Consider the following 61,214-nt stretch of genomic DNA (forward strand, 5'->3'; position numbering starts at 1 on the left):
ATCCTCTGCGCTATTAATTGCCTGTTTATTGCCAAGCACAGGGTCATTTCAGCAACACCCCATTCAGAAGGGCATTAGGGGTGACAGATTCCTGACTGCAAGATCAACACGAAGAAGCAGGTTATTATAGAGCTGGGCGTGAAGCCGTGTAGGAGAGACTGGCAACAATATCTGTGATTTAACCCCCTGCACAGCTTGGGGCTGAGCCATCCCAACACTTGTACCAAGGAGGGCCACACACAGTTAGGAAAGCAGTTCAATGAGCTTAAAAAGGTCCATTGGGCTGCACCAAGCTCTAGGGCCACCAGCTGGACAACCTTAGTGCTTCTGGCATCAAAGTATGGCACGTCATACACACACGGCTGCGTGTCCAGCTCACTGACACCGTCTACACAATGTCCACCAGTTCCTTCGGCCGGCTATGACTGGAGTGGAGGACACATCCCTGAGCCAGTTATACGGGAACGAAAAGATGGCCAGCATCTCTATGCCCACCTTGCCCACTTGTTTCTTCTTCTTGCCCCCTTCCTCTCCGTGTGTCTCATCGTTTTTCTGTCTTTCCTTCCGCCGGTACAATGTTCTCCATTTTTTTATATTAATCACAGGTTTTTTTAAACAAACTAACAGACTCTGAAAGGGCTCTTAAATGTCTCAAAGATATGTCATTCTTCAGCGAATAGAGGCCTCCGGTGTTCAATATCCTCAGTACTTCGCTTAACGTGTAGATTCAGAGCTGGCAAGCAGACTATATGTATTCTGTAATAATTTATTCATGTGGCCAACAATAGGCATAATAATAATACTAATAATACTAATAATACTCCAGTGTTACACGTTAGAGCCGCTAACGCCCGGCAGAACCCTGAGCAGCGGGTTTAGCGTAACGATGATAAAGGGCAACGCATTCACCTGGAGTTTTTACTTTCAGTGCCGTAATGATGAATATACTCTTATTACATCATAATGTTAAGACTATCTCTGTATGGACGTGATTTAAAATGCTCTAAGCAGCAATCCCTCGGATGCCCCGTACGTGCGAAGCCCCTTCACTTACAAACACAAATACTCACAATTAACAAACAACAAGTGATACAAAACAACTAAACAATACTGTATTAACATTAACAGTGACCATGCTACATATTTCCACTATATATATGCGATAACTCAGGGAATCTACTGACTGCCACCCCCAGCGCACCCCCCCCAGATGGACCAGGCCCTAAGGGGTCTTTTATCCTTTTGATGCTCAAAACAACGGGGCAATTGAAGTAAAAAATGCGCCGGTGGGCAGTAGCCGGGCCAGATCAAGATGACAGCCGATGCTTGCCCTCAGCCTTGGATTTCTTCCCACTTACCCCAATTAATGACATAAATCATGTTCTAACCCCCCGCCTTACGCCCCCTTCACCCCCATACCCGTCACCAGCCGCCATGTTTCTGTGGCTCCTGGGATTTTATTCACACACATAAACTACATAAAGGGGAAGTATCATGAAAATATATCTGAACCTTATTTGAATCTTTGAACCTTAAACCCTGATGATGTGTAAGTAATGTATTCATTTTGCTCCAATAAACTCCCTTTATCTGCAGACCTGCTAATGAAGTCCGTTCCTCTGTAGACTTTCATTAGTCAAAGTGTCTGGCTGGGTGATTAGGACTGAGCCATTCTATTGTTTCCATCAGGCAGTATGATAAGGAGACGGGGTATTGGTCTAGTTGATTGGAGCTCAGATAACAGAGCGAGAATCATACAAATACACAGCTGTCCGAAATTATTTTAGTCTTAGGGCCAAAGCAGCCCCCGTCTCACCTATTCAGCCATAACGAGAGGTATTTACACTTAAAACGAATTTATATCAATCCAGCCAGAGCAAGCAGTTTGGTGGTGGAAGCCGTGCATATGTCATACATTCTGAACGCAGGGAAAACGGGGGGATTTGTGACACAAAGACACGCAGCATTTTCTTTAGGTAATATATGAGCAGACTTTTGGCTGATCCAGATTTCGAGAAGCCAAGTCCTTGGTGTAATGAGTCCATGATAGTGTGAGCAAGCGGCTCGTTGTGTCCCCAGGCAAACTGGGATTTTGGGACCCACAACCTTAACTGCATTCATTATAATCCATATTCAGCTGGTGCCATAGGCTGCAGCACAGTTTTGAACGGACCCTCATCAGGGGAGTTAGAACCTCAGACAGAAACCCTCACCCGTTCAGAAAGCGTCCCCCTTACTGCGGTTTTTGTTGTACACACTTGTGTTGTGTTACCCAGAGATTACACTAAAAGCTCCTCAGACGCATCCTCTGTAATTTGGGTCCCTGTAACGCTAGGGTTTAGGTTAGGGTTAGTTGGTAGGGTAGTGGTTCGTGTGGCTCGTGGCACAAATTCTCTTTGAACATCTCCCTTGGGCTACCGCACCTTCCTCACACTCTGTCTATGGCTAGTGTGTGACTTCCGAGAATCATTACACAAAAAGCCACATCCAGGGCTTCACACAATCGGGACATCGAGGCCGGCAGGTTTAAGGAAGTTTAAGCGGCCCAGCTCTTTACAGACAATATACCCCGAAACAGGTTGGCCTGAAAAGAACTCATCATCTCTGGATTTTAATCTGAGTTTTGCATTAATGTTATGCGTTTCTTGTGATTTCCCACTTTCTCTGAATAGATTTTTTTTACATTATTTGCTTTAGTAATACTGCTTCAGGAGACAGAACTCTGAGGGAATGCCTGGTCTTTGTGAATAACTACCAGATCCCACACATTATAAACAGTAGATTTTCCCAGTAGATATAATATTAATTCAGGCACCAACCATCACAATAAAAAGGGAACCTCTGTATCTTGAACTATATGCTGATGTTTATCTTTTAACATCCAATTTATCATCGATCAGAGGTTTCATGTCAGGTCGGTTGCACACACTGCTGCCAGCCAGGAGAGGGCAGTATATTCCTCTCATCATCAGTCTGAACCCAGCGAAGGCGTCCTGGCGGAGTCCATCGCAATGAATCAATCACGCTCATAGAGGTAAAGCTGTATGGAAGGGGCCTGCTGGTTTCCTTCTTGTGGGCGACATATTTATACCCAGCACTGTGCGCTAAGGAAGAAGAGCGGGAGCGCATGCATGAAGTTGTGCGTGGTCCTTCATAGTAGCGGTTCTTCCCGTGTGATTGTAATGGGTCACGCTGGGTCTAGCGTGTCCTCTGCTTGTGACATGGCGCCTGATTTCCTCGCCCCATCATGCCTTTTGTTAAGAAATGTTAATTTCTCAGAGTCTAATACTCTCTACAGTTTTGGTTTAATTAAGGTCATTAATTGATTTAATTAAGAGGATTTAACCAGTCCATTACTATCCTTAACCCTATAACTTTAAGCTAATTTTGACCATCTTTCTTCCATCCGCTGGTCTTCTTCCAAAAAAGAAAATGTTGGACGAATTTTGTCAAATACGAGGAAAAAGTCCCCCTAAAAACCCGCCCAAGTCGAGTTATTATAGCATACCTGTGGGAGCAGTTTGTGGGTGTCACAATCATTTAAACGGGGGTAACCACCTGTGACCGCTTCTCTGGATAGTCATGTGTAATACATACCCCCCCGTCGCCTGAAACTCAGATTTATACAAGCTTTCCCATAACAACGGGGATGTATACCCTAGCCAGGGCTGAAAGCAAAGCACTTTTATAGCTGGAGAAGTCAGGAAAAGTAATGAAAATGCAGATTTTTAGTCACCAGGTAGGTACAAGCAGTAGATTATTAATAAAAATACTGGATGTTATCGACTTAAGACGGCCAGTAGGAATCACAAAGACAACTTGTCGAAACCTAATGAAATCCAGCTTGTATTTTGAATGTTTTTACAATTTGTTTGCAGATATTGCGAGGCTGTTCAGCATTCTTCCTGCTCCACAGTAACTCTAAGGGTTAATGGGGCTTGTATTGGGGTATTAGCAGCTTGGAAGGGGGTGAATAGGAGGCGAGTCTCCGGTTTGTATTTAACAGACTCCAATAGCGACACGGTTTTCACCAAGGTCCATATCCGTGTGTATTTATCATGTGTTTTACATTACAGAATGGCCACAGTGGCCACCGGTACAGCAGAATGTCCGTGGGGCCCATTCATTCATCGCATGAAGCTGTCTGAAGCCGGCCCCGCTGTCTCTTACAGCAGCGGCTTCACTCATTTCTCATTCAATACATTCCGAAATGACAAAGCGCTCCACGCTACCAAGATACTGGAAGTGCAAACATTTTCAGAGAGTGCGGTATTATGTGTTTATGTATGTGCCGCGCGATCACATGCAGCACATCACACGCACAATACAATATGCAGCTGATTGCACGGATAATATGCAATCAGCAGCCGAAGCAGCGCCTTTAGATCGGACAGCGTTAACCTTATTGAGGAAGCCTGGAAGAGACGGAAATGAGAGCAGCAAAGAGTGCAGAGACTGCAGCAAACCCTATGCAGCAGTGAAGGCTGTAAAGCAGGGGGTTTCTGGGGGGATTCTTTCTGTTCTGAATTTTCTGTTCTGTTCTGAGTTTTGAAGCCTTCTTTTCGCTCGCACCAGGCCTCTCCTCCAATGGGCGCTGGGCTATTTGTAACATTTTCACTAATAAGTCCTGAATACGGATGGTGCCTTAAGGTCCACGAGTGGCATCCGTCAGTCAAACACGCTATTTACAAACCCATCAGTGACATGTTGGAGGCTAAATCTCTGTCCAAAGGGCGAGAAGGCAATAGTCATCCAATACAACAACAACAACACGCTCGTAATACCCGTTCCCGACCGCTAGCGACAGAGGCGAAGGTGATGTGTAGGAAGAAGAGTGACAATCCTTTATATAGGAGCCACACATAACACACTAATCCACAGACACGAGGCCATGTACGCTCAATGGGTTCACTGACAGAGCCTTCTTCTGAAGCACTCATTCCGTCCCCTACATCATTTCATGTAGATAGCCCTGATACTCGAGAAGAAACAGATCGAGCGACACATTATATATGAATGTAGTGAATGCACAGCATATCCCGGGGTTCCTGCTGAATCGACCGCGGCTCCTAATGATGCTTCCGCAGCCCTCATATATTTCTCCTGGCTGGTAAAGAGCTCGGAGACTGGAACGAGGGACTGATTTAGTGGAAAGCCAAAATGTATTGATTGCTTTCAGAATTGCTGGATTGAAAACAAGTAGTACATCTTCTTGAATACAGCCAGTCGAAGAGCAGCGGGGCTCGGAAAGTACATTATATCTATCTATATATATCTATATATATGATCGGATGTATATCATATGATATGAAACCGTTACATTCTTAGTAAAGCTGACACACATAGGTCCAAAAGAGACAGTTGGCAGTCCCTGCTGGCGAGCGCCATATATTACGCAATTACAATGAAACACCTGCACAGGTATTAGCGTTGAAGAATGGGTCTTTAAAATGGACCTGTCTACTGAAAGCTAACATTGGCTGTAAGAATATGAGGTCCTATTAATCACAACGTGACAGATTCCAGCTGTTAAAATGAGTCTCAGCACTTTTACAACATTCAAGATCCTTCTAGATTTCTATGGATGGCCGAAAATCCTTTTTATAGCGCAGACAGCACTTTTCATGACCCGCATAGAGACACACAGACAGCTCTCCTCTAAACGGTAATCACCCTCCCAGCCATATTTACCAATAAATAAGATTGTAAGCCAGGGTGCTCTTCTACTCCTCTGCCAGCCTGTCTTATAGCGTGTCGACGGCATTCTCAGTTATTATTGTCCATTTTCACTCTGTAACAGCATCTTCACAATCACGAAGGAGACGCATAAGTATCAGCCATCAGCCACCATACTGCACCAGAGGTGTACACAGCACTGTATGGAGGGGATGTTAATGGGTACACTTGGTACTGCGCCAAGCAGGGTTTGTTACTTTGTGATTGGTTAATGTTGGGCAGGACCATCAGGTTCTGTGTACAGAAGCATAAAGGGTTAAAGAAAAGTGATGGACAAGACATAGCCAGACCGAGGATGGGCAGGAGGCGCCGGCACAAAAATGATGCTGTCGTGTCATATAGAAAAGAAAATGAATTTATTAAAGATCCTGCCGGAGCACGAGCAGCCGGAGCCTTGGGTTTCCCCTCGTAGAAGTCATTTGCAAATACCGGGGCATTGCAATCTACCCTGTGCTGTTATTCACAGTATTGCACTGACTGATTTACGCATGCGATGAGTAGTAGAAGACCCCCTCCCCCTGGGCTGCCTGCCTGTGCGTATGGATTTCATTTCTTCGCACTTTGTTGCTGCTGCAGAGTCATTTGGCGAGGTTTATTCTCCGTTTGCCAGCTGTAGGAGTAGAGAATCCAGTTGATGCATTTTGTGCCATTGCTGCAGGAAAATAGAGATAGGGTGTGAACTGAATCCAGTGCTTAATCTACAAGAAGCAGTTGTTAAATGGATAGGTGTCTAAGCAGAGGACCCATTGGGGCGCCCCTCCTCTGCTTTGCTTGTGGAATTGATCTTGGGGTGCAGAAGGAGGCATTCCGGTGGCACGTGTATAGAAGTAGTCATGGTGCTTCCCGCAGACATCACGCTAACTAGTCCTGCTCACCGTAGTCGGGTACGACTGCTAGGGGGGATGCAGCTTTCACCAAAGAACCCACAACCATGAAAGGTCAGCTGGAGACAGAAGCGGAAATGTAGGATGTGTCTGTTCAGCCGCATGGAAGGAGTAGCCGCTGCAGTTTGCCGAAATACCAACATTCTGATGCATCCTTTTCTTGGTTTTTAACATCATTAACATTAAGTTATTACAGAGACTTTGGCGACCCTCGCTCTCGTATTAACCATCAGCAAGTGATTGTGAAAAGAAACATACCAAGTGGGAAAATTGCCTAAAGTTTTATCACAATCTTAATGTTTGGCTGAGTTCCATTTTGAATTCACAATAACATCGAATGTGACATTTGAAATAAACGTTCTGATTGAGAATGCATCGCGATGGCTGGTGAATAATTACTTCGCCTTGAGGAAATACGTTTTGTAAAATGCATGAAGATGCCATCCACAGATGCGAGCAGGAAAGTGTGACCTTGCCAAGGACACAGCGAGGAGCGACTGACCGGCCATGAGCGAATGCGGAAAGGATGACACCCCGAAGCTCTGCGCCTCAACCCGACACAAACAGCGGAATCACGGCACGCAGAGCGTTCCTCGGCTCAAGCCACTTCTTAGCAATCTCCTGTGTTACTGTACCCTGAGCTGGACACGTCCCAGGGGCCGGGGGCCACGCGCAGCCTGCCTCTTTTAAAGCAATCTCTTTAGTATTCTATGTCCCACTATAGTGATAACGATATGCTATAGTAAGCACAGCAGTCATCACTTTAATGCATTTAATAGCTGTGTGTCCCCTTTATATTTCTGCGTGATCCCCCGTATATGTTTGCCTCTTTCCCCCCCGAATGTTCTGCTGCCTGCTGTGGGGCATTTGGGGATCATTTGGGAGTAACGAGAACCCTTTATGCGCATGCACAGAAAGCACTCCTTCAAGCAGCCAATCACAGATACAAAAAGTAGGAGCACTGCAGCTTCTCCTTAACGGAAGGATAAAGAATAATGCATTTTAAAGTCGTTTGTAAGAGCTTTATAGCGCATTATTGGTTGGTGACACTGGAGTGCCCCATTAACTAAGAATTGCAAAAGTATTAAAGGGAAAAATAATGGGAACGTGAATTAAATTCCTGCCGCGTTGAGGGGTTATGAGTCTGGTAAAAGCTTAGGAGGATATAAGTGACATCAGTTATATCCTCCTAAGCTTTTACCAGACTCATAACCCCTCACAGGGGGCATTATCCCGTCACCCATCCATGCGCATAACTCATTATCGGCTCTCATGCGCCGCCATCTTGATCGAATCAAAAGCTACTGGGTTATTATCAACCCTATATGACATTTCTTTAAGTCTTTCATTGACTTTCTGTATGCCAGTGACGTACATTATGGACAGAGGCGTAAGGGTAGCCAGAAATGTGCATAAGAAGCTTTTAATCCCAAATAAATATTATAAATATTATTATTATTATTCCCAAATAAAGCACATCCTCTGGCAACTGCTTGTCCCAGGTGTGAATGGAAAGAAGCTGCTCCTCTCATGTACTTAATATTATTTCAATTAAAAAAGCGTTAAAAAGGTATTTTTACCTCCAATTTCATCTTCAAACCTAGAAAGTAGAAATGAACATGTTCGTGTTAATACGACACAGAACAAACCGCACAATTTCCACTATTAACAGAAATGATTTCTGTGATATAAACCCCAGCATTTAGAGTAATAGAAAGTGTCAAAATTCAATATTTTACTGCACCGTGAAGCAGAGCTGCTTAAGTCAACTTCGTATTTCATTCCTTTAGATTGCTGCCAGAAGGGACGATTATTTTATTATTTACCCCCAAGTGCCGACAGCCAGTCTGCCTCCCATCATTGCTGGTAATATACTACTATAAATACGGAAACTGATTATCATCCCAACGGCTGTGATTACTGCACACGGGCATCGCAAAAATACTCATCTGCCCTCAAGGTACACTAACATGTCCTACGCGTACGCTAAACGGCCACTATAGACGTCTCCGTGAAAGGCATCGACATTATCTGCCATATGGAATACACTGTATGGAATCTGCCGAGAAAAGAGGGAGCGAGAACGGCTCCAGTACAGACAGAGTGCATTCATCTGGATAATTAAGATCAGGGCTTCGCAATATTAAGGCAACTTAAATGAAAATTTCATGTTAAATATCTTATCAGCTCTTTTATGAACCTTTTTGGAAGGAATCCTCTTACAGAAGTAAATCAAGTGCCAGGAATCTACACGTCCCTGAGATAGCAGCAGCAGCTTTTATTCGGATTAAATGTATTTAGCAATTCCACATGTAAAGCAGCTCCCTGTTCAGACAAAGCAGCCTTTCTTAACCGGCTTATCACTTGCATTTGGGATCCCTGACTGCAAACCTGTCACTGCCTTTCACTCATATGTCACATCATAGGGCTTTAGAAGCCACGGGGCGGAACGACTGAACGGCTGCATGTTTATTATGACATATTCATATATTCATCATTCTTAATAATGGGCTGAGCATTAAGACGCTTTTGCAGTTGAGATCCCCCAGATTAATCATTTGGGGTGCCCGGGTGCTTCTGTTACGTGCGCCTCCGAACTCTATGGCCTGCTGCTGGTTCTCATCAGATGGAGCGCAGGCTGCAGAACAGGCTGATCAAACATTGTCTGAAATACTGGGCTATAAGCGCACCCCCAATCCCTACAACATGATTACCGGTAAACTCCACAAAAACCTCCAGCAGCCCAGATCTAGGTGTCCGAAGCGTCTGAGCCCCCGAACCTTAGAATCGCTTTCATTTCAGAACTAAGTTTCGACGATGATTCATTCAATGGCTTTAAACGGGAACTGGAAAATGTGATAATGTGTCCCTGGATTAACTGTCAGCAGATCTTTATCGGTGCTGAAGAGCCACAAACAATAGCTTATAGGCTACATATGGAAGGAATCACAAATGAAAGCCATTTCTCTGCATACAACGGTGCGAGCGCAGAACTGGACAGATGGAGAAAAACCAGGAGTGGGATCAGATGGAAACGCATTGTTATATCCATCACAGGTGGACATGGAAGAGCATCGCAGGGTCAGCGAGACAACGAGGGTCTGGAACCCACTCCAAAGAATATCACAAGATGGAAATGTTCCATATTCTGCTGAAAATAAAGCAATCTCTCTCTCAGGGGCCACATTTTCTTTAGGTAGCCTTTTCTATTAAATACAAAAGCCTGGGTCAGGTTGGCAACCCTAACCCAGAATTCAGAGGATTTAAATATCTTACAATGAAAAGCATCTCCTGATAATAATGGCCGATATTATTGCTTGGGGGAAACATTGTTACCAGAATAGCTGATGTGATCAAACCTTTTCATGAGGCTTCTGTTCACAAGCGGCGCTCCAGGCACAGAGAGCCCCCGGTATATATTAAATACTCTTTGACTCAGAGCTCACAACTTGTAATCTGCAAACATATTTCCCCATTTCTCTGTCACATTACTCATTCTGATGGCTTAAAGGCTTTAAGAGAAACCACAAACCGCAGAGTGAGAGGTAAATGTAATGCCATACGGAGTAAAGCAAGCAGAATACACAGATAGAAACACGGGCGCCTGCTCCGCGTTCATAAAAACCCAAGGTTCCCAAAGTACTTTCCAAGTGGAGAGACGCAGACATGGAAACACAGTATGTCACCTTCTGATTCCTCACCCAGTGTTACCAGGACTCCCTCATACTTTATACATAGCTGTGTGGACAATAAATTCTGGAAGTAGAATATATTCTGGATTTTTTGCATTACAGCCTCTTTTACAACAGAACAATAGATCCCTAAGAGGGGTCTGGTTGGCAGAGGCCGAGGGGTCCGGGAGGCAGAGGCCAAGGGGTCTGGGAGGCAGAGGTGTCAGATGTTTAACGGGATGGGTGACAGAGAGGTACTTTGCACAAGAATTCAGAGTGTCTGTTTTTTGTTTTAAGCCCGAGGTGTCGTGCTTCTCCGCAAGGGTGGTCTGTGCATTCAGTTAAGAGCCACAGCAGGAGCCTGAACCTCTGTGAATCTTCTGACAGGGCACTCGCCGTAAAGATATGTCCCGTCTTTCTTCCCTCCTTGGCCAAAAGGTCTGCAGGAGGGCCGGATCTTCTTGGTCCCCCACCCAATACAAGGAGGGGAACCACTGTAACCATAAGGAAGAGATGGGGAGCTATGAGGCATCCACCATCTCTCCCAGTGAAAAAAGCTGGTGTCGAAATCCAAATCAGTGTCTGTTTCCGTGTTCCGTTTTATAAAAGTAAAAAAATCACACACATCTATTTACCGAAAAAAATCATAGTCACTCGTGCACACAAACAAGTGCAAATCGTGAGGTTACGTAAAGAAAAAAAAGTATCCAGCCTTTCTTCACATTCCAAGCCCATAACGGTCAAAGAATAATGGAGTGAGCCGGATGAAATTATTTGCGCCTCACCAACAGTGATGCAATGTTGTGAGTGCGCCCAGGACTGCTCTGGGGGCTCGGAAAAGACACTTTGGGCTTCAAGCTACCTCGGCCCTAAGGCCAGAGGACCAAGTATTCCCCTCATCCACTAGGGTACTACACTTTATCTTAGCCAGAGTGTCTGTTACTTGAAGGGTCTTTAGCAAATATCCCCCGAACACAATACCTATTTATATAAATCTAACCTGTGCATATAACTGTGAGACACATAATCACCCAATTCATTAAATAAGGAACGCTGTGGAGACAGGCAATTGCCATCCTAATTAAATAATACAGTCTACAGGGTAGTGAAAATGGTTGGAGGTAATAAGACAATTATTGTGGAAGTGTCTTAATTGCACATTAGATCTCAGAAGATAACGCAAAGCCTCAATCCCATTGGTGGTTCTCTGGCATATTAAAGACATCTTCTCAGCCTCTCCAACCGAAAGCAGACTCTTTACTGGCCTGAGAAGCAGAGGCATATGTAAGCCCGTTTGGCAAGTCATTACACAGAATCTTCGCAATGGGCTATTAAAGGGTTAATATTTCAAGAGTCTCCCCCTTGGGGAAGTTCCTAGGTATGCGTATGACATATATATATCACAGGCTAAAATCTTGTCTGTTGTGACGTGTCTTAAACAATCATAGCCTGTGGCTTCGATGTTCACAGACCTCCCAGCTGCCTGAATATGGCCGTGAGAAGCTTCTCTTGATTTTCGGGTTTTCAATGAAATGTAAAGAGCCACAGGGGGTGCGCGTTTCGGTGAGGAAACTCTTTAGGGTCGCGATCCACTGAAAACCTGTTTCACTTTTCTGATGCCATGATTGAGTTGAACAATGAAAGTCAGCGGGTATTTAAATGACAACTTGTGGAAGGTGGGAGATGGTAACAAATGTAACCATGTAACAGAAGTAAAAGTTTTCGCAACCATAAAAGAGAGCAAGTCTTCCAACTTAACTCGCGTCACAGAATTCTAGGTGGCGGTTTTCCAGAGAGGGGCTAATTCCACCGCTAGAGTGCAAGCTCCCAGGAACAGGGCTCTCCTCTCCGTTCATCCCGCGCCTGTTGATATTATTGTTAATTTGGTATTCTCCCTCTCTGTAATAGCGCTCCGGATTCTGTTGGTGCTCTGTACGTAAAATCTAATAATCAGTTTAATAACAGGTACTTGCAGCATCCAGGTTACAGCCGCAGCTCCCGCCTCAGATCGCAATCCCACGGAAAGCCACCATTATTCGTTGCAGTTCAAACAATTCCATGTTTCTTCAGTTTCCCTGAAATCTTGCTGTGTCGTTCTTCAAGCTGCAGTGAGACTTTTATGAATAAATAATCATCATGAATAGTTTCTCACATTACATCTCCAATTAGAGTTTATCATTACATGGAAATATTCCCACTGCTATTCCAAAACCGAATAAAGAACTTCGTGATGTCTTAAATATGGAAAATCAGTTGTGTTCCTGAAACGTATGAGCGCTGCGCACATAGACTGGTCAGCTGGAACCTCATTAAACCACATTAAATGTGCGTCTACAGATAAACGTAATTAAGCAAACTCTGCGGGAACCGGTCGTCCCGGCTCTCTGTTCATTCTGTGTGAAATAATGGAAATATTTACAATATATAGTTAAAGGCACAGACACAAAAGCTTCCGTTCTATGGGGACAAATGCTACATTATATGACAATAAGAGCAGACGGGTTCTGCATCTCTGACGTCTGGGGCAAACAGCCCAAATCCAACAATGTCTCAAACAGGGTGACTTGACCCCGTCCTGGCCAGGTGTTACTGGTAACAAACTGACGTCAACGACTACCTTTTACCCGATTAGTCCCCCTAATAAATAACATTTCCTCCTGAAATACACCGCAAGCTGAGAAAAAGTCCCAGGGGCTCCGAGATGCCGGGGCCAGCTTGGAGCCGAGTGCATCTGACGTGTTGCACGGACACTGAACACGTCTCAACGTCTACCAGCTCGGAACCTAACACGCGGCAGCAGCGACTTTCTATACGTCAACCAGAAATGGCACAACATGGGCCAGAGTAACACGTCGCACAATTCTACAGAGCGGCGGCTCAATTTAAAGCTGTGAAAAAAACAATACAATCCATATGATTAATAATAAACATTTTCGCCAAAGCTGCTGACGTAGTGCCCTAATCCTTACAGACGCTCAATGTACTGGCCTGGCCCCTGTCTTTCTAAGTAGCCAGATGGTTAAAGTCATTTGAGAATAACGAAGAGCGGGAGACACGACATTATGTCACTCTAATCTGATTGTAGGATGAGTTTATCAGCGTGTAAAATGTACCGTGTGAGTCCATTTCATTCACTTGTTGCTTGGAAGTCGGGTTAGATGCACGAGGGCATCCCCTGCTGTTTTCACATATGGAGGGGACACATCTGCACTGGGTTCTAAGCTCCTTTACACGTTCTAGATCAAGTGAGAGGCGCCTGGGGCTGGCGTATAGCTTCATTGGAAATGTTCTATGGCAGAGTAACATAGAACGTACCAGCAAGCTAGAGTCGTGAGACCCATATATATTATACATAAAAGCAGAACCAGCTTGCCATTCAGCCTACTTCAGTAGACCATATATCACACACACTTACCGCTGGGATTTTAAAAATCAACACGCTTTAAGAAAGAATCAGAAGCCTGAATAAAACCAAATATACGTCGGCCTTCTTAGAGGAGAGGATTACGCTGCGAGGCTAAACGTGAGATTAAACGGAAACCTGCTTGCATGATGTGTTGAAGAAAAGATTATAGATGGAAGGTTTGTAGCCCAGAGTCCTCCATGAGACCCGCTCAACCCATCTCAATGCATCGTGCTTCTCATAATGTATTAGAGCTCCCATCCGCCAAGTGATGGAACTGAACGGATTATGGCCACGACAGCTGGAACCCTGACGGATCCTCCGCGGAATGCCAATTCCCTGCCCTGTAACGCCGGGTTTGCATGGATATACCTATGAAATAACTATGAAGCTGGAAATGTCTATAGTGCAGACGAACAGTTAATTCGTACAGCTGTTTAGGTAAAGCGGGATATGAAATCGCTATGGACACAGCAGCTGTATCGCTATCTGTATACCGAACCTGACTAGATGTGATTCAGCTCATAATGATGCTAATTCACGAGTAAACGCACAATGTGTAGCGCAGACATATGGCATTTATTGTGCTGACCAAACCAAACGCTCCGTCTGCCCTCGCTGCTCGGCCGGCACAGAGGAGTACGGTACTTGTATAGCCGCGGGTGGCGCACAATGTACCGTGGCCCCCAATCCCAGGGGTACGTTTTATACTTTCCAGCACAGAACCGTAGGGCTGATGACTCTCTGTACAGTTGGCAAGACAGACTGGTTGAGTAAGTTCTCCTCTTCAGCGAGCTGCCATCTGTACGTCTATCAGGCACGTCCTCCATTCTGCAAACAGCACCAAGAAGAACCGACAGATCTGCTGATCTGTTCCTTGGAACTGTTATATGTATATATAATATAGCCAGGTCCGATCCTGTATGTGTATGTATATACTGTATACTGTATATATTCTTATATGGTGGTTATAAACATATCTTTTTAGGCAAAAGAAAACATCCCACTTTCAATTCAAATCGTATTTTGGGATTTACCATTAGGCATTTTTATTTACTGGGGAGCCCCAAACAGCACTGATATTTTCATAAGCAACAATAGCAGACAATATATATATATAAGGGGTGTATATATATATATATATATATATATATATAAACATCTAAATTAGCAGAAAGATGTTGTGCCGGCAGCTTTTACCTCACAAACTACACAGGGAAGCTCAACTCTGTTCCATAAATACCCCAGATTAATTATCATCCACAGACCAAATCCACTTACAGGGCTTTACAGCCTCGTGGCTTACGTAATACGCAGCTTACAAACAATTGCCGTGCTGTTATTACTGCAGGCACCTAAATATTAATTGCCACTTAATGATCCATTTGAGCCACACTCTCGATATATCCTAATGTATCAATGAACAGACGTCGATACCGTTTATCATGATAAATTAGATCTTATATTGGCCATTTTTGCACTTTGTAAATATAAAAGCATTATCAAAAAATGATATCCCCTCATCGTGCGGAAGAGATTCAGAAACAGGCACCTCTGGAGCAGGGTTATCCCAGAGCACTGGGAGGTCTGTGCAAACAGTAATAACTAACAATCTCCGTATTCACAGCATCAGCACCAAAACAGATTTCGGCCCAAAAATAACCGTATAAAGATTTCCTTCGTTCAGAGAGTTTCTGTCTTGAATAGAAGAGTAGCTGCGGATTTATTTGAGTAAATTCAATGCATTTAAAGCACTTCCTGTAAACAGATCCTCTTCCAGATAAAGCGGCTGCTGAATGCTTTACACGCATCAGCCAGTCCCACGGAGATCACGCGTGTCCACTGAGGAAACGTCACACTAATTGGTAAATGCAGCCACACTAATTGGTAAAAGCAGCCACACACGCACACGGCAAATGTCACTTACATTTTAAATTGCCTATAGATTGAAGTATAGAAACCAGCAGTATCAATCAATGTGCAGTACACGCATGAAGGGGATCACACACACAGAACATACAGACTGTCCCGCAGCGTCTTAACGGCTGGATTTTTACAACTATGAGGGCACTGTGGGCACTCGTATGAGCTTCTAGGTTTCTGCACAGTTAATATCCAGTAAGAAGGGGGTGACAGATGCATGATGAGAAAAAAACAGGACAAGCCTATTGAGTGTCTTAAATGCCCCTAATTGTCGGTGACCAGCAAAGAGCTGATGAATGTAATTATTGGTGGCCAGTAACGAGCTGATGAATGTGATTATCGGTGGCCAGTAGTGAGCTGATGAATGTAATTATCGGTGGTCAGTAATGAGCTAATGAATGTAATTATCAGTGGCCAGTAACAAGCTGATGAATGCGATTATCGGTGGCCAGTAATGAGTTGATGAATGTAATTATCAGTGGCCAGTAACAAGCTGATGAATGCGATTATCGGTGGCCAGTAATGAGTTGATGAATGTAATTATCGGTGGTCAGTAATGAGCTAATGAATGCGATTATCGGTGGCCAGTAACAAGCTGATGAATGTAATTATCAGTGGCCAGTAACAAGCTGATGAATGCGATTATCGGTGGCCAGTAACAAGCTGATGAATGCGATTATCAGTGGCCAGTAACGAGATGATGAATGCGATTATCGGTGGCCAGTAACAAGCTGATGAGTGCGATTATCGGTGGCCAGTAACGAGCTGATGAATGTGATTATCGGTGGCCAGTAATGAGCTGATGAATGCTGTTGGTCGAATTAATGGTCGAATTCTCTTCAAAAAGAGTTTTCTTTATTTAGATCATGCGCATAATCGAGACAAGGCACACAACACACAAAAGTCGAAGCGTTGTCTGATTATATGTTTAGATTACATGGTTTATATAGCATCTTATCTACTTCTAATAGCATACATCATTATGATTGGTTACTTTTCAAGCAGGTTACACCTATTAAGCTGCATAATTAAAAATGGCCCAGACTTGACCTTTTATTCTATATATATATATATAGAATATCATAGAGGAAGCGTGCTGGCGGGGACTGGTGCATATATCATGGACATGACATTTTCTACTTCCTTATATGTAAGCAAATAATATTTTCGATAACATAAGTATTTTTCCAACAAATGCGATTATCGGTGGCAAGTAACAAGCTGATGAATGCGATTATCGGTGGCCAGTAACAACCTGATGAATGCAATTATCCGTGGCCAGTAACGAGCTGAAGAATGTGCTTATCGGTGGCCAGTAAGGAGCTGATGAATGTAATTATTGGTGGCCAGTAACGAGCTGATGGATGTTTTATTCATGTTTTTACACACTGTAAATCTGTGACTGTGGCCCCATGGCAGACATATCTGTAAGTATATGTATATGTATATATATGTGCACGTTAACTCATTGTTCATTTAAAGTGTCACGTTTATGATAGACAGGCCCCCATTAAACTCAATGTCTGAATGGCAGGGCCCCAAAAATGATTTCTGTTATAGAGATCAATATAAAATAGCAGGTGCCCTTAAAGAGTTTTTTGCCATGACTACCGGGCTCCTGAGACAGGCCCTTTTGGGGGGGGGGGGGGGGGTAGTGGTAGACTTCACTAGCAAAATACATGCCACATAATTCAAACACAGCAGATCACATACAAACCATACAAACCACACGCAACGGGCAGCCCTAACCAGCATCACCACACTGGGGCATGGGGGGGGGTGGCACTTACTTGTCAGTCTCTGGGATGGAGGGCATGCCACAGGGGCCCGGCTGCTGCAGCGTGCAGGTGGCCAGGTGCCTACGCCCTTCCTCCTGCAGCGTGGCCACCTGCTCCTCCAGATCCTTAATCCTCAGCTTCTGCTTCTCCAGGAGCTCCTGCTGCTTCTCAATGATTCTGGTCAGCTCCTGCAGGTACTCGGCTGCCCGGCAGGGGCTCTCGGCAGGGGGCTCCATGGGGCCCCGGCTATGTCCACATCACACACCCTGAGATGCTCCTTACACAGATCACTATTCCTCACTGAAATGATAATAATTCACTTCAGTCACTAGAGCCCAAATAGCCGGGTACTCCTTCAATGGCTCCACAAGGATAGGGGCCAGGCTGTCCCATGGTCACTGTCATAGGGTGAGTGTCACTGTCCTGGGATTTTTTTGTGACTGTCACATGGTGAGTGTCACTGTCACAGAGCGAGCATCACTTCTGGGGTGATTGTCTCTATCAGAAGTCAGTCACTGTCACAAGGTAGGTGTTACAGGGGGTGTCTCGGAATGAGTGTCACTGTCCCGGGATGAGTGTCACGGTTACAGGGTGAAGGTCACTGCCTCGATTCTCCAGTTACCTGGCTGACTCTCCTGGTTGTTGGGCCCCCGTGTCTGGGCCCCTTCGTTGCAGAACCCTAACTCATTCATCCCACATAGCATAGACCCAATGGAGAGAAGCTGGAGGCCCCAAACTGTGCCTGGGATACTGGGACCTCAGTGGAAACCAGTTGTATTGGGTCTCCAGTCACTGAGAGCCACGAGGAACTGGTCTTCTGCCATTGGAAACCACTGGGAGCTGGTATTTTGTTACTGGGAGCCAGTATTCTGTCACTGGGAGCTGGTGCCCTGTGAATGAGAACACAACTCCTGTCACTGGGAGTAGTTGTCCTGTCACTGGGAGCCAATGTAAGCCGGTATCCTGCCTCTGGGAGCCAATATTTTGTCACAAGGAAGACTGGGAGTTGGTATCTTGTCAATGGGCACCAGTATCCTGTCACTGGTAGCCGCTGTGAGCTGGTCTCATGTCACTGGTAGCCGCTGTGGGCTGGTCTCCTGTCACTGGTAGCCGCTGTGAGCTGGTCTCCTGTCACTGGGAGCCGATGGGAGCTGGTCTCCTGTCACTGGGAGCCACTGGTAACCGCTGACCTGTCACTGGGAGCCGATGGGAGCTGGTCTCCTGTCACTGGGAGCCGATGGGAGCTGGTCTCCTGTCACTGGGAGCCGATGGGAGCTGGTATCCTGTCACTGGGAGCCGATGGGAGCTGGTATCCTGTCACTGGGAGCCACTGGTAACCGCTGACCTATCACTGGGAGCAGATGGGAGCTGGTCTCCTGTCACTGGGAGCCACTGGGAGCTGGTCTCTGTACCTTGTCACTAGGAAGACTGGGAACTGGTCTCCTGTCAATGGAAGCTGGGATCCTGTCACTGGGAGCTGGTCTCCTGTCATGGGGAGCCGCTGGAAGCTGTACCTTGTCACTGGGGGCCACTGAGAGCCACTCCCCTGTCACTGGGAGCCGGTCTCCTGTCACCGGGAGCCGCTGGGAGCTGTACCTTGTTACTGGGAGCCGGTCTCCTGTCACTGGGAACTGCTGAAGAGGATCAGTCCGGTCAGGAGGCGGGAACGGCGGGCGGAGACCTGTATACGGCGGCGGGAACCGAGAGGAGGGGTGGAGCGGCGGGGTTCTGACTGCGAACGACGAGATACTGACTGGGATACTGACCGAATGTCGGGTATTCAGACTGGAAACTGGGGGAATAATGACTGGGAACTGTGGGGTTAATGACTGGGAACTTGGGGGGTTAATGACTGGGTTACAGGGGGTTAACCACTGGGAACTGGGGGGATAATGACTGGGAACTGAGGGGATAATGACTGGGAACTGGGGGGTTAATGACCGGGAACTTGGGGGGTTAATGACTGGGTTACAGGGGGTTAACCACTGGGAACTGGGGGGATAATGACTGGGAACTGTGGGGTTAATGACTGGGAACTTGGGGGGGTTAATGACTGGGTTACAGGGGGTTAACCACCGGGAACTGAGGGGATAATGACTGGGTTACAGGGGGGATAATGTCTGGGTTACAGGGGGGATAATGTCTGGGTTACAGGGGGATTTTGACCAGGAATAGGATGGGCACTAATGGTGGGCTAAGAACACGCAGTAGCCCACTAATGAAGCTATAATAATAATAATGGAAGAAAACAATGGCCTTTATACACTATCGGGCCTGGTCTAAAACACAACAACACAAAAGTAATGCGTCAGAATGCATAGAGCGACCACAGAAAGGATCCAGAAAATGAGCCAATCCTCTTAGCGGCCCAGTTACTCCAGACATAAATATTTAAATCGAAAGCTCTGCCAGCCCTCCCAAATACAGACTGGGAACCGAGGGCTTACTGACTGGGGACAGGACGGATACTGACTGGGAATGGGGTGGCCCCCAGGGACAGGGCCCTGGCTCCCAGCGACAGGATACCAGCTGGCAATCTTGGTAGCGATGGAATGCCAGCTGCTGGGTAGGTGCAATGTGTCTGTGCTTTATCGTCACCATCTCGATTTGTTCTAATTCTGTAATTTATGCAACAAATGTTTTATTTCATGTCGATCTGTATATCTTTTTTACTATTTTGGTTATTTTATTCTTTTTTCCCCAAAATGTTATGTTTTGTTCACATTTTAAGGTAGTTTCATATGTGTTCCAGCCTCGGCTGGATGTATAATGGAACCTGGAACCTTGATCGGCTGATGTATAATGGATTGCAAGCTTTCCAGACCATAAAGGTCTCTTCTTGAAGCACAGCGGATGAGCAGCGTCGCAGACATCACAGCAGACTGCAGGTACCCATTAAATATTATGATATGAATTATATAATTATTATATTATCGCGTTCATTCCCACAAACACTCATCGGACGGAGTGATTTCGGCCATGACTAGCCTGTGATGTATCCTTAGCCATGAGCCATCATCAGTCTACCGAGATGGCATGCAGCATGGGATACACAGCATGCGCTGCTGCTCCTCCGGCAATCCACACACACCGTACAGATGTGAGAAACGTAAAGTTACTCTCAGATTAAACATGGTTCCCACTCTGTACCCCTCCCAGGCTATGTCCCAAACTCCCTCTGTAACAGACACGACCAGGCGGCACGAGACGCTCCTCCTTCGGTTTAGTAAGAATTCGATGACCGGGATGTGTTTCGAGTACATCTTCGCTTGCATTACCCGGTAAAAAAAATCCCAGAGTTTGGTGGACCTGGCAAAATGTCATTGACCCGCGCCTGGATCATACCGAGCACTCCCTGAAACACGATATGAAGTGTGTACGGACAGAGTGTCATCCCACACGCACAGAGGAGGAGAAAACACTTTTTGGGAGATAATTGGAAATATTTATTTACAGAGCAAACTTGCAGAAAAGCCGAAGTACAAGAACAGGCTTCATGGAAATAAACAGCAGATGAGGAACTGGAAAAGCTTGGGGGGTCTAACTGGCATAATCACCCCAAGCACTGGAGGAACAGCCACCCTGGGGACGTGGCAGCTGCAGCCACACACGGCCTAATGCCCCATGCTGTTATATAATTACCCGCAGAAAGGTTACACAATCACAATGGTTTTCAGGACAGGTTACAGGTATTTCAAGTACTGATACACTAAATGTAAGAACACTTAAGCGCTGGAGGGTCACATTTTCTGCATTTTACTAAAACCTTCACATTGCAGCCACCCCACTCAGGTCTGCAATGACTATTCATACGCCCCGGAGTATGAGTGCATGCATTACATTCAGATGCGGACATCGCAGGGAATTTACTGCATATATACACACACACATATATATATATATATATTATATATATATATAACATTTCACATTTATCAGAGCAACGATTTAAGTTAAACATCCTTCATAAACCATGTTGATTTCTCATGGGGAAGGGAGCATGCTTCTTTTTTTCTTCTTCTAATGGGGACGGGCGTAAGGGCTGATGGCTGAGAGTGATCTGTGCACAGATTATAGGAAAGTGAATATGGTAAAGGAGAGGAAACCTCAGGCTGGGAAAGCAGCTCCATACACTGATCAGAAAACAAGAAAATGCCCCAAAGAAGGCATACGTATAATAGCGCAAGAACAGATGGAGGAAACAAACATATAACTCAAATCACAGGGCCCTGTGGACTGAGCGGCAAACTTGTTTGTAATAATCAATAAGATTCAGTTGCAGGCGAAGCACAGAACTAAGACTCTTCCAAATGTAGAATGTGGCATTGCTTTATAACCCTGGGATGTGGCTTTTCCATTCGGCACAGCGCCCGTTCCCATAGACCATTATGCTCCAGCTGCTCAGTGCTGGCCGCCGAGTCCCTAAAGGCACACGACGAACATCTCCAAGAAATTCACAGTTAAATGTTTTCATGATGGTGTGGCTCACGCTGCAAGGCTACATTTATCAGTGCAGAACATTCCTGAGTTAAACTGAAATGGCATCAACCAAAACAACAAAAGAACTGTAAGAATATTTTACAGAATTCACATACACAAAAGCTGTCATGAGAGGGACCTGAGTTATAGCACCGTGTATGGCTCAAAACTGATAGACCAGCCCAAAAAGTGTCTGGCTGGCTAACTGGCACCTAGCCTTCACAGAAATCAATTCTCATTGGACAATACAATGCAACCTAAAAGACACAAACAATATAAAATCAAACTGGATTATGTAAAGCAATTTCTGAAACACACATTTAGGATTATTGGATTAAAACACACTCGTTTCCATGCGCAGAACCTCGCGGTATCACGCCACACTCCAGAGCATCTAAAACAAAGTTGCTTTTTTAAAGGCACACGTGGGAAAATCAAGGTGGTTTTAGGAAAATTCAAATATTTAGCTGGAAGCGTAGTCTGGACTCCATAATACTTTTGTTGGAGAGTTTTTCTTCCACCCTGAAGATCTTTGAGCTGAATAAACTATTGGAGAAGAGGAAACTAAACCTGCAAGACAAAGAAATCCATGACATTAAACCAATCGGGTCATCAAGATGCTCTAATATCCCTACTAACAACCCACCTGCCTCTCAGGGTATCAGTAATCTACCCCTCATTGCATTCGCGGTTGACAGGTGACAGTTTTAGTGCAAAAATAACTATGAGGAAGATACGATTCAGGCCTAAGCGACCATGAGAATGAATGACGACTAAGTGCCTGATACTCACTGGTATTGGAAGGCTGAGGGGTACTAGAGGTAAAAGCTGGATGATTGATCTGCTCCTTGGGTGAGAAAACTGGACAAAGACAACAACATCGAAGAATGTTAATGTCTAGCTTTGGAACCACATTAGTTACCGAGATTAAATCTGGATCTTGCTTACCTATTATAATCACAGCAGCTCCCGCCAACAGGGCAAAAAGCATGAAGAACATGACTTGGTACGAAGAGACGAAATGCTGGAAGAAGCCGTTTTCTACTGCAAACAACCCTGAAGAAAAAGCACAGAAATTCCTGATGTTGGGAGAAGGCACACGTTGCAAGCTCATACTCTCAACCACCTGTCACGGGCCAAGTAGACTTCAGTCTAGGGGCCACTCTGGACCAGAACACAGGAGTGAGGAGCCCGTGTTCATCAGTCATTACAAGTAAATACGACTCTGGCTCTTTCAGCTCAACCAGTGAAAGTATGCAAAGAGTAGGGAGTCGGAGGTTTACGAGGGGCTCTCCCCATTACATCTGCTGCTTGAATTTATACAAACCTAGTTTTGGTCCCAGCACAGACACGATGGTCACTGGAACAGAAATCACTTGGTTGGACGGATGAGCGGACACGGTCAATTCAGTAGAGAGAGATCCTTGACTTAATACCCTCACATCCTTTATACCCACTTCATAGGTTACAGAACTGGGCTTCCCATAGAACTTTTCCTTCTGAGCTATGGTAACTACGGGCGATCCGGATTCCACCTGGAAAAATAACTACATTGTGGAGAAGGCTCTTGCTGACAGATGGAAAGCTGCACAAGTGCAGAAGATCTTCTATGACTCTGGACGTGTGTGAACAAAACTGTTAATATTGCAAATTTATACAAGGTACTAAAATTCTTGCCATTTGCCCATCAAGTAATGGAAGCTGTGACCCTACTGCAGCAGGGAAGCACCAGTGTGGTTAACAGCAGGGAGCGCAGCATTCACCGCATCAACTAAACATAATTAGCAGCATCTCTGCCAACTGTGTCACCTTTATTGATATGACCTCAGTCATGCATACCCCATTCTCACCTCTAAATTCTTCAGTATTTCAACAGGTCCAAATATCTTCAGCTCGCTCGTTGTGTAATGGTTGTTTAATAGAATTTCCTTCTGACTGGCGTAAAAGCCCGGATAAACCGGCACACTGGCACTGATCTGTTCAGTGTATTGGCGAGTGCCGTGTACAGAAGCAACTATGGTTAGTGATGTATCACTCATGCTGAGAAGTCTAAGATGGCTTTCTGCAAGTCTGTGTGCCACGACGGAGCAAGTGTAATGGCCTGAATATCGCACAGGAAGAGAGGTCAGAGAAATAACCAGGGTTAATGCGTTATAATGTATAAGTAAATGCAGTAGGCTGCACAAAAGGGTCAGCAAAGCTTCATGCAACGTGCAAGAACACAGAAATATCCTTCTTCAGGGTGCCTTTGGGGGCCAAACCAGTTTACATTTATTTCCTGAAAACACCCCAAAATCTGCCTGTCTTACTGAGTCCCAGCCGATGGCAGAGACGTCACACATAGCCAATGTTTTCTGGCCATGAGCTTAGACTTTACTGTCCCTTTAACACGGAACAGCCTCAAGTAATATTACAACTTCCTATCCACTTACACTCAAAATGACAGCGCAAGAGAAACCTTTCCGGTGAACCGGCTTTTTGTATAGAGAATACAAATGAAAAACGAGGCTTTTAATAAATGTGATAAGAGCGAAGCGCCGAGGACCTGTAATGCTCACCAGATTCTGCATCAAACCCGGGCTTTGCGCTGAACATTTCCAGAGGGGAGACTTCAGGGTTGGGCTCAGTGAAGTGCAAATGACAGCAGAGGACATTTTCTGGATGAAGTTCATCAATAGCTGCTATCTGCACCGGGGAACATTCACCTAAAAAAAGACAATTTTTAATTTTCATTAAAGAAAACATATGATGACCCTGTCACTATGGTGCTGCTCATAACCGCGACATACAAAAGTGTCTGAAAACGTCAAAGGCACAATAAATACGATTTTATTCCTCTTCCTTAGGCCACTTAGTTGCTTATTGCCCACATCTGTAAGGAAGGAGGGTAGGAAGTAAAACTGGCCCAGCCTCTGGAAACCCGGGACTAAAAGAGTTCTAGGAAATATTGGGCCTCATATTTGGTATGAAGTAGAAACAGGACACAGCCCGGATGTGACGAGGTCCGGCCTCGTTCCTCTACTAAGCCACTTAAGCTCAGACATCTTCCGCATTACCCAAAAATCTGAACACTACAGGAAAAACGCTCCCGGGCAGGACGAAGCTGCATTCAGGTCACAACTATCCAGCCAAAGACTTGTGCTGAGCCAGCGGGCGCACGTCTGCTCCGTTGCTTTTACCTTTCAGGTTCCTCTTCTCACCAATTTCCACAAGAAGTCTGTGTGTTTTTGCAACTTGCAAATTGATTTTTTCTCCAACTTCTTGCATGGTTCTAATTTTTTGTGGGGAACGAATTAATACCTGTAATAAATAATAAAACTAAGATTTATATTTAAAACAAAGGATTCTTTACGTATCACCGTACAATTTCGCAATCGGACATTCCCTTCTGATAGGTGTCTCAGACTCAGCCTGGGCATTCATTACCTCCCGATAGGTCTTCAGGATTCCGGGGACTTCGTAATAGACGGTCACAAATCCCACAGCTTTAGCCAAAGCGACTCCTGACTTGGGATCAATCTGAAGTACGGAACTGGAAGAAGAGGTCCAGGATCCGGCCAACCCTGGGTAAACAAAGCCTTGCGCGTTACATGAAGTGTCCACCGAGTTATGTGGCCTGCATCAGATGTGTCTCCCACAAACACTGTACTGAAGCATATGGAGAACTCCACGCAAACAACAATTAGGTAAGGAAATTCCTAAGGATCTGAACACAGTAAATGTGGCCCACAGATGATGGACACTAAATGTGGCCCACGGACAATCTAGTGCCATTGTCTGCTGAGGTGACTTCACGCTTACCCTCCTGCGTGGTAATGGGGCAGGCAAAGCAGAATACATCTCCAACAGTTCCCTCCTTTACATTGGGAAATATACTATGCTCCACGGGCAGGGGCAAATAATCTGACAGCGCCGGGTTCTCTGTGTCCCAGACATGGAATAAAGTGAGGCCAGCATTAATCGTGTGCACTGTGAACGTGTTATTAGTGGCTCCTCTTCCAGCCTGCACAAAATCATCCCTGGAAGACAGAAATGTGTTAGGAGAACGACCGTTCTGACCACGAGCAGCCGAGTTTGCACTCAGTAATATAAAAGCCAGTACCTGCAGCATCTATAATTTGGATCAAAAAGTGATATATTTCTGTGCATTACTTAAAGGTCCATCATTTGTGTTTGATACAAAGATATTCCGGTTTTTAGGGTTCAGGTCACCCCACTTTGGAAATGCACAGAGTGCAATGAACACGAACCATAAGAGGGAAGGACATTAAGTCGACAACGCGCATACCTGTTGGTTGCCAAACTGAGCATCGAATTCTGTGCGTGGAACATGTCTCCAGCGCTGTCATGAAACTGAACCAAGAAACTCAACGTCATTCCCAGCGGTACGGCAATGAGACGCTCATTATTAACAATCTGAAGGACAGGACTGCTCACAATTCGAATGTAAGAAACCGGGGCAACCTGTACGGAAAGAATGAAAAATTATCGGTAAGTCTCGTGTCCTGTTATAATGTTAATTTAATACATACCCAAAGCCTCACTTCATGTAACACCAAGAAACTGCAAACCGGGCACCTTGGGCTCAGCTCTGCAGCTACTATCACGCTATTAATGGACTGAACTAACAGAGCTGCACATGTATGTGGTCACGAGAAGCTCCATTACATGTTACAGGTTTCTTGTCCCTGCCCCACATGTATGGGCCTGAAGCTAAAAGAGAGGAATGCCCACGAGACAGGAAAGTTTAGTTTACATCACGTAAACGCTAACCCTGCCATGGAGACACATTCTGGATTCACCTTGACAGACACCAGAAGAGTTTGGTTGATCCCAAACACCTCCTGGGAAGTGATTTCGATGGTGGAGACTCCGGTCAGGGAGCCGCACGTAAGGAGCCCTTTATCATCCACGTGCACCACTGCAGATTGGTTTGGGGCATTCACAAGGCGGTACGTCATGGCTGCTGTTCTGTCCCTGAAAACAGATGGAAACAGTCATAGTTTGAAACACAGCCTATTAAAATCTGACATGTATAAACCACGCTGGCCGACGCATGGAGGCAGAGGAGGCTCTTAGCTCATATCTGCACAAGGTCAGAAAGGGCCCAGGGTTATCCATAACCCCATAAAGTGATTTTGGTTTTTAATGAACATGTTGTTGCTGACCCCAAAAAACAAACAAAGTCATTACAGGGTATGTTGGACTCTGTTTCTGGTGCCTGACAAGCACATGTATGGTAAGCAGACATGTAATTAACATTGGTAGCACCATATACAGTAACTGTATGGAGGAACCCTGTTCGCATGTCCTCACCTGTTAGTCTGAAGCTTTAAGACTGAATAGGGAGACATAAGGATCTGTTCCACATCCACACTCGGGCTCAACAAATGAAGCTCCTCAAACACCTGAAAAAGAAGTAGTTTGATTATTGAGGTGCAGTCAGTAAAAACTGCAAACCACTCACACCCATAAACCCATCAATAGCGACTCGCTAGATCCAGCTAGACCCCAGCTGCTGATTCACTACCGACAGCGGGATGCAGACCCCACACATCTGAGGTGTAAAATCACTGACACTGTCTGCCAGTATAATCACCTGAATGGTTATCTCATCTGAGAGCTCCTCGGCATCGCCATAAAACTGCTTCGCTGACGGATCAGTGGCTCGGACCATAACCTTCAGTCCTGTCTTTCCTTTATCTTTAGCATAAACATTCATTGCAAAGTTATAGAGCGCAGGAAGATCAACCGATATCTGCATGAAACACCATAAAAACCCCATAAACATCCGTTTACACAAAACTAAGGCTGCATCAAAAGCTGTAAGACTATTGAGAGAAAAACCTCATCATGGCGGCTCCGGACATCTAGAAAATCCCTTTTTACAACCGTCCAGTGGAACGTGAACCCAGGCACAGCGTTGGCAAAAGCAAAGGCAGACTGCTCGGTAGTGACACCCGTCACGTATACCGGCATCTGGAAGAAAAAGGAGCGGGGTAACTGCGTATCTCTCAAAGGACCAGAGGGCAACAAAGCACTTACAAAGGGCCCAATATCGGCACTGAAAATAGTGACAAATTCCGGCTATATAACGCACACATATATATATATATATATACACACACACACACTGTATGTGTGTGCGATGATATCTCTATATCAATATATATATTTAAGGTACTCTGCTATTATTCAAGCCTGTGACAGGCAGGGCGCTAGCTGCTCCCCAGCGTCGTGGCCCTAAACAGTTTAACTGTACCTTAGTTCCAGATTTCATTCGTGTTATGGGTGCGTGTATCCGGACTGCCCTGAGCCGCACCACTTCCACCTCCACTTCATCCTGAAAAAAAAGAACCAGAGATAAAATAATGATAGTCAGCGGCTGAATAAACCTTTGAAAATGAAGGCGCCGTCCCAACTTTGTGCCGCCAGACAGTGCTCCATGCTTCAATCTGTAGCAGCAAACTGCCCCTCTGCCACCGCCGCTAGCAGCGGAACCCCCTACCCAGTCACACATACTACTGTCAACATGTTAATAACATAGAATAATTCCACATCAAGCTGCTTTCTAATATGATGAAAAAAACCGCACCTTGGAGATCACAACGACTTTTCCTGATTCGGCATCGGCCGCTTGGACGACGCCAGTCACCGAGCTGTTCCCGACAGACAGCCCTTTCACAAAGCCGTTACCGTCTACCGACGACACGCTCTCGTTGGCCACGGAGAACATTATATTGGACTGAGGCTGTGGTCCACCCTCTGAGGTTATCTGCAAAATATCAATGGCTCATCAAGTCGTAGATAAAATCCTCTCCCAACGCGGACTCGTCGTTCCCGCAGCTATGCCTCGGGCTCCCCCGTGACCTGACTGTATTAAGGGGGGAGATGAGCGGGACCCTCAGTGTCTTTTTTTCTCTCTCTCTTTCAAGCGTGTAGAATTTGTCCAGAATGGGGGGGCAGCACATCTAATGGCCAGGGAAAGCCACCGAAATCAAACCTATTTTCCATTAAGGCCCAAACCTGGTTTCTACAAACTGCAAAATATCCTTAAAACCAGAATCTGAAAAAACATTCTACCAATTATAAAATATTCACCTGCATCACCGCGCCAATAATGAGTGTAATTTTCCTCGGTAAGAGGCGAAACGGAGGAAATACCTAGAAATAAGGAAGACAACAGATAAAAACCAACACCACAGTTCATTTTCAGGTTTCTGTGGCTCGTCGGAAAAGATTCCTGAAGCGTTTAGCTGCCGACGTTCATAAAGCTGGGACTGCGCCGGAGGCCGGCATACTTGATAAGTCTCTGGTAGCCACGTGATTGGTTCAGTTGAAGCACGTGACTTTTTCACAGAACATGCGTCTCTGCTGCCATCTCAGCCATGACAAAAGGCTGTCTATTTACCTCTAGCGGCCGCGTCGGGGAGTCTATGGCGCTGCCGGCATTGTCTGTGGCAGTCGCCATGAGGCTCGTCTGTCCTATGGCTTCACCGTGAACGGCAAACACAGCGGTGTAACTGTCAACCTTCTCCTGGAGAGCCCTGCAGCAAAACATGCATTGTATACACTGCGGATGGTACTCTGATTTAACTATACATTATACAGGGGGCCGGCTCACCGATTTAACTTTACATTATACAGGGGGCCGGCTCACCGATTTAACTTTACATTATACAGGGGGCCGGCTCACCGATTTAACTTTACATTATACAGGGGGCCGGTCACTGATTTATCATTACATTATACAGGGGGCCGGCTCACCGATTTAACTTTACATTATACAGGGGGCCGGCTCACCGATTTAACTATACATTATACAAGGGGCCGGCTCACTGATTTATCTATACAGGGGGCCGGCTCACCGATTTAACTATACATTATACAGGGGGCCGGCTCACTGATTTAACTTTACATTATACAGGGGGCCGGCTCACCGATTTAACTATACATTATACAGGGGGCCGGCTCACTGATTTAACTTTACATTATACAGGGGGCTGGCTCACCAATTTAACTTTACATTATACAGGGGGCCGGTCACTGATTTAACTATACATTATACAGGGGGCCGGCTCACTGATTTAACTATACATTATACAGGGGGCCGGCTCATCGATTTAGCTATACATTATACAGGGGGGCCGGCTCATCGATTTAGCTATACATTATACAGGGGGCCGGTCACTGATTTAACTATACATTATACAGGGGGGCAGCTCGCTGATTTATCTATACATTATACAGGGGGGCAGCTCGCTGATTTAGCTATACATTATACAGGGGGGCGGCTCGCTGATTTAGCTATACATTATACAGGGTGGTGGCTCGCTGATTTAGCTATACATTATACAGGGTGGTGGCTCGCTGATTTAGCTATACATTATACGGGGGCGGCTCGCTGATTTAGCTATACATTATACAGGGGGGGCTCGCTGATTTAGCTATACATTATACAGGGGGGCTCTCGCTGATTTCGCTATACATTATACAGGGGGGGGCTCGCTGATTTCGCTATACATCATACAGGGCATCAGAGTGAACGTTCAGTTCTCCTGCAAACTCGTTATTTAGAAAATAAATCCAAAGCACAGGAAACGGCCTGTATCTTAAAAAAAATATTTTGCAATGTGTGTTAAAAGTGCGATATTCCTTAAAGATTCGTTTTTTTGAACCTGATAAACGCGTTTGTGACACGGTGATGGCGTTCATAAAAAAAAAAAATACTCACTTAACGGACACGTGTGAAGAGGATGATCTAAGCTCCAAATTCATGTATGCAAAGTACTGGGCAAGGAAAGGTTTCTTGGCGGAATCCAGGACCCTGACATAAGCTTTTACACTTTTTCCAATTTCTACCTAAAAAATATAAAACGGGGACATTGTTTCGGATCAGGGAACATCCCAAGCGAGGTCCCAAATGGGTGTCCTCCACGCAGAAGTCCAACGACCAACCTTATCAACAACTCTGACTTCCACCTGAAGAATATCAGAAACCAGGACCCCGACTTCAGCCGGTGCCGGCAAGGCCAGGCACAGGTCGTAGACCGTGATGCTTACAGCGCCAGCACGCGAAGGGTAAACCTGAAGAACAAGGAGAAAAATTACGTTCTTCTTGAGCAAATCTCAAAAAGCACCTTCTGCCGGGAAGTGAAAGAGATTTAAAACCTACCTGGATACAATGTGGAACTAGGAGACTAAAGTCACTAATAGTGTTCTAGACAGGGGTGACTTAGTCCAGACCCGGCTCTGTGCTACTGGACAATGGGTAATATGTAAGGCATTACACTCAATGTGATGGGGGGGACTAACAGGGGGCAGGTGGGTGACAAACACGGAGGGGAATGGATGGAAAAACAAATGAGGCAACAGGTTAGTAGAGAAAATTCAGAGCAAAAGAACCAAGAACCAGGGTACATAAGGTCTAAACAGGGTGCTGTAAGTTGGGCCTAGGGGTACCTCTACTGACTGTTTAATAGCAGCATCTCCCACGAGAGGGCCTTAGGCGGTAGGTGACAATCAGCACGGGATAACCCAAACAGACAGACTGCAAGCCTCTCTAGTGAACGGAGCTTCCGGGTGCCCTGACCGAGCGCACGTTCCTCCGAATGGCAGAAACCCAGTTTCTGGCCTCTTTTTAACGAACATCCACCAGTACTGGGTTCATTGTTCTGAGGCAGGTACTGCGGCAGAGTACGCAAAATACAAACAAACCAGTACCTACAGCTCCATCATTTTTCATCATTACACATTACAGGGAAAACACGCCTGTTATTAAGAGCAGAAGAAGCTGCCCCTTTACAGGTTACATTACATACAGACACACAACCCACAGGCAGATCAGCCCCCATCGGCCCGTCTAGTCGCCCATTTCTCCTGCTGTAAAGACTCAAACCTTAATCAGTCGTAAATTCAGGAGCCATATGTCTATCCCATGCATCTTTAAACCCCCTCACTGTATTACCCTCTACCACTTATGCTGGGGGGCTGTTCCACTTATCTACCACCCTTTTTTAAAAAAGTGAAACTTCCTTACATTACAGCTAAGCGATGATCCTGGAAACGCAGGAAGAAAGACGTTTCAGATCGATTCTAACAACATGAAGGCAGTAGAGGTGGATTAACTGATCCTAAGGTCTAAATACATAAAGAAATGTGAAACAGGAATACATTTTTTTTAAAAATGCAATAATTTGGAACTCACCACTATGGTGCCTTTGACTTCTTGAAATACAGTTTTTACGATACTAGGTGCGCTGCTGTTAATGAAAAAGAACCTGGATCCCTCAGCAATCGTGAATTCGGCCTTAAGTAAGAGAGAGAGATCATAAGGACAGCGAGAAAATCGCAGCGCGGGCATCGCCTCCTTCCATATAACGTATGTCTCTGGGAACATAGCGCTGCGGAGCTGACACTTAGTTTGTCCAGTTACCGCTCGGTTAATTATTCTAAGGAGAAGCAGGCGATTTATACAAAAGATGGTGACCGTTTGCACCGCAGCCCTGAGCGCGGCTCTCTTACCGAAACACGTGGATGGTTATAGATGGTGAGAGAACTCGGATTCACTTTCACATCCTCTACGAGAAGAAGCTCTAGACTAGCAGAGACGAGCGCGAACGTCCTGTGCTTCAAAACAAGACCAGAAAATCCTATCACAATCAGCAAAACAAACAAAGCCATCCCGTTTGCTTGGATTTCCCGCCATCGCATGGTGTCTATTAAAGAACATTAGTATGTAGAGGCATCTGTGCAGCCGTGTCCTGGAAGCCCCTGACACAGCACTCCGGACACGCGACTTCTCGAGCCGCGACAATCAGCGGCAGATAATGAAAAGCACCGGAAAGGGGGGTCAGTAACGGGGAGGCACTGGTTTAGTACGAAACTAGCTCAAGATTCCCAGAGATATAGATCACAAATACATATAAAACATCATATTAGTAATGGCACGAGCCAGTAATATCTGCTGATAAGTTCATGGCGGGGTAACCGGCTCACGTACCGGCGGGGAGACTCCAGCTGCCTGCAGATGACGCTCCTGGTATCGGTCAGCTCTGGAGGTAATGGTGGCTGCCCCCGAAATACGGTGAACGTAAACTGTATTCAGACCTGAAAGAGATGAAGAATAAAGAAAATTCAGCCATAATCGTGTTCCCCGTTCCATTTCTGGGAATCATCTTGGCCTGTGGTGATGGTTTCACTGGGTTTGGGCGGCTGCTATCGCATTATACCCCCGCGGGTGGTAATATACCGTGCAGTTTCATCTGACCCGCGCCGTCTTCTTCCTGAACCAGTTTCATGGGTTTTGCGGAATCGAAGCTTGCCAGCATGCCTTTGGAGGATTCCCAGCCGATACTCAGCGAGCTGAAATTATCAAACTTTCGGCCCTGGGGGTCATACGCCGCCAACTGTAACAGCTGATTCTGGTAATTAGAGACCGGAATCTGAAAGAAAGTGAGATTCTAATGAATATTAAACACGGCACTTGGTGGCCAACAGATTATAGAAGGAATCAAAAAATAAAAACATTCTTTCCCCCACCATCTGCCCAATCAGACATCATAAAGAGATAAACACGTGTAGAACACGCTTCCACTTCTTCAAAAACATATGTCCCTCTAACAGACCCCAACATTCCCCCCATGACAGAGCTGTGGTGTATCGGGTCTCATCCTCCTCTGAATACCTATAGATATACGATGTTCTATAAGTTCCGAAGACATACAACCCATCTGCAGAAGACAGATTCATCCCTATTTCAGCAACAAGACGCCGGTCATACCACTTGCTTGTTCTGTTGCATCAGAGGACACGTGAAGTCCGCGTGTGCGAGTTTATATACCGGGGTGAGTGTAAATCTTGCTGGAGATGCACAGATAAGCTTCACAGAGACCAGCTCCTCGGCTGGGAAAGGGTTACTTTCTGTAGGATGATTTCCAATTCTTAAAGAAATGATCTAAAGAAAAGAAAGCGTCTGTTACTCACACCGGGAGTCGCGGCGATGAATCCATTGCCTATCCAGACATTATACCCACGAGACCAGCGGAGACGGAAATACTACGTGTGAATAGAGGTCTTTCAAATGGGTAAAAATGTAATAAATGTTGTACTTTATACTTTTTCATCATTCTGGAACTCTGCAGAGATTCACCCATCGCAGAAAACATATGCAATGGCATGGGAGCTGACAATCCTCGCGCATGCTTTACAGATTATTTGGCCTCACCTCCTCGGCCAGGTCGGTGCATACGGTTCGCAGCCAGTGCTGAGAGTGACTGCGGGACACGGCCGACTCCTGTAAGGACAGCGACGCCATCTCCGGCTTCTCGGCAGACGCACTCCTGAAAAACCTTTGTGGCTCGAGCACCCAGGGGTTTGGGCCGCCTTCAAATAACATATCTTTAGATGAGCCCAAAGTGACTAAAGCCACAGACAACGGGTCCACTGCCTAAGATGGTGAGTAAATACATCAATTAATACCGTGCGGCGGCACCAATTCCATGCAATTAGAAAAGTGCGATAAGTGAGCTGGAATCCCCCGTCCTTCAGTATTTGGCTCTCCATCGCCGTTACTTCTCATACAGATATCAGTATATTATTATTACGTGCTGATTTAGCATATTCCGCTGTATGCATGCACCTGCCCGCTGCCACCATTTTGCCCCCACTGCAGTAACAATGACAGATAACGAGTTGAAAGTTGCGAGCTCTTACCTTTAGCGGCAGATATGCAGCCACAACAATTTTGGCTTTGAGGTGGACGTGACCGTGGGTATAGCTCACGTATATAGTCGTAAAACCCTGAGCTTCTGCCTGTACCGTGATCCCGCTGCAGGAATCGCTCCCAGGCGGGAGTCTTCCTGGAAATATGGAAAAGAAATCCATCTCAGCGGAATTTACTGGGGAATTAAGAGATTTCCTCATCATGTCTCCAAATGGAGAAGAATAATCAGGAAGCAGCTCCCGCGTTCAATAGGCACGCTTAACATACTACTACATTTCCAGGTAAACTTCGCATATTTTGTGAGCCTTAAAAAAGGGGAAACATATTATGTGTTCCCAGCAGTCACAAAGAAACCATTAAAACATGAACAGATTTAAACTGTTTTCCTGAAAGCACAAAATCCACTGTCAGTCTACCGGCATCTTCTGAAACTCACCGGGAATTACTTTATAAATACCAGCAGTTTCCATTTCTACAGACAAATCAAAGTGTGAGCAATCGCTTAGCGCCACCATGTCGCCATCCTCGCCACCTATAAGGCCAAATATTTTTATCGGCAGCTCCAGTCTGTTTCCAACACGCGCCTCCACGCGGCAAGAGATAAATTCCATGCCATTGGGCTCGATAACAAACACCTAAAGGGAGAGAAAATACACGTGAACACTGCCCCCTGTTGGAGCGTCCTGGAAAGCATGCAGATTCGCAGCGCCGGCTCCTGGGACAAGCAGCACATTATCCTACCTTCATCTCTCCAAAATGCAGCGGGTTCTGGACATCACGAGCGCGCAGGACACTGACTCCAATATCATGGCCAGTGGTCATCTGTCCTCTCACATTAACTGTAGCCACTTCGTTGTTTGACGATGACCATGTAAAGTTTCCACTCCCACCCTGTGCCTAGATAAAATAAATGATATGTTTATAGATGTTATAGAAATATAACTCGAGTGCAATAAAGCCACACAGAGGCTCAGAGAGACCTGGCCTATTCTTCCCGGTACTGGGAGACTGCAGGCGCTCATTGGCCCGGCGGTACTGGGAGACTGCAGGCGCTCATTGGCCCGGCGGTACTGGGAGACTGCAGGCGCTCATTGGCCCGGCGGTACTGGGAGACTGCAGGCGCTCATTGGCCCGGCGGTACTGGGAGACTGCAGGCTCTCTTTGGCCCGGCGGTACTGGGAGACTGCAGGCGCTCATTGGCCCGGCGGTACTGGGAGACTGCAGGCGCTCATTGGCCCGGCGGTACTGGGAGACTGCAGGCGCTCATTGGCCCGGCGGTACTGGGAGACTGCAGGCTCTCTTTGGCCCGGCGGTACTGGGAGACTGCAGGCGCTCATTGGCCCGGCGGTACTGGGAGACTGCAGGCGCTCATTGGCCCGGCGGTACTGGGAGACTGCAGGCGCTCATTGGCCCGGCGGTACTGGGAGACTGCAGGCTCTCTTTGGCCCGGCGGTACTGGGAGACTGCAGGCGCTCATTGGCCCGGCGGTACTGGGAGACTGCAGGCTCTCTTTGGCCCGGCGGTACTGGGACAATGACCTTATAATCACCCTGTCCAGAGTATTCTGTGCCTCCTGCTCCATATTGTGCTTCTGGTTATATATTGCATATGCACAGGCTCCTGGCCTGGCCCATAGGTACCTGTATTTTGTACTGGTATACTCCTGCTTTGGGCTGCCACGGAAATGCTAAAATCTTGGGGGAGAGGTTAACCGGGAGATAAATTTCAACTTCTTGCTGGTTTCTCACTGGGTTTTGTAAAACATGGACTCCCCCATCCTAGAAGAGAAGGCAAAAGAATGGGTACAGGTAAATAACTTTGTTACCTAGGTTACCCTAAATCATAATTATGCAAATATTTCACTATTAAATAAGATTAAAAAACAGATTTTCTATTTCAATGCATCATTTTACCAGTTCACTGTTTTCCACAAAGAATTATTTAAGCATGACAATTAAAGACTCCTTTCCCCCCTCCATCATAATTTTTAATTTGGATATAAAGGTTAGGGTCATTTACTGCAGATTAGAAAATGGAATAAACACATAAAAGAATAGGATTGCGTATCGCCAGGTATTGCCGTTTTCATGGTGCTATGACACACCTGGTCTACCATGCACGTCAGAGCAGCGTCGATAACGGTCTGACCGCTCTTCCGAGCTTTCACGCGATGATAAGATCCGTTCAGGGACGACTCAAGCAACTCGAAGTATTCTTCAGGCAGCATCGCCTCAATCCGCATGTTCTGAAAACGACACAGACTTAGGTCACTCGACCAAGAAACGGAGCAGAAGCCTTTACAGGTGAAGGACGACGTTTTTTTATCTCATGCTTAGTGAATACATCCTAAAACAAAGCTACTTACATTTGATAAATAGACCTTGCTACTTGACTTGTCGTAGACATCAATTGTAACTTCATACAATCTTCCAGTTTCAAGGACCCATCTGTCTCCTGGATTGACTGTAAACCCTATAAAAACAAAGAAAAAAGTGCAAAAAATCCCAGACGCTGCACAGAAAGCTCGTGTTCTGTTAAAGGTGTCAGAGGGCAAAATGTAATGAAAAGGAGTTAGGATTTCATGGAAAGGGTCTTGGTGGACCCTTAAAACCAAGGACATCCAAACCAGTAGCCAGAGCTGTACGTTTACTCCCTCACACGTTATATATTTATTCTATGACAAAAAAAGGACAACCCTGACCAAATGGATATTTGTGCCACGACTGCTTAGATTTGGACCACCATTATACATTCAAACCTTGGCCCACACAGTAGGATCAGACTCCAAGCAAGTTCAGGGTATGAACTGCAACAGAGCGGACGCTGCCACATAGTGCTGGAGAACAAGCTGTGATTTCTTCTACTGGCCTCCATGGAAAGATGAGGAAACCCCTGGTCTGGCCAACCGCAAAAACAATCCACTAACCTAAGTATCCAGCTTCCACCACAAAGATGGTGGCGTTAGGCAGACGGGATGATCCTTGCATTCGGATATCTAAATCTCAGTGAAGGAATTGCTTGTAAGGAACAGAAAGCCTGTGTGAAAAGTTATTACCAAGAAATTCCATACCGATAGCTTTTTTTATATCTAGGAAACAGGTGCTGGTTTATTACCTTAGGTGCCCCCGACTTCACTGCACATCACAAAGCCTGACCCCCCCCCAGGAGCTTCTATTGCAGGTAGGGCCCTGTATAGTGCATAGTTAACTCAACAAGCTGGCCTCTAATTTAATCAGTGAACTAGCCCTGTACAATGTTTAATAAATCAGTAATTTTCGCCTGTAGAAAGAGAACTCTGCACGGTACATCCAGACGGAGACATTCAATACTCTGGCAAGCTCTAGTGTTGGTAAACGCAGACTCCTTTGGGGTCCCTGGCTGTGAATCCTTTATCTGTATGAAACGCTCCCTTCCTTCTCCCCATGAGGATCAGAGATGTTTTCATCTGCCAGGAACACCCAAGCAGCCACAGGAAAGGGGTCCACCTGCCATGAAAACTGTTGCAGCACTGAACGCGGTCAATAAAATGGATACTTTTATGGAGCAAAAGAATATTTGTTTGACCCTGCTGCGTAGCAGTGACTGTCGTCGTCCTTTGGTCCAGTAAAGCCACAGGATCATCCACGATTCCTCCGGGGGCCACCACATGGTTCTTGAGTTGTAATACGTATTGATCAGAAGGCATAAGTAAATCTGGGGAACAAAAACACAAAACTGACTTTGTCGGCACATTCTGCGATAACCAGATCAAGGCCATTCAGTCTCTGTTCACTGACTAGGGCTTAGTTTACTGTGACTTTACAACTCCGCCAGGTTTAGGCAGATTTTAAAGAGGTGACTGGACTGAAAACGAGTTAGAATAAGACTGCGTGTCGGACTACCGGGTGCCTCTGGCTGCATATACAAAAAAAGCTTTTAATAAAAAAGGAGCCGGAATCAGATAACTTCAGAAAATCAAGTGCTGGGACAGACTCCCCAGATCCACAGACTAAAACAGAATTTTTGTGCTGCTAGTTATGGAATGGGGGGCAACCCCCATGCAGCCAAACCCCCCAGACCCACGGCCATCTTCCAGGCATGCGCTGCACTTGCAGTTTATCAGAGGACTGACCTGTGATCTTGCCTTGTTTGATCTTCTGCACTTTGTATTGTACGGTGGCTCCTACGAGCAGATAAATATCCAATGCAGGATTAAGAAGAATATTTTCTAGAATAAGGAGACGAACCTCTGCAGGATTCACTTTCTGCAAAGAATCAAAAAACATTATTTTTTCATTTAATAAAGTGCAACAAAGGTAACACCGTAAGGGGAGACGGAGCAGCCGAGAAGAAACCTCGCCGTAAGGGGAGACGGAGCAGCCGAGAACAAGCCTTTAGAAATCATCCACTAATTCTATCAGAATTTGATAATAAAGATTCAAACAGACACCAGAGCAGAGCACTGTTCATCAGCAGACACGTGAGTGAAACGTGACACTAGGGCCACGAGGCCACCGACACTTGAATGCTACCCTAAACTGCGCAAAGTCAATAAAATCTTAATTCCCAAAGACGTTATGATCCATACGTATGGCTGGTGGCTTTGGCTGTTAAAGGGTATAGGTATTTGTTGCCGGTATTGCTGTCCTCCATTCACTTTTAGGGTTGCTTTGGTCTCATTAAGGTTTTTTGGTTAATTAAAACAAGAGATGACGGTACAGCGGCAGGACTCACCTGGTACACCGGCTCTAACATTCTGGCGCGCAGTTTAGAGCTTCCCGTTTTCATTCCAGACACTAAAATTGTGTCTCCCTGTTTGGCCACTTTCTCCATCTCAGTGATATAGGAAGGAGGCACGTAAGTAGATTCCAAAAACCTAAGAATTCTACAAATATAAACACAATGTTTAAAGCCCCTCCATAGGGCCGGAAGGTACTGATGGACAAGTGTGTGGTTTTGGCATTATTGATGGAAATGCAAGATTCTTCATGAAGTGCTATCACCGTTTAATAAAAATGTTTAAGTCGTAAAGCCCACCTATACACATAAATGCCCTGTCACCCCGGGAAATGGTGGTCACACAGGGTGGGGCTCAAAGCAAAGTACGCTACGATTGGACCTTCACTGTTTGTCCCACCGAAAGTGACCCTTCTGTCTGCTGCTGGACCAGGTAGACCCCTACCATGCCCAACATTTGCTGTAATTGAAGCTGTAATTGATCATTGTCTTAATCACATATGAATAGCAAACAGTTCTGAGGAGTAAAGCAAGGAGATTAATATTGCGGATGCTTCTTACCGTAATGTATTGTGAGAATCTGGGAATCCATCCATCTCGGCATCCTTAACGACCGTCCATTCGAAGACCAAACCAGCCAAGGTGCTGAATGTGTTTCCTGCAAAGGGTCCCGGTAAATATCACGTAAGTGGATAAACACAATCGTTCCTCAAGAAAACATTTAAAATATAACAGGGCTGCTAACACATGATGGGAAAACCCCACCACGTGTCCGGCCATGCTAACACAACACTTCCGGTGTTACTATTACTTGATTTATATAGAACCATCATATTCATTGGGTTGCACGCGTTTAGGAAGTGGGGAGTCTAACATGATGAAGCCCCCTGGTTGTGTGCCCGTTAAAGTGTAGGAATGGGGATTTTTCCCCATTACCCATTTGGTACCCAAACTTTCTCTAATCTACCCTGACTCCCCACCTTCTGAGTCCAGAGCCTGAATTTTTAATTCCAACGGGGAGTCTTCCAGGTACAGTTCCCTGGTGGTGGACACAATGTGAATATCCGTGATGATGTCAACGATGGCATCGCACCGAAGTACCTGACCCGACACTGCAAGAAGGAAACGGAGAACCTTTAATAATTCAACATGCAGCAAAGCCTCAGGATTTAATATCAAATTACTAAACAACGACTGGATCCAAACCCTGAAAGGGGAATGGAGTCTGCATCGAGTTGTGCGCCCAGGAGGGTTAGTAATACACCGAGGTAGAGATGCCTGGTTCTGCAGAGCAGTGGAACCCACAACAGACTCAACATTCTTCTAGAAGTCACTCCTCATTTCCCCAGCAAAAAGCAAGAAATGCCAACGTATCTAATGTTTGGGATAACAGAACCCGCCATTACTCACATATATCTTCAGCCAAGATGATGCTGGTGAGCCGCGTGGGGTGCGTTGCCCGTGCTTGCACTATGGCCCTCTGAGAACACTGCTGATCATCAGCATTTATAGGCTCTATAGAGGCCACGTCTGGACGAGTCGATGACCTTAAACAAGAATGTTTAATACTATTCAATAATATCCTGTAACCAATGACAGAGAGGAAAGTGCGGACGTTGAAGAGGCGATTCAAATGGACAACCTGTGGAAGTCAACGAGAAAAACTTCTGACCGGATAGATGTGTCCACATGGCTCGATATAAAGCACAACCAAACAATATAAAGTTTTTGTGGCCACCATGGTCTGTGCAACTTCCCAGTTTGGGTGATAGAAGTGGAAGTCTGGGAGGAAGTATGCTTTTCTAACAGATAAATATGGTGGAGGGCATAGGTCAAATTCAACAGCTGAAACAGGTGGTGAGAAGATAACGATGACAGAGGCACCCAAATCCTCACAACCACCAGAACATCCATGACTTAAACATGTTCAACTCCCAAACTCTATAGCAGTCAGCGAGCAGCATGGGGAAGGTCCCCTAGGCCGGGAGGCAGCATGTGTCATCTGTGGTAGGCCTTCTAGGGGGGCTGGCAGCATGTGGTAGGTCTTCTAGGGCGGCAGGCATGTGCCGGGAATGGAAGGTCTCCTAGGCCAGCAGGCAGCATGTGCCGCGTGCGGAAGGTCCCCTAGGCTGAGCATGTGCCTGGTGCCGAGGGTCCCCTAGGCTCAGCAAGCAGTGTGTGCCGTATACTCAATTTACATAGGCCGCGGTGCCTGTTATATATGAACACTTTCTTGCAGCTTTCAAAGTTAAAAGTGAAGATTGCTTCACTGGTTGAACGGCCCCCAGAACAGCGCTGTATAGATTCATGCGCTCCATCCGTCCGCTCTAAAACCCACAGCACTTCCTGTGAGGCTTCATTATATCAAGAGACGAAAACCATGCGCCACCATGAACATATATTATACATTATACATATATACGGGCCAGGGCGTCTCTACTCATAATCCTGTTAACGTGGCTCGTCGCTGCTGCTTTCATGCTTTAATTTCACTGCCTTGTTCGGTCTGACATCCCAGCAGCGCATTACATGGCGACTGGCAACGATACCAGAAACAAGTCACCTGGGGCCCCGAAATCTCACCCGCCTCACTGCCTGTTATCCCAGGTTACCTCAGCCACGAAAGAAGATCCCTGGCCTCACCCATCATAACACAACATTAACCATGACGCCCGCTTTAGTGAATAAACCCCAGTGCCTTTTGTGTGAGAGAGATATACACAGCCCCAGGTGTGTGTGTGTAAATATATATACACAGTATATATATATATAATGTATGGGGGTACATACACACTGCCCCCGGGTGTGTGAGTATAAATATATATATACTGTGTATATAATGTATGGGGGGTATATACACAGCCCCGGGTGTGCGAGTATAAATATATATATATATACTGTGTATATAATGTATGGGGGGTATATACACTGCCCCTGGGTATATATATTATATATATACTGCGTATATAATGTATGGGAGGTATATACTGCCGGTGTGTGTGTGTGTGTGTGTGTGTATATATATATATATATATATATATATATACTGTGTATATGAATAATGTATGAGAGATAAATGCATTGCCCCTGGGTATGCACATTGTGTATTATGACGTGTGGGGGTAACTAAATATGCCACCCTGGGGGGGGTATATATATATATATATATATATATATATATATATATATACACACATACATAGTGTATGTATAATGTGAAGTGAATGTTGGGATGTTTGTAGTTTATGCTTGGTGACACTGTGGCCCCTGGCTGTCCTCCTCTCCGGCTCACTCACCATCTGTAGCAGCCCTCTGTGACTTCCAGGGTGAAGTTGATCTTGTTGCCCCGAGTGAAGGGCAGGAGCACCTTGGGGATGCTGAGCTTCGAGGGCTCAGCTGGGGCCACAAGGGCCCAGAAGAGCCCCAGGACACAGGGGCCCCAAAGTCTCATTCCAGCTCCAGAAGCACGAACTGCAGGCGCACACCAATTGGGGGGTTCAGGGTTCTAGTTCCGCGGGTCTCACGGTCTCACAAAAGCCCCAGCTCCCGCCATGTGTTTCATTCACGGGAAATCCGCCGCGAGCCAGGAGGAGGCGGGCCCTGTAGGGAGAGGGACGTTACTGTACAAAGAGGGGCGGAGCGTTACTGTGGATCCACTGGCACGGGGCGTTATTGTAGACACGCTGGGGAATTGCCTTGGGGTTGGGGTATTACTAATACAGATGGGGTATTGCCTTGGGGTGGGGGTATTACTAATACAGATGGGGTATTGCCTTGGGGTGGGGGTATTACTAATACGGATTGGATATTTCTGGGGGTAGATTGGGTATTGGGTAAAGCAGATTGGGTGTTTGCACAAGGTGGAGAATATCTACTCTGTATTGGTAATATGTTAGTCCTGCCCCCTTGGGGTGGGATTATTTCAGTATTGCACCTTTGGGGTGGGGATATTTCAGTTTTGCACTTTTTGTGTGTGTGTGTGGGGGTATTTTAGTCCTGCCCCGGGGGGGGGTTATTTCAGTCCTGGATTTTGGGGTGGGATTATTTCAATTCTGCCCCCGGGGGGTGGAGTTATTTCAGTCCCTGGGCAGAAAGCGCTAGAAAGCAGCACCCATTAGTTTGTGTCATAACCCCCGAGGAGGGCAGAATGCTCGTGCTTATGCCCAGGGACTGAAACAACCCCCGCCCCGCCTGCGTTACGTCATGCCGCTTGGTTAGCCGTGTTTGTCCGTTTCCGTCGATGTAAAACTAATTTTTGGTCGCAGTTCTCATCTCTATGGTCACAACGACAGGTGCAGCTCCGCCTCCCACTGACGTCATCAGCAGCTCGAGAGTCTAGAATGCGGAAGGATGTGAGTACGGGGGCTATGTAGTGAATGGAGGGGCAGGTGGGGAGGACATGTACTGAATGGGGTGGGGAGGACATGTACTGAATGGGGTGGGGAGGACATGTACTGAATGGGGGGGGGGAGGTGGGGAGGAAATGTACTGAATGGGGGGGGGGGGGGAGGTGGGGAGGACATGTACTGAATGGGGGGGGGCAGGTGGGGAGGACATGTACTGAATGGGGGGGGGCAGGTGGGGAGGACATGTACTGAATGGGGGGGGCAGGTGGGGAGGACATGTACTGAATGGGGGGGGGCAGGTGGGGAGGACATGTACTGAATGGGGGGGGGCAGGTGGGGAGGACATGTACTGAATGGGGGGGGGGCAGGTGGGGAGGACATGTACTGAATGGGGGGGGGGGCAGGTGGGGAGGACATGTACTGAATGGGGGGGGCAGGTGGGGAGGACAGGGGGTTTGTGGTGGATGGAGAGGTAGTACAGGGAGAGAGGGCAGGTGGGGAGTACAGTGAGGTATATTGTGAAGGTGGGGGGGGGCAGGTTGTGTGTACCTGCTGGAGCTTGGCTTGTTTGAGGTGGAGTCCCCTCTGATCGTAGCCATAATTACACAATTTCTCATTACCCCATAAGCTCTGTCTCCATCTGCTCCCCCATCCTGTGGCCCCTGGGAGATGCGCCCCCTAATGGCCACTGGCTGGGTGGAAGTTCAGGTGTGGGGGGCTTCTGATTTATCTGTATATAACAGGTGCGGGGAGAGCGGGAATGTGTAAAATGGGAGCGTTGTGGCTCCGGTACTAAGTTGTTTTTGGTTTTCAGGCCTCACCCCACAGAGCTGTACGGGGAGACCCCCCCGACATGTTGGCCGATCGTCTATTCCCCCAATTATAACATCTCCTTTCTGGGACTAGAGCGGCTGCACCCCTTCGACTCCGGGAAATGGGGGAAGGTCATTGGTTACCTGAGAGGTGAATATCCGTGCACATGCCCCCACTCTGATTAGTGAGATGCCCCGGGCTGCACATGCCCCCACTCTGATTAGTGAGATGCCCCGGGCTGCACATGCCCCCACTCTGATTAGTGAGATGCCCCGGGCTGCACATGCCCCCACTCTGATTAGTGAGATGCCCCGGGCTGCACATGCCCCCACTCTGATTAGTGAAATGCGCCGGCTGCATCTTCACCGATAAATGGTTTGTTTTCCAGAGGAGAGGCTGGTCACAGATGAGACGGTTGTAGCCGCTCGAGAGGCCTCAGAGGAGGATTTATTGGTCGTTCATACAAAGCGCTACTTAAATAAATTAAAGGTATTGACTGCTGCGTTATGGTGAAACACCCCTCATGTCTGCCATGCTGCACCCGCTGCGTTCATGAGAGGAACAGATGATACTTTGGGAAGACGTCTGACTGCAGTTCAGTCCTGTCCGTGTGCACCTCAGACCCACCGAGCGTGTCTGGGAGATGTGAGACGAGTGAGCGTGTCTGTGAGACGAGTGAGCGTGTCTGCGTGTGGGTTGTGCGAGAGTGTGTGAGATGTGAGCGTGCCTGCGTGTGAGAATTTATCTTTGTGTGGTGTGAGCGTTTGAGTGTGCGTGGGATGGAAGTGTTTATGAGCGTGTGAGGTGGGAGTGAGTTTTTACCTCTGTGACATGTGAGTGGGTATTAATGAGTGTGAGTGTTTGTGAGGTGTGTGTCTGTGTGTGAGAGAGATGCGAGGTTTTTTATCAGTGCCTCCAGCAGACCTCTAGGACGCGCGTGATAAGTGATACGTGCTTCTCTCCGCTTGTAGTGGTCATTCGTGGTAGCCACCATAACAGAGATCCCCCCTCTTGTCCTGCTCCCCAACTTTCTGGTACAGAGAAGAGTTCTGAGACCCCTGAGGATGCAGACCGGTGGCAGTATAATGGTGAGCGCCCCCTGCTGTCATTCTCTTTGCACCCACCCCCCCCGGATTCTCTGGGTTTTGGGGGCTTTGTGTTGAGATTTTGCATGTTTAGAGCGCGCATGGAGAGCGGGTCTACCAAGCGCCAAATAACCGCCGGCCCGCACAGGCGCTCTCGCTGACTCTTCTCATTTTTTTAGGCTGGAAAGCTCGCTCTAGACAGAGGATGGGCCATTAATGTCGGTGAGTGGAGGAGCTGCGCGTGGCTCATTGTGTCTTTTTAGTGACTGCGCGTGAGCAGGGGGTCCTGAGTGAGCGTGTGAAGTAATACTTCCCCTCCTGGATTTCTGCCGTGGACACTCGGCCTGTAGTGATAACGGGTCGTAATTTCACGTTAAGTTTTACTCCCGATGTTAATAATCCCCGTGCTGTTAATGCCCTGGGCTGGTGCTCCAGTGTCTCGGGGGTATCGGCAGGTATGAGATCGTTACCCATCTGTACCTCACGGAGCGCTGACCGCCATGCGTTTACCGTCCCCAGGTGGCGGCTTCCATCACTGCTCGGGTGAGAAGGGGGGAGGATTCTGCGCCTACGCCGACATCACGTTAATGATCAGGGTAAGTGGCGGGCGGTGGACGTTCTGTGCAGGTCAGCTCTGTGCCTCCCATGCGCTTCCGGGGCCCTCCGCCGTGCCGAGCGCCGGTAGTGGAATGAGCTCCTTCTCCTCGCGCCTCTCTGGGGTTGGTTGGGTTGGGGTTGGTTGGCTCCGGCTGCCGGCTCTGCGCATACTACACGCCACCTTCCGGCGCGCTCCGGAGGAGATACGATGGCGGCAGAGCACAGGGACCTTCCCCAATCGCTGTCATTCTTTATTTCAGTTCTTATTTGATCGCGTTGAAGGCGTTTCCAAGGCGACCATTATAGACCTGGATGCCCATCAGGTACCATATAGATCTTGAGATAAATTTGTTTACTGGGCCAGCACATATACGTGGTTCTGTGGCCTTTCCGCTGACATGTCCCCCCCCCCCCCCATTAGGGTAACGGACACGAGCGGGACTTTCTGGACGATAAGAGGGTGTATATTCTGGACGTTTACAATCGCTACATATATCCCGGGGATGCTTATGCTAAACGTAAGTGAATCGGGGGCATCATCCTGGGCAAAGAGGAAGCCAGAAATGGATCGAGCTAGGATACTTCTGGATTCTTTCTGTGCTCCCCCAACACAGCCCCTGCAGCTGGGGGATTATTCGCTAAACTGAGTTTTATCTGTACTGTGCTGTAAAATGCTCAGGGGTAATGCTGTGTACCCGCTGGGTAACTGTAAGCTCTGCTACGGGGTTACTTTTGCGTGCAGGCGCCATAAAGCGGAAGGTGGAGCTGGAGTGGGGAACGGAAGACGTGGAGTATCTGGAGAAGGTTGACGTTCACGTGCGAGGAGCCCTTAATGAAATGAAGCCGGACGTCGTCATATATAATGCGGGAACCGATATTCTGGATGGGGACCCACTCGGGGGACTCTCTATTTCTCCTCAAGTAAGAACTGGAAACTGGTGTGGTGTGCGTGGAATCTCATACTGTAGCCTGGAGTGGTTGTAGGAAAGATATTAAATGGGAGTTAAACTCGCTTATGGATCCAACATAGGCAGCAGCGCAGCCGTCTTACCTGAGCCAGATGTGACCGATGGACTTTTGCAATTAAGCGGATGGGGCCCGCGTGGTGGTTATGGGGGTGGGTATTAGAGAGCCTTTTTGTAGTTAAGCGGATTTGGCCCCACGGGTTTCTAAAGCCTGGATTGGGTTGAATGTCCTGGGTGTATGTTTCACACGCATACAGCTGCCAAAATGTCACGCATGTTCCTCCTGATCTGCTGTTTTTAGGGTATTATAAAGAGGGATGAGATCGTTTTCGCGATTGCCAGGAACCGCGGCATTCCTATCGTTATGGTCACGTCCGGCGGTTATCAGAAAAGAACGGCGCGGATCATTGCGGATTCCATCATTAATCTGCACAACCTCGGCCTTATTGACAAAGCCCATGATCCCAGCGTTATGGCAATAAATTCGGGCTGATCCTGGAAATAACCATTTAATAATCTGTTTTTGTTTTTAAAACTTGAATTTGTGTATTTTATGAAAATACTGTGTATTTGAAAATGAATGCTAATGAATTGCTGCGGATGGTAGCGGGGCTTAATGATTCCATTTTAAAGGACAGACCCTCCGATCTGCCCCATATATCGCTAGACATAGAGAGGTTTCATTCATTATTTGTGATGCCCGGTGTTCTAAATAAATATTTCTCTTAAAGCCAGAGATCTGCTGCCCCGGCGAGTGCGAGAACCGGATCCGATGGCTGATCCCCGGTACGATCCGCGAGGAAAGATGAAGTTATTGTGACATCAGGGGATTTCTAAGGGCAGCTAAAATAAAATATAACCTCATTAACGCGCTGCCGGCCGGCCACGCACACTTCCACGGGCTGTCAATGTGAAATCTGTCCTGTTAAAATGAACTAACGAAAATAAAATAAAATACTGTAACAATTTATTGTTTAATCCACAAAGAAGTTGTTTATTTATTCGGAATTAGCTAGAGATCATTTCTGTAAAGACACCGTTCCATTTCGTAACGGGTGCGGGATTATCTGATGATCAGATTACGGCCGTGGCTCGGGTACTGCTGAATAAAGCAGGCACGAGGTAGTCGGTGTGGGCGCCATCGATGAGGCCCTGGCCGTTATAATGAACGAACCAGCACGGCACTTTCCGGCCGCTCTGCGCGTCTCTCATGTAATCTCGCTGCGTGCCCCTGAAATGAAACGAATAGCGGATTACAGCTCCTCTACGAGAACGCGAGCCTCGTCCAGAAAACGCGAGCCTTCCCTCCCTGACAAAGCCAACGCGCCCGTACCTGGTCACCGTCAGCACGCGGCTCTTCACTAGCATCGTAGCGTCTGGTTTTAATGGCTCTGAGGTTTTGTGAATATTGAAGATCTCATAGTCGATTCCGTGAAAAAATTGCCCTTGGAAATAAACGGAGGGATATCTATTACATACGATATATGCGTTATTATCCCCTGAGACGCTGAACGAGTGTAACGTGAGAGCGGCGCCGAGCCCAATAACCTCACCTAGCAGCCCGTGGACCTTGGGGGAGAATCTGTGATTGTCCAATGTGTAAAATCCCAAGAAATCCCGGTGCAGGGGGTGATTCTTCCAGACTTTATGCAAAATAACTACAAATCTTAAACCTTCTCCCATGGTGAACAGAACGTTCTTCTTTCTGTTGATTTGCATTTCAAGGCTACAAAGAAACAGTTACAGGTCGTTACATGAAATGCGGCTCCCATAACGTGGTCCAGCGAGTTCCTGGATGCGGGGGATACAGCTAATAATAAGATATGTCCCGGCTCGTAGGGCCCTGTCTTCATATGCTGCTTCAAGGAGGCTTCCGGAATAAAGGGGTTTGCTTATATTTCGCATGAGGGGCAAAATCCACTCCCGCTTTACTGCCCTTCCTGTATGTAAGCGTATAAAAAAAGAATGGGTTAAGCTGTGAACCCGGCGAGGGGCCGACGTACCCGTCTTCACGCAGAGACAACGTTTCTTGCCACGAGAAAAGCCTCTTCTCTCCTCCGCTGACGACGGTGATCGTCTCTGGATTCACTTCTATTTCCAACTCCATCGCCTTGTTAACAATCCCAAACTTCCCGAAGTACGTTTCATTCGATAAAACGCTGCTGTTCGCATTTTTGTTTCCAATAAGTTCCCCATTAACTGAGATTCCTGAAAAATAAAACGTTTGGTTCTATAAGAAAAAGTCCAGTTACAAACCCAAGCGGTACTCCAAGCGAGGTCCGGCGAGTGATTCATTAAGTTCCTCAGGGGATGCTACGTGGGGTTCGGGTCAAATGCTTAGAGATATATATATATATATATATATAAACACAGTATATGATATATATAGACACAGTATATTATATATATTATATATATATATATATATACACACACATATACATAGACAGTAGACACAGTATATTATATTATTTATATATATATATATATATATATATATATATATATATATATATAAACACAGTATATTATATATATAGACACAGTATATTGTATATATATATATATAGACACAGTATATTATATATATGAACACAGTATATTATATATATATGAACACAGTATATTATATTATATATATATATATATATATATATATATATATATATATATATATAGACACAGTATATTATATATATATATATTAACACAGTATATTATATAGACACAGTATATTGTATATATATATATATAGACACAGTATATTATATTTGTAGACACAGTATATTATATATATATGAACACAGTATATTATATTATATATATATATAGACACAGTATATTATATATATATATATATTAACACAGTATATTATATAAATATATATGTTGACACAGTATATTATATATATATATATTTATTAACACAGTATATTATATAAATATATATATAGACACAGTATATTATATTTGTAGACACAGTATATTATATATATATGAACACAGTATATTATATATATATATATATATATAGACACAGTATATTATATATATATGAACACAGTATATTATATATATATATATATATATATATAGACACAGTATATTATATTATATATATGAACACAGTATATTATATTATATAAATATATATGTTGACACATTATATTATATATATATATATATATATATATATATATATATATGGACAGTATATTATATTATATATATAGACACAGTATATTATATATTTACACACACACACATTATAAAATGAAACATCTCATACCCAACTCAGGGTCTGTAATCAAACTAAGCACCGCGCCGGGCTTTTCCTGGATATTAAAGCACAGGGCATCCCTCTTCCTGGGAACTTGTATAATAAAGTGTGGATCCGAATCAACTTAAGAAAAAGAACACATTTATTTATTATATATATTTTTATCATTACGTATATTTACGCACTATATATGTATATATATATATATATATATATTCACACGCTCGTACATAATAAAAGCATTGGTTAAACAGAATTTTCCAGTTTAACCGCGCTTTAATGCCGCTAATGCTGCATGGACTGTTGACTCTTGAGGGAAACCTGTGCACTAGTTTTATTTATTTCCATCGCACCATGTTCTTTACTAAACATTTTATCCGGAAAAACTTACCAAATGTTGGAGACGAAGATGAAGAATAATGCTGGTGATTAGCTGTAAGGAATAAAGGGTTAATCAGTATTTCCTGTCAATTATTTGATAAAGTAAAAGGCTAAAAAGACTTAATATCCTAAAAGTGTCTTATATGTTACAAATACCTGCCCCGGGTAATAATGAGGAGTGAGTGAAATACCTGCCCCGGGTAATAATGAGGAGTGAGTGAAATACCTGCCCCGGGTAATAATGAGGGGTGAGTGAAATACCTGCCCTGGGTAATAATGAAGGGTGAGTGAAATACATGCCCCGGGTAATAATGAGGGGTGAGTGAAATACCTGCCCTGGGTAATAATGAAGGGTGAGTGAAATACATGCCCCGGGTAATAATGAAGGGTGAGTGAAATACCTGCCCTGGGTAATAATGAAGGGTGAGCGAAACACATGCCCCGGGTAATAATGAAGGGGTGAGCGAAACACATGCCACGGGTAATAATGAAGGGTGAGTGAAATACCTGCCCTGGGTAATAATGAAGGGTGAGTGAAATACCTGCCCTGGGTAATAATGAGGGTTGAGTGAAATACCTGCCCTGGGTAATAATGAAGGGTGAGTGAAATACATGCCCCGGGTAATAATGAGGGGTGAGTGAAATACATGCGCACCTACCACATACATACCCAAAGAGTACATATAGATTCACGCTGCAGATACACCTACCACCTCTACCCATTCTGAACAGGTGTACCTACCGTTGTGAGTTGGTGCAGAATACGGAGGAGGGTTACCTGCTGAATACGCAAAGAGAAGAAAGTTTATCTGCTGAAATTTCAGACGCATTTTTTTTTAAGCAGCCATCGCTTTCCTTGCATTCCGTGTTCGAGATTTCACTTGAAGAGTTAAAGCCGGAGGACGTGTTTTATTCGAGTTCTTTACAAATACTAAGAATTTGTTCGAGGAAATGACTTACCTTGTCCTGGGAAATGGGCGACAACGAACATGCCAGAAGATGAAGAGAAAAGAGAGAAAAAACAGAGATCGCGTCAGAAGAAGGCCAACTGAATGATGTTTACGAGTTTCAGAGCGCGAGGTTCCAGCCCTGGAGCCCAACCTTATAGCAAGGAGGTGAAAGCGAGGGAAGCGTTACGGATCCCCAGGAAACGCCACGGATCCCCAGGAAACGCTACGGATCCCCAGGAAACGAGGGCCTAGGGTTCTTATATCGACGCGGTCGTAGCCAAAGCCGCTTCCCTTCTGAATTTATTTACAGGTCAGCATCCCGGCCACCCTCCCAACAGATTCGTTCGGTTTAGTCTCAAGCTGTGGGACTGATGGGTGGCCCCTGGCTTTAGGAATTGAAATCATGGGACTGGTTACCCCGCCTGGGGCAAGAACACCTAGATCAGAGGCAGAGGTGTTTGACAGTAGAATTTTACAGGAAGCATCCATAGTAATCTGTAAAGGGTTAACAAGTAGTGTTACGGCCCACCATGTCGGGGCTCGTTGCCTCCTGCTTTTCAGTTTACCATTGCTTGGATTCTGCCACCGGCTCACCCCTCCTGGCTCAAGCTGTGACACGTATGGGACAGGGTCATGTCACGTCTCACAAAGTCACATGACTATTTCACACTATGAGAGGCACCACATGACGGGCAGAGGGGAGCCACGAGCGGTGACCAAGTAGAGGGCCAACGTTACAGGCCTTTAGCCTCTAGTGGTGTCCCTGCACCAATCCTGATGAGACATTACTGAACACCTTAGCCCTAAGAGCTTACAATCAGTTGTAGCAAAGATCCTGCAATAAACACAATCATACCTTCCACAAACTTGTCAGCGATTAACGTTTCTTCCTCAGCTTCTTTCTCTTCTGGTTTTGTAACAACCATTGATGTCAGCGGAGTCACAAAATTGTATTTCAGAGAAAGATCCAGGATTTCACTCGTCAAATTACTTTTTTCAGAACCGACGGAAGAAATTCTAGGAATAAAATAAATGGTAGATAGCGGCGAATGAAATATGTCTGATCTCCATGGGGGTTTCTTGTGATCATTATCTGTAGTGCAGCAATGTTTGCCGGTGGACCGGAATGGACCCAAATCAATGTTTGCCGGTGGACCGGAAATGGACCCAAATCAATGTTTCCCCCTTTCCCCTGGGATACCCCTCTCATCTGAGGTACCTCTCCCCTCCAAGATCCCCCTTTTCCCTGAGATACCCTCTCATCTGAGGTACATCTCAACTCCAAGATACCCCTTTTCCCTGGGATACCCTTTCATCTGAGATACCCCTCTTCTTTCTTTAGTGGCTTCCCTCCCAACGATGATCCTGCCTCACCCCTCCACTCCCGTGAGTCCTTGTGATTTGTGGATTTCACTCCCTTCTTAATATTCCAAACATGAAATAATCGTGTGATGAACGCACCGTTTCTCCAGGAGCTGCTGGATGGTGAGATATGCCCAGAGCCGCTCGCTGAAGTCTCCAAAGATGTATTCTTGCTGTTTCAATGTATCATTTTTTTCCTGAAGATCCACATTTTCAATGTAATTTAAAGAATTTGCCATCTTAAAAAATAAACAGAACCAATTACAGCCCATTCCTCTGTCGTTGCTCCCGGATCAGTGCCATTCATACCCTGGACCCAAAAGAAACTTTCTGCATTTCACAATGAATGGTAAATCTGTATTAATGCAGATCTAGGGGACATCGCACATGTATGACACACAGTTATCACATGATGTGCCGTTAACGTAGTCTTAGAGCGCTTCTCCTATTCTATTTACTGAGAGTTAGGGGTTTGGGACCTGTGGGGTGTAACACCCCAGAGGGAGCCTCCGGGGGGGCGAATGGTTCAAAATTGGGCTAGTCCGACCTGGACTGGTCCAACCTGGACTGATCACAGATCTCCTCCTAAGCAGCCAAAAATAAAGGGAAAGCAATGCCTCTGTTTCAATGCTCCCTTATTATGTGTGCTGGGTATTGATACAGAGCACTGAAAGATAAAGGAGAGAGAGAGATAATGAGAAGGAGAGAGAAAGGAGAGTGTTGGAGAGATGGTGAGAAGGGGAGATAATGAGACAGAAGAGAGATGGAGAAAAGGGGAGAGATAATGAATAAAGGGTGGGATAGGGAGGAAGGGGAGAAATGGGGACAAAGGGCAGATATAAAAAGAAAAAAAAAAAGATAGAGAAAGATAGTGAAAGATAAAGATAAATGGGAGATATGAAATAAAGAAAAAGAGTAGAGATAATAAGAAAGGGGATCAAAGAAAATGTAAAAGAGAAAGGGAAGAGGTAGGGAGAAAATGGAGAGATAAAGAGAAAGTGGAGAGGAGATAAACAAAAAGGGTAGGGGTAGGGAGAAAGGGTGAGGTAAAGAGAAAAAATAGAAGAGATAAAGAGGAAAAAGGGAGAGATAAAGAGAAAGGTAAAAAGGAAGGGTGGGGAGATAAAGAGTACCAAGATAGATGAAAAAGAAAGGGGAGAGATAGAAAGGAGATATAAAGAGGAAGGGAGATAATGAGAAGGGGGTCAATGGGGTGATAACGAGAAAGAAAAGAGATAAAGAGAAAGGGCATAAATATAGAAAAAATAGAAGAGATGAGGAGAAATGTGAAATAATTAGAAAGGGGGGAGTTAAAGTTGGGTAATGAGAAAGGGGGGAGATGGACAGAACGGGCAGAGATAATGAGAAAGAGTAGAGATAATGAGACAGGGGAGAAATTAAGAGAAATTGGAGAGAGAGAGTATGTTAGGGCAAACATGTCTAAGGGCAAGCTAGTGTGTGGATGCAATCTGGGTGCTGGGCAAGTCCTATATGTGGAGTCTGGGTGCCAGGGCTGGCGACCTGTGATCTAAGCCTGCAGTTTAGGCTTTCCATGCATTATTATTTGATCTATACCTTCAATGCTGGGTTTGCATGTGACTTTTCAGTTGCCCGCAAGGTGTTTCCTTGTGTTGAATATTTGATCTATACCTGAACTATATGGGGGAGGAAAAGAGGTGCGTGACAATGACACAGTTGACAAAAGGACTCTGGGGGTGATGGGGGGTTGCTATGGGGTGACTTGCACAGGGCCCCCGAACACCTAAGTCCAGCCATGTCTGTGAGGGTCCGTTACTAGGTTTGTTGCTCTATGGAGACTACAAGGAACTCACTCCTTCGGCTTTCACTTCTGATGTAAATGAATTCAAATCATTATTGACAACGCGACCGGCAACCACAATTTCGCTGCCATCAAAGAAATGTTTGAAGGTGTTTTGTGTGAGGTCGGACACCATGTTTTCGGGGTACTGCACCTCTACATCCAGCAAGGTGGGGTTTGCAACTTCGTCGTAAAAGCCCTGAAAGGAAAGTGCGAAGCAAAACATGATTAACTCTTCCTACATGTGTATTCTACATGCATTTACTCAGGGAGTCAAGGGGGTGGCCTCTGGGAATGGTGGGATCCGCCCCGTGTGTCGGGAATAGTGGGATCCACCTTGTGTGATGGGAATGGTGGGATCCGCCCCGCGTGTCGGGAATGGTGGGATCCGCCCTGCGTGTCGGGAATGGTGGGATCTGGCCCGCGTGCCGGGAATGGTGGGATTTGCCCCGCGTGTCGGGAATGGTGGGATTTGCCCCGCATGTCGGGAATGGTGGGATTTGCTCCGCGTGTGAGGAAGGGTGGGATCCGCCCCGCGTGCTGGAAACGGTGGGATTTGCCCCGCGTGTCGGGAATGGTGGGATCCGCCCCGCGTGTCGGGAATGGTGGGATCCGCCCCGCGTGTCGGGAATGGTGGGATCCGCCCCGCGTGTCGGGAATGGTGGGATCCGCCCCGCGTGTCGGGAATGGTGGGATCCGCCCCGCGTGTCGGGAATGGTGGGATCTTTGTGAGGCAGACATTGGCCAGTAGTGAATGTAAATTACTGACCTGTAACTGTAGAGCTGCGTCTGAATCTTCGTAAATTCTACGAGTCAAACCATAGTTTTCCAAAGCCAACTTCTCTAAGAATGCGTAGTCCACGCCGTAGCCAAATCCCAAGGAGTAGAGAGCGCACTTTCCCTGAATGGCTATCTTTACATTCTGCTGAATCTTTTCTAGATTTACTTCACCTTGTGGGGGAGAAATAAGACTTTACAGAGATCCACGCGCCCGCCGCTTTTCCATTTCCCGCCGGGTGTCTCTGCCTACCTGTGTTCACCTGGCCGTCCGTTAACAAGATAATCAGGGAGGCGCTTCGTGGCGGGAGCTCATTGCGTTCGTGGGCCTGATAGAGTAACTCGGCAGCTTTCAACACCGGGTCGTTGATGTTTGTCGCTGTAATGGGAACAGAGAGCTTTTTAGTACACAGACCCACGGAAGGTGGTCGGGAGACGGGAAGGAGGCCCCTGCTTGCTGCTTATGAGTCCAAAAATTGCGTTTTACGGCACTGTACATTGACAGCACATTGTACATTGACAGCACATTGTACATTGACCACACCGTAACATGTGCCTCTGGCCCACTTGCCACTTTTCAGATTTAACCCCTACCCCATTGTTTCCCTTAACCTACCCCCACGAGGAGTAAGGTTTCTGACAAAATTTCTGGCCTCTTCCACGTTTTGTAGTGTAGCTTTCACCATGGAGTCCTTCCACAAGTCGATGGCGCTATCGAATGATATGAAGTTAATGTGATCCGACTCCTTGACGTCTTTCAGTATTTCAAGAAGAGCTTCTTGAGTCTGAGCAGAAGTAAAAGTGATTTCATTAAAGCGAAGCGCGTCGGTTAATGCCGTAACCCACCAGGATCTGACGGCTCACCTGCTCCATCTTGCGGCCCCACATGGACCCACTCCGGTCTATTACAAACACCAAGTTTTTTGGCACTTTTGGCAGGTTTGGAGGCGCAAAGAAATGGACAAAATATCCGTTAACAATCTGAAAACAAGCATGGAAAATGTGAATCCTTCCTGTGCCGCCATCGCTGTCTGTATACAGGGCGCTATACAGTCTGTATATATATATATATATATATATATATATATAAATATATATATTGAGCTAACTCGGGCCTTCCTTACCTGTATGTTTCCTGCTGACTCCCTGTTGACATCATACGTGACGGTGAAATCTCCATCCAGTAAGGTGGTCGCGCATGTTAAGCATGAACGCTGCTGATCGATTGTCGGCGTGAAAGAGACACAGCCCTACAGGGAAAGAGCAGATTACGCCATGACCTCCCTTATGCCCATCATGTATATAGGACACGCACACGGCTTTCCTGCGATGGCATCATATGGCGAGGCTTAAACTCTTGCAGCAGCGGGAAGATGTGGCCAGCGCATTTCTGGCTCCTCGCATGTCATGATTTCATCGGAGCATCTTTTATTTGTACCCAAAGCTGTACCATTAGTTGCCTGCAGGGGGTGTATCCTGCTGCACCCCTGTGGTCCTGATGGCACGTGTCTTACCCCACCCAGCCTGTGGCCCCCGGGGTCACGTGTCCTACCCCACCCAGCCTGTGGCCCACGGGGTCACGTGTCCTACCCCACCCGGCCTGAGGGGGGCCCTGCGGACAGGCAGAGCTGGTGGTACCTTTTTTCCAGAGAAAGATTTTTTGACGACCGGCAGCAAATCGTTGGTTATGAAGGTGCCGGCGGCTTCCAGGAAGCTGATTCCTTGGGGCTCATATATATCAACTTCGATCTGAAATGTGGAACCATACATGTAACATACATGTAACAGAACTCACAGGAATCTGCCCCTTCACAGAGCTACACGTAACATGCCCTGTGGAGCCGTGGTTACCTGGAAGCTGTCAACGAGGGTCTTCGGCTTCACCTTGATGAACATCTCGTACTTCCCCATGTTCCTCTTCAGCATCTCTTCATAGACCAGCTGGAAGGTCACTTTGCTTTGTGACGCCACGTTTACCGACACCGAGAACTTCTCCGTCTTCCTGCCGGAAGCCCTGTAAATAGTCAGGGATTACAGCCAATGAGTGGCCACTGGACTCTGTGGGACGCTGTGGGAGTGGCTGTGACATCATCATGAACCTCGCGGATTTGCCCCGATGAGCAACAGAGCGGTGGCATGGTGTGATGGGAGTGAGGCACTTCTCCACGGGGTGACCATAAGCTGGCCCCCATATTAAGCAAATAAAACTGCAAGAGCATGCGCAAGTTTTTGGGGTGCAGCGCGTGGATGCGATGAACGTGATATGAGATACAGAGTGCGGGGCGCTTACCTGACCAGACCAGCCGACTGACCCCTCGAGACCGCCTTCTCATACTGTTTCTTTGCCGTTTCCTTTTCTTTAATGACCCCGGGGTAATTGACCCCATCGATCACCCTAAAAAACAAACACAAAAAAGGAGTCCAAGATGGGGAATGTGAGAAAAGCCTCTAACAAACACTACAGTATTTTCAGGGGTCAGCCACAAATAATAACGGTTAGTAGCGGCACTGGAGCCGCGCATGCCGCAGCCTGGACGGCTTACATGCTGAAGTTGGTGATAAAAGCCGTCTTAGGGAGATCCACGTCGAAGGAGACCTCCTTGGAAACCTTTGCGTAATTGACAGCTCTGCTCGTGATGACGTTGCGGGCGAAGCGAGACGTCACCTTAGCGCTGATGTCGATTGCGTAGAATTTAACGTCATCCACGGGCTGAAGAAGACAAGCGGCTTATTAGAGGGATGAGGGGTTCAGGTGACTGGATATGCCCTGTAAAGGGGTTCTCCCCCCACCCAGAAACAGTTAAGGGGCAGTTATTAGTGTTGTTGTCCAGGGGCTTTACTAGAAATCGCAACTTCACCAAGCAACATGTACCGCAGCGCCATCTTTGCCCCCAAACAGCTTGTCAGTGCCACTTTTGACCAAGCGGCTTATCAGAGCCCCAAGCAGCATGCCTGTGCCATCTTTGCTCCATCTTGTCAGTGCCCCCCAAAACAGCTTATCTGTGCCATCATTGCCCCTTGTCCCCCCTCCAACGTACACTATGCCACACATATGTAAACACACCCAAATTACACATGCTAACACACTTACACACTCATTCTAACACACAAACTCTCTCTCACACCACTCATGCTAACACATACTCCCTCTCACACCACTTACACATCGATGCTAACACACACTTACACGCTCACACACACTTATACATTGATGCTAACACAATGTTATTATTATTTATATATCACCGTCATACTCCGCAGCGCTGTACAATGTGTGTTATTATTATTTATATATCGCCGTCATACTCCGCAGCGCTGTACAATGTGTTATTATTGATTTATATATCGCCGTCATACTCCGTAGCGCTGTACAATGTGTTATTATTATTTATATATCGCCGTCATACTCCGCAGCGCTGTACAATGTGTTATTATTATTTATATATCGCCGTCATACTCCGCAGCGCTGTACAATGTGTGTTATTATTATTATTTATATATCGCCGTCATACTCCGCAGCGCTGTACAATGTGTGTTATTATTATTTAGATATCGCCGTCATACTTCGCTGCGCTGTACAATTTGTATTATAATTTATATATCGCCGTCATACTCCGCAGCGCTGTACAATGTGTGTTATTATTATTATTTATATATCGCCGTCATACTCTACAGCGATGTACAATGTGTTATTATTATTTATATATCGCCGTCATACTCCGCTACGCTGTACAATGTGTGTTATTATTATTTATATATCGCCGTCATACTCCGCAGCGATGTACAATGTGTGTTATTATTATTATTTATATATCGCCGTCATACTCCGCTACGCTGTACAATGTGTGTTATTATTTATATATCGCCGTCATACTCCGCAGCGCTGTACAATGTGTTATTATTGATTTATATATCGCCGTCATACTCCGCTGCGCTGTACAATGTGTTATTATTATTTATATATTACCGTCATACTCCGCAGCGCTGTACAATGTGTGTTACTATTATTTATATATCGCCGTCATACTCCGCTGCGCTGTACAATGTGTATTATTACTTATATATCGCCGTCATACTCCGCTGCGCTGTACAATGTGTTATTATTGATTTATATAGCGCCGTCATACTCTGGAGCTCTGTACAACGGGCTTAATAAATTGCGCCAGTAACTCTGTGATGCCTCTGCATGTAGCAGTATTTAGAAATCCGTACGTCTTGTGAAGTAGATGGCGTATGAAGTAAAGGCACCCGGGCTGGCCTGATTCGAATATTTATCTTGGGCCCCCAATGAGAACTGGCACACATATTACAGCACACGCGAACACGCCATCTACAAACACGCTGTTCAACAGTGCCAGGATTCATTCATATTACATGAATAACGATGGAAGGGTTAATCCATCGCGTCCTATCAATATTCAGGGGACATCGTGCGTCTTCAAACCAACCTGTAAGCTCCTCTGTCCTTCGGTAACGGGATGCGAAGTGACCAGAGCCCCGAGGCACAGGAGAAGGTAACTGCGCAGGACGGCCATGATGCGTGTTTGTCGTGCGTTGCACAAACACACTATTTATAACGGCCTGAGAGGAGAGCTTAATAAATGACAGCCAATCAGGGTCATTCACCGCACAAAGTCTGCGCGTCGGCAAATAGCCGATTCCCCCAAAGTCTGCACATCGGCAAATAGCCGATTCCCCCAAAGTCTGTGCGTCGGCAAACAGCGCATTCCGCACAAAGTCTGCGCGTCGGCAAACAGCGCATTCCGCACAAAGTCTGCGCGCCGGCAAACAGCGCATTCCGCACAAAGTCTGCTCGTCGGCAAACAGCGCATTCCGCACAAAGTCTGTGCGTCGGCAAACAGCGGATTCCCCCAAAGTCTGCGCGTCGGCAAACAGCGCATTCCGCACAAAGTCTGCGCGTCGGCAAACAGCGCATTCCGCACAAAGTCTGCGCGTCCGCAAACAGCGCATTCCGCACAAAGTCTGCGCGTCGGCAAACAGCGCATTCCGCACAAAGTCTGCGCGTCGGCAAACAACGCATTCCGCACAAAGTCTGCGCGTCGGCAAACAGCGCATTCCGCACAAAGTCTGCGCGTCGGCAAACAGCGCATTCCGCACAAAGTCTGCGCGTCGGCAAACAGCGCATTCCGCACAAAGTCTGCGCGTCCGCAAACAGCGCATTCCGCACAAAGTCTGCGCGTCGGCAAACAGCGGATCCCCCCAAAGTCTGCGCGTCGGCAAACAGCGCATTCCGCACAAAGTCTGCGCGTCGGCAAACAGCGCATTCCGCACAAAGTCTGCGCGTCGGCAAACAGCGCATTCCGCACAAAGTCTGCTCGTCGGCAAACAGCGCATTCCGCACAAAGTCTGCTCGTCGGCAAACAGCGCATTCCGCACAAAGTCTGCGCGTCGGCAAACAGCGGATTCCGCACAAAGTCTGCGCGTCGGCAAACAGCGGATTCCGCACAAAGTCTGCGCGTCGGCAAACAGCGCATTCCGCACAAAGTCTGCTCGTCGGCAAACAA

The 61,214-nt window shown here is 46.3% G+C and overlaps 3 protein-coding genes across 3 annotated transcripts; 1 reads left to right on the forward strand and 2 right to left on the reverse strand.

Moving 5' to 3' along the window:
- Positions 1 to 18,774: 18,774 nt before the first annotated feature.
- LOC149271458 (nuclear pore membrane glycoprotein 210-like) lies at positions 18,775 to 42,765 on the reverse strand. The gene is made up of 40 exons (XM_089507401.1): positions 42,611 to 42,765; positions 40,725 to 40,861; positions 40,295 to 40,426; positions 39,876 to 39,972; positions 39,312 to 39,462; positions 38,710 to 38,842; positions 38,133 to 38,291; positions 37,525 to 37,593; positions 36,964 to 37,070; positions 36,703 to 36,843; positions 36,239 to 36,376; positions 35,340 to 35,495; positions 35,035 to 35,233; positions 34,589 to 34,734; positions 34,101 to 34,322; positions 33,657 to 33,830; positions 33,126 to 33,318; positions 32,877 to 32,983; positions 32,399 to 32,503; positions 32,082 to 32,183; positions 30,833 to 30,961; positions 30,609 to 30,736; positions 29,286 to 29,421; positions 28,976 to 29,038; positions 28,470 to 28,649; positions 28,137 to 28,217; positions 27,722 to 27,853; positions 27,474 to 27,632; positions 27,191 to 27,282; positions 26,677 to 26,851; positions 26,163 to 26,338; positions 25,676 to 25,893; positions 25,301 to 25,437; positions 25,054 to 25,174; positions 24,433 to 24,579; positions 23,725 to 23,975; positions 23,202 to 23,409; positions 22,823 to 22,915; positions 22,667 to 22,735; positions 18,775 to 19,187 (listed from the first exon to the last, which is right to left on the reverse strand). Exons 1-40 carry the CDS (start codon positions 42,763 to 42,765, stop codon positions 18,775 to 18,777), a joined length of 5,931 nt encoding a protein of 1,976 aa, XP_089363527.1.
- Positions 42,766 to 43,654: 889 nt separating this feature from the next.
- Positions 43,655 to 47,929, forward strand: LOC149271459 (histone deacetylase 11-like). The gene is made up of 11 exons (XM_089507402.1): positions 43,655 to 43,666; positions 44,404 to 44,623; positions 44,862 to 44,962; positions 45,514 to 45,561; positions 45,738 to 45,780; positions 46,078 to 46,154; positions 46,416 to 46,478; positions 46,577 to 46,673; positions 46,898 to 47,076; positions 47,422 to 47,595; positions 47,852 to 47,929. Exons 1-11 carry the CDS (start codon positions 43,655 to 43,657, stop codon positions 47,927 to 47,929), a joined length of 1,092 nt encoding a protein of 363 aa, XP_089363528.1.
- A 265-nt stretch (positions 47,930 to 48,194) lies between these two features.
- LOC149271460 (inter-alpha-trypsin inhibitor heavy chain H3-like) lies at positions 48,195 to 60,224 on the reverse strand. Its single transcript, XM_089507404.1, has 20 exons — positions 60,138 to 60,224; positions 58,233 to 58,399; positions 57,980 to 58,084; positions 57,541 to 57,703; positions 57,328 to 57,438; positions 56,814 to 56,939; positions 56,554 to 56,670; positions 56,306 to 56,474; positions 55,943 to 56,068; positions 55,682 to 55,863; positions 54,926 to 55,111; positions 53,193 to 53,332; positions 52,588 to 52,748; positions 51,742 to 51,747; positions 51,524 to 51,559; positions 50,410 to 50,523; positions 49,124 to 49,328; positions 48,674 to 48,846; positions 48,454 to 48,565; positions 48,195 to 48,351 (listed from the first exon to the last, which is right to left on the reverse strand). The coding sequence occupies exons 1-20, from the start codon at positions 60,222 to 60,224 to the stop codon at positions 48,195 to 48,197; spliced, it is 2,643 nt and encodes an 880-aa protein (XP_089363530.1).
- Between the last annotated feature and the right edge of the window lie 990 nt (positions 60,225 to 61,214).

This window comes from Sceloporus occidentalis, unplaced genomic scaffold (assembly GCF_023333645.1).
Source record: "Sceloporus occidentalis isolate IW3139 unplaced genomic scaffold, rSceOcc1.0.p SCAF_507, whole genome shotgun sequence".
Taxonomy (NCBI): Eukaryota; Metazoa; Chordata; class Lepidosauria; order Squamata; family Phrynosomatidae; genus Sceloporus; species Sceloporus occidentalis.

Bases quoted from the DNA above. Each gene is read 5' to 3' on its own strand.
- LOC149271458 (XM_089507401.1), bottom strand. From the start codon at position 42,765: ATGAGACTTTGGGGCCCCTGTGTCCTGGGGCTCTTCTGGGCCCTTGTG. The intron at 23,976-24,432 runs GTGAGCATTACA...TGCGATATTCAG, and splicing joins CGGGTTTGATGCAGAATCTG to GCCATTACACTTGCTCCGTC. The intron at 23,410-23,724 runs GTGAGAATGGGG...TTATTTTTCCAG, and splicing joins AAATACTGAAGAATTTAGAG to GTGGAATCCGGATCGCCCGT.
- LOC149271459 (XM_089507402.1), top strand. The intron at 44,963-45,513 runs GTATTGACTGCT...TTTCTGGTACAG, and splicing joins GCTACTTAAATAAATTAAAG to AGAAGAGTTCTGAGACCCCT. The intron at 46,479-46,576 runs GTACCATATAGA...CCCCCCCATTAG, and splicing joins TAGACCTGGATGCCCATCAG to GGTAACGGACACGAGCGGGA.
- LOC149271460 (XM_089507404.1), bottom strand. From the start codon at position 60,224: ATGGCCGTCCTGCGCAGTTACCTTCTCCTGTGCCTCGGGGCTCTGGTC. The intron at 48,847-49,123 runs GTACGTCGGCCC...GTTTCTTTGTAG, and splicing joins TTGTCTCTGCGTGAAGACGG to CCTTGAAATGCAAATCAACA. The intron at 48,352-48,453 runs GTACGGGCGCGT...GTTTCATTTCAG, and splicing joins CGCGTGCTGACGGTGACCAG to GGGCACGCAGCGAGATTACA.